Genomic DNA, 72,089 nt, shown 5'->3' with positions numbered 1-72,089 from the left:
TTTTCCTCTCTTGTTCTTCTCTATTTTGAAAGCTTTGTTGCTTTGTTATTTGGTTAGGTGTTGACACTAATTTGTGTTATTGATTGAGACTCTTTTGTACTCTTGTTGATCATAGTGGAGCTATTTCTTTGGTCTGGATGACTCGTGGTTTTTACCCTTGATTTGAGGGGTTTTCCACGTTAAAAATCTTGGTGCCTTCATTTGTGCCTTTTGTGATTTATTATTGCTGCTCTTTGATTATTGCTCCTCATAGATTCTTGCAAGTTAGAGGAAATTATATCCGCTGCATTCTCTGGTATATTGTTTGTGTTGTTGTTTTCCCCATCAGAGTGGTATTAGAGCTCTTGCTTGGGCTATATTTACTTGCTTGAATGATGGAGGCAAATGCAAAGATGGTTGCTTTGAATGGTACAAATTATCATTTGTGGAAGGACAAGATGAAAGATTTATTATTTGTCAAGAAATTGCATCTTCCGGTCCTTACTACACAGAAGCCAGATTCTATGTCTGAAGAAGAATGGGACTTTGAGCACCAACAAGTATGTGGTTTTATTCGGCAATATGTTGAAGATAATGTTTATAATCATATTGCTAATGAGACACATGCATCATCACGTTTTTTAGTTGTGGCCTCTATTGTTCCTAGCGCTTGGACTCTAGCTAGTCCAACAACTTCATCGGCAACTTAATTACACTTTGTTTCCTTTTGCTTGCTACCTTTGTCTTGCAGGACATAACTTTACTTTTATTCTATTCCTTCTTCCTCGTCTGATCCTTGGTTAAAGTGACAATGTTTCATTTAACCAACGCAAAGCTTTCAAATGCTCATACACACAGCTTGTTGGGTATTGGGCTCTCTTCCTATGTGGAGAAAAGACCCAAAACTTGAGAAGCCCATGTCTCACTTAACCTAGTGGAGAGGGGCTATAAAATAAATAGAGAGGCAGAGCAGTAGAGTTAGAACACACTGAAAGCCCTAACACATAGAGGGAGAGGTAGAGGGAAAATTTTGTTCACGTTTTTCACAGAGCTGTCACCGTAAATTCGGCATTGCGGATTCGTTCACCGTTGGATCGTGCTGAAATGTTTACAGCAGGTTCGGGACTCATTGCTCTTCATTCTGACCGAGCGGATCGTTGATACGAGGTCTGAGTTGGGAGATATTAATTTTGTACTGCAACAGTGATTTTATAGGTTTTCCTCTCTTGTTCTTCTCTATTTTGAAAGCTTTGTTGCTTTGTTATTTGGTTGGGTGTTGACACTAATTTGTGTTATTGATTGAGACTCTTTTGTATTCTTGTTGATCATAGTGGAGTTATTTCTTTGGTTTGGACGACTCGTGGTTTTTATCCTTGATTTGAGGGGTTTTCCTCATTAAAAATCTTAGTGCCTTTATTTGTGCCTTTGGTGATTTATTTTTGTTGCTCTTTAATTATTGCTCCTCATAGATTCTTGCAAGTTAGAGGAAATTATATCCGCTGCATTCTCTGGTATATTGTTTGTGTTGTTGTTTTCCCCATCAGAGTGGTATCAAAGCTCTTGGTTGGGCTATATTTACTTGCTTGAATGATGGAGGCAAATGCAAAGATGGTTGCTTTGAATGGTACAAATTATCATTTGTGAAAGGGCGAGATGAAAGATTTATTATTTGTCAAGAAATTGCATCTTCCGGTCTTTACTACACAGAAGCCAGATTCTATGTCTGAAGAAGAATGGGACTTTGAGCACCAACAGGTATGTGGTTTTATTTGACAATATGTTGAAGATAATGTTTATAATCATATTGCTAATGAGACACATGTCAGAGCTTTGTGGGAGAAGATTGAGTCTTTGTATGCTTCTAAGTTGGGCAATAATAAATTATATTTGTTAAATTGCTTGATGAATTTGAGGTTAATCACTTAAATGAGTTTCAAGGGCTCCTGGATCAATTTTCAGGAATGGACATAAAGTTTGATGACGAAGTTATAGTATTATGGTTGCTTAATACTCTACCAGATTCTTGGGAGGTATTTCGGGTTTCAATTACGAACTTTGCCTTGAATGGTGTTGTTTCTTTTCAGATAGCAAAGAGCGGTGCTGTTAATGAAGAGATGAGAAGGAAGGCACATGGTTCTTCATCTCAGTCTGAGGTGCTTGTTAAAGAAGCTAGGAGGAGAAGTCAAAAAAAGGAACATAAAAGTGGTAGAGAGAAGAGTATGAGCAAGTCCAAGTCAAGATACAAGAATTTAGAGTGCCATTTTTTTCATAAAATTGGGCACATTCATAAATAATGTTTTAAGTGGAAAAAGGAGAACAAAGACAAGAAGGGCAAACAGAGAGAAAATGATCATGATGATGATGATCGTGTCACTACTGCTACAGATGGTGATCTTGTTCTTCTTCATGACTTTGAGTCCGTTAATCTTGTATTTGATGAGAGCATGTGGATTATTGATAGTGGTGCTACACTACATGTTACACCTAGGAAGGAATTCTTCACATCTTACACTTCTGGTGATTTTGGAGTGTTGAAGATGGGTAATGATAGTGAGTCTAAAGTGATTGGTGTTGGTGATGTTTGCCTGCAAACCAACATGGGAGTGCAGTTGTTGCTTAAAGGAGTCAAACATGCTCCAGATGTCCGTTTTAATTTAATCTCTGTGCAGTTGCTTGATGATTGTGGTTATGACAATCACTTTGGTTCTAGTAAATGGAAGCTCACTAAAGGTAACTTGGTTATGGCCAAAGGGGAGAAACAATCTAAATTGTACTGGACTAAAGCTTTGGTTGCTAAAGACCGTGTGAATGCTATGTATATGGAGGCATCTTTGTGGCACTGGAGGCTTGGTCATATAAGTGAGAAAGGGCTTAACTGCTTAGCTAAAAAGGATGTGCTTATGGGATTGAGGAATGCAGAATTGGAGAAATGTTCTCATTGCATGGCTGGTAAACAAACCAAAGTATCTTTTAAGAAGCATCCTCCCTCAAGGAAGTCAGAATTGCTTGAATTGGTGCATTCTGACGTTTATGGCCCATTAAAGGTAAAGTCATTTAGTGGTGCACTTTACTTTGTTACTTTTATTGATGATTGTTCCAGGAAGCTATTGGTCTATGCACTTCAGTGGAAAGATCAAGTACTTGAAAAGTTCAAGGAATTCCATGCTATGGTTGAGAGGCAATCAGACAAAAAGCTGAAATACATCCGTAGTGATAATGGTGGTGAGTATCGTAGACCCTTTGATGTTTATTGCAAGCAGCATGATATTAGACACGAGAAGACTCCTCCTAAAACTCCTCAGTTGAATGGTCTAGTAGAGAGGATGAACAAGACCTTGGTTGAAAGGGTTACATGTATGCTTTCGGAAGCAAAGTTGCCTAAGCACTTTTGGGGGGAGGCATTGCTTGCAGTTGTGCATGTTATTAATCTCAGTCCCGTAGTTGCTTTGAATACTGAGGTGCCAGACAAAATTTGGTTTGGTAAGAATGTTAGCTATGATCATTTGCATGTCTTTGGTTGCATGGCATTTATTCATGTTCCTAAGGATGAAAGATCCAAGTTAGATAAAAAGACAAGGCAATGTATCTTTATTGGCTATGGTGAGTATGAATTTGGCTACAGGTTTTATGTCATGTTGAGAAGAAGCTTGTTAGAAGTCGTGATGTACAATTCATGGAAGACCAGACCATTGAAGACATTGATAAGGTGGAGAAGACCACACCCGAGAAAGATAGTAATCTCACTAATGGTAATCCAATGAGGTTATCCGCTCACAATTTGAAGAATGTTGAAACGAAAGCTCAAGATGATGAGCAACATGGTGATGTTGATGATCAACAGGTTGGAAGTGGAGTAGAGGTTCCAATTGATGATGCTCAAGAGGAACATGATGATGATCTTGGTGATGTACCTCAACTACCTCAAGTCCAACTCAGGAGATCTAATAGACAGAAACAACCTTCTACAAGGTATTCTTGTGATGAGTACATAACCTTGACTGGCGGTGGAGAACCTGAGTGTTTTGAACAGGCAGAGTTCATTGCTATTACTGAAGCATGCAAAGAGTTGCTATGGTTGAAGAAATTCTTGCAGGAGCTTGGTTTTATGCAGAACAACTATCCATTATTTGTGCATAGTCAGAGTGCTATCCATCTTGGTAAAAATCCAACTTTTCATTCTAGATCCAAACATATTGATGTGAGGTATCATTGGATACGTGATGCTTTGGATGCTAAGTTGTTAGAGTTAGAAAAGGTTCATACAAATGATAATGGTGCTGATATGATGACTAAATCATTGCCAAGAGGGAAGTTTGAAGTTTGTTGTGAGATCGCCGGTTTGGCGGTTATCTCCACATAGTTGTGAGGGGGAGATTTGTTGGGTATTAGGCTCCCTTCCTATGTGGAGAAAAGGCCCAAAACTTGAGAAGCCTGTGTCTCACTTAACCTAGTGGAGAGGGGCTATAAAATAAATAGAGAGGCAGAATAATAGAGTTAGAACAGACTGAAAGCCCTAACACATAGAGGGAGAGGTAGAGGGAAAGTTTTGTTCACATTTTTCACAGAGTTGTCACCGTAAATTAGGCACTGCGGATTCGTTCACTGTTGGATCGCGCTGAAATATTTACAACAGGTTCGGGACTCATTGCTCTTCATTCTGACCGGTCAGATCGTTGATACGAGGTCTGAGTTGGGAGATATTAATTTCGCACTACAGCAGTGATTTTATAGGTTTTCCTCTCTTGTTCTTCTCTATTTTGAAAGCTTTATTGCTTTGTTATTTGGTTGGGTGTTGACACTAATTTGTGCTATTGATTGAGACTCTTTTGTAATCTTGTTGATCATAGTGGATCTATTTCTTTGGTCTGGACGACTCGTGGTTTTTATCTTTGATTTGAGGGGTTTTCCACATTAAAAATCTTGGTGCCTTTATTTGTGCCTTTGGTGATTTATTATTGCTGCTCTTTTATTATTGCTCCTCATATATTCTTGCAAGTTAGGAGAAATTATATCCACTGCATTCTCTGGTATATTATTTGTGTTTGTTGTTTTCCCCATTACAGCTCAACCCTATTCTACATTAATGAGTCATTTTAATCTACTTTACAATTTTAAAAAATAAATAAAAAATAAAAACGTATTAATAAAAATTAAGTCATATTAATAAAATTAGTTTTAATTTTAAGTGAAATAATTTAATATAAAAATTATATTTTATAATATATATATTAAAAATAAAATCATTTTTGTTTTCTTAAAAATATAATAATTATTTTCGAAGCAAGTCCATCCAACCTAATTGTTCCTGCAGAGAACAAATAAGAGGTTAGACACAAGCGTCACCTTACCATGTAGTCCGCTCTCTCTTCAGTTGGCCTCTTCCCGGTTGATACATGTGAACTTGAACCCAGGAGGGGTTACCTGCAGAAGAATCTCCGAAGCTCAAGTAAGTCAAAGCTCTTAGAGAGTCAGATCAGTTATTAATGAATGCGTACCTTTAAATGATGGGGTCCACGTGTATTTATAGGGCATTAATGACGTTTGACCATTTCATGGGCTGGGTTTTGACATGGGCTGTAGTATGGGCCACGAATGGGCCTGGGCCCCAACCCAGGCCCTTGAGACCTATTGAACGCGGGGGCATCGATGTTAGCTTAAGTTCATTCGAGTAGTCGGTTTCGACCGACTACTTGCCTATATGGCTTATGTTGGTGATGTCCGGGTACTAGGCGGTTTCGATATGCACACTGTTTACTTGGTAGAATTTGGCTAGGTACGGTACACTAATCACATTTAAACCACTAGCTAAATGAATTCATACGTATCTAATTATTGTTTTGTGCAAGAAGACGTATCTTCTTCCCATCTTGTTGGTCATATTCAATCTTTAAATTCGTGATGTTCATTCAAGTTTGAAAATCAACTATGTAAGAGATATGATTGAAATTGCATGATCCGTTAATTAAGGTGTTTGGATTTTCCACCAAATGGATTTGCTAAGTAAATTGTGGTAGAGTTGTTTCATTCAACAATTATAAGTACACGCAAGAGAGTGATTTGAGATTCTAAGGGAGGCGTTGTCCGTGCTTTTATTTTTAGATGAATTGGTTTTAACACTATTATGAAGAAATAGTTGTGGGACATGGTTGATTGCATGATGATTGTGGCTCATAATGTATCTATCCATATATAGTACCATCGTTGAATCTGATTTCCACGAGGCAATCCAACTCATTATGCATTGTGATTTTCAATGGGAACAATTTTATGATTGGTGGTGTAAGACGTGGACATATTTAGATACGAGTTTTGAAACTTGAGATAAGGAGAGAGTCAAATAAAGTTGTTTAAATCTTTGCAAAAACATTTCTTATTACTACTAGTTGGTTGATAATTCGTTTGGAATAGAAATGGTAATAGGTGGGAGGATGTGGGTTTGGCTTTTTCTTTTTTTTTTTTTTTTTATCTATCGAAGTAAAAATATAATCTTATCTCTATTTTCACACTCAATAAGTATGAGACTTTTATTTTATTCTCATTATTCCCATATTTGTATATATACCTTCTTTTTTTTACTTTTCCAATTTTTCAAAAAAAAAAACACATCAAAGAAAACACCACAAAGTATTAAATGTCAAAATGATACGCATATTCTTTTATATATCAAGAAAATTTATAATTATAAAAATATTAACCGATTATTAAATTGGAATTGGATGAAGGTCAAATAATTATAAAAAAAAGTAAAAATATCAAATGTACCTTAAAGTTGAACTCGAAAACTAAGAATCAAAGAAATGTTCATATAATTTTTTAGATTACCTAATAAATTAAATGTATTTTAGTCATTTAAAACAAGAAATGGTATGAAAATGGATATGGATATTGGGATGAGTACAAGTGGTGCAAACAGGTACACATTAATTCCTTTCCTCATAACCAATTTAAAAAATTGGGTATTAATTAAGGAAAAAATATGGAAAGGAATAGAAGTGATGAACATGCCACTTGATGAATTAAGATGTGTATAAAGGAAAAGTATTACTTGTAAACCGATAAATTAACTCTAGAAATTGGATTAAATAAAATTATAAAAAAATTTCATAAGGTTGTTGGAAAACTTATGAACTAGTAAACAATCTAAAAACTATCATTTAGCGTTTTTTAAATGTTTTTACAAATATCATTTTGTAAGACTTGTGTTCAAAGACTTACACAAGATAAACAATCCTTTGAAAAGCATTTGTCAGCTTGAAGTTACGTCTAAAAAACCTTCATAAGACACAATCCTTTGAAAAGCATACTTAATAATGCATTTATTAGAGATGACAAATGAAACCATCCTTGTAGGTAGTTTTCGAACTTGTTTCAATTTTGATGGGGAACTCCACCTATATTGGAGACAGGTATAGGTAGATAATACCCGATATTTTAAATTGGGTATGAGGATGAGAATGTACATGTTTGTCCTATCCCAATTTTAAATTTCTAAAATAGCTTTAATTTCACTTGAAAATTTTGTATTAAGTATTCTTTGGACCTTAATTTAGTAAATTATTTCTAAGGTACACATTTGATATTTTTTATCTTTTCTATAACTATTTGACCTTTGTCAAATTGTTATTTGATACTCTTACATCATATAATTATAAATTTTTTATTGATATTTCATATTGTAGAAAAGAAAATGTGTATCATTTGACATTAAATACTTGATAATATGATACTTTTTGTTATGATTTATATTTTTATTAAAAAAATATTTAATTAACATTCATTATAGTAAATAGGTTAGTAGGGTCGGAGGTCGAGTGTCTTAGAGTGTGATTTTCACCATTGTTCATAACATTAGTGATAAAATTTCTTTAAATTTTGCAATATAGAGCACACTCTAGGTCAATTCTTAGAGGACATATATTGACTATATTTAAGATTTAGTAGTCTTTCTATACAAATTAATTTAGGAGTTTAGGCATTTCGAAATCATAAAGCACAAATTGAAAAATGAAAAAAAATCAAACTTAAAATTGAGAAAATGAAAACAAATCCATCTCTAGATTCAAGAACCAAAAAATTATCTTATTATAGTTCTCTAAAGATTCGGATTCAAGTTTGAATAATTAACCAATTCAATTAATCAATTAAAAATGATAGTATCATTCAATCTAATATGTATTTAATCATTAAATCAAGACTCAATTGATTTCTAATTTCATTTTTAAAATCTGAAACATAATTTCCAATCACAAAGGAAAAAACTGAAATTAGCGATAAAAAGAAAAAATTTGAAGTGTTTAGCAATCAGTGCAAAAACCAATTTGGCTTGTTTGAACTTGATTCATGAATTGATCCTCAAGAATAAGTTTTTCATTACTAGAGAACAAAAAATGAAAAATAGAGGAGAATAGAAAAATAGGAAAAGTCAAAAATGAAAAATTTAGAGAAAAGAGAGAAAAAAAAGATGAAGAGACAATTCTAAAAACTCTAAAATTTAGGAAAATAATTTTGTTTATGACCTTAGAGCACATCTAGGCTATTTAAATGGATTGTAATACTAAGAAAACATGGGCCTAAATATGAATTCTAATTAGGTCCATAAGCCCAAATACAAAAGTTTAAACTATTCAAAAAAATGTAATTTCCGAGGGATTCTTTTACACAATTTTAGTAAATCTGTTACAACTTCAAAAATATTTTTAAAAAAGAGTAGAGAAATCAAAATCTAAAAAACCATATGTTCATTTTAAAGTGATGGAAATGTAAAATCCAATAAATTTGAAACCAATAAGAAATGATATATGAAAAAAAATAGTCAAAATAGTGAGCAAATTGAATGTGTCGAAGATAAAATATTAAGTTAAATATGTACAATGAACCAAATTTATTATTGAAAGAAAATAAGCTAAATCCTAAAAAAATATGGAAAGTGTCTTCACTGTATGATAAAACTCAACTTGTTTCATTGATAAAAGTGATGTAGCTTATATAGACGCGTTAGCCATTAGAATTAGAGGGGATTCATTAATTGCAATTACATCCCAGTAATTTAAGCTAATAATGATCTCACTACTTAATGGTTGATTGTAACTGAAATTATTGCAACCAAAAGTCACCCAAAATCAATAAAACTCAGTCCACCACTTACAAAGCTAGTTGTCCACATTATTGGTATTGTAACATCTCATTCATGCAATTATTTCCCACAAAAATAAAATAAACTAAACTAAAATTAGTGCAGCCAAACACATGCTTGTTAATTTCTCCAAATCAGCAAGGGTTACTTCTTTTCTATAGTTGAAATTATGACAATTGGGCTTCATTAAAAACCATGTCATCTCCTATTTCTTCTACCCGGTTGGATTCACATCATTGTACAATAAAATTATAAATATGTGTCATCAAATTATCTCACACTTAAACTTTTGTACTTACAAGGAAAAATAAAAACTAATAAAAGAAAATATGCGCACTAAAAGTGCAAAGTTAGTATTCTCGATGGATCCTAAAAGGAGAATGTTCTAAGTAAAAGAGAAAATGAATCATACATCCAAAGTGTTCAAGAATAAAGACAATTAAAAATTTATTTCAAAACATAAATGTTAACAAAAATTACAATCAAATTAAATACATCATCAAGAATGATAAAATCCTCACAAGTATGTGCATAACTCTCTCTCCTTCTCAAGTTTTTAAGAGTGTGTTTACACTTAAAGGTACATAATGAAAGTAAGCATTACCATAAGTGTAACATCCCGACTGGATATTACTGATTTTAAGTAAATAAAGAAAAAATAAAATTTTAAAGACATCGCATTTATGAATAATTCCTCATTTCCTAAAACGCGGGAAATTTAAAACTTTATTATTTAATAAAGCGTCCATAAACCATAATTACAAAACTGAAAGTCTAATCAAAATAGGCCATGAGCCTTTACAATTTATTTCAATCCAAAGATAGAAAACATAAATATAAAAATCCCATGCTATCCCCGCTCCAAGGCTAAGTCTCACCAGCACCACCCTGCGTCAACATCATCTACTCACGTGTACCGCGCACACGATCATCACCAAACACAAGCAGATAGGATGAGCTTAACAGAATAAGTATAAAAAAAAGCATACACATATATAACACACATATATATAGTCAACACATTCATCCCATTTGAATTCCAACCCATCTAATTCATTCCACCTGGCCACAACCAGGTTATTCGTGTTCTACATCTTCTAGTGATTACCTCAAGGTAATTTGCTGCCAAATCTATCGACCACAACCGATAGAGCACGTGCGGGAAACCATTGCTACGGATCATACACCGTAACGCCAGGTGGAGTTCCCAAATACGAACATAGTTCGTAACGTCCCAAGACTACCAAACTCGTCAGCTATTTACTGAGGAGGGCAATCTATCTGGACCCCTCCGTACTGGCCACAACCAGCACACTCACACCGGCAACACTCGCCAACCCGAGCTCAACTCAAGGGTTCCTCATGTTCATCCGCCATCTCGAGCTCAACTTGAGGGATGCCATTCCGAGCTCAACTCAAGGAATGCTATATGCTTAATGTAATGTCCTAGCCGGAAATTACTTATTAAAATAAATAAGAAAATAAAACTAAAATAACCACCTCATTTATTAATCATCAATTTCCCAAAAACGTGGGAAAATTTAAATATTAAAGTCCAACGCGCCGATACAGATAAAATAAGTCGCATCAGTACGTGTTACAATTAAAATTGTCTGTAAAATTATTACATATAAAACCATAAATTATCATACTGACTAGTGATAAAATCCCTGAGATATCCCCACTCCGTCTCTAGGCATCTGTCTGCTCACCTGCATCAACATCTGCTCCCATGTAACAAGTTACATGATCATCGCCACACACCCACATATAGGGTGAGCTCATTTAAATAAAACCAAACAATATAATATTAAATACAACATCTACAAATTTAAACCCGGGTTAGTACATTTTCCCCTTTTCTTTTACTTTTTCACTTCTAACACTTGCCTTTAGACGTCTATCATCTTTATACCCTTTAGGTGAGATCAATGATCGATCTTTGCTGTACGAGTGTCTACTCGCCCCTCCGACTACAGGCCACCACCTGATAGTCCACACGTGGGAATAACTTTGCCATAGCATCTCACCGTGACACCAAGTGGAGTTCCCCAAAACAAACCTAAGTTTGTAGTTGTTTCCAGACTACCAAAACTCTATCAGAATCCACTGAAGAGGGCAATCATCTGAAACCTCGCCGTACGGGCCACAACCCACACACTCCACTGGACTTCCTAAACCACCAGGCTACAACCTGGAGTGGTCACGTCTTACCCCAATACAAGATGCACTCGTAACTGGGCCCCCAACCAAAGCATCGCATCATGAACATCCCCTAAAGTCGTGTATAAAACTTTCCTCGCGCACCATCACTGGACCAAAACTGCCTGGTACGCATCTCACGCCGCTAGGCAGAATTCGCTCCAGACCGCCTGGCAGGCATCACACACCGCCAAGCGCCACGCGCCTGCAGTATCCTCACTGTACTGCCACCGCCTGGCGGACACCACCGCGCTGCCAGGCGCCCTGCTCCATCGTCACCGCCTGGCGCAGCCATCACCCGCCGCCAGGCGCCCTGCTCACGCTGTGACCACTATCACTGATTTATTTCCCGTCTGCCTGGCGGCTTGCTCACGCCGCCAGGCACTATACCAGTAGCACAATGCTACTGGTTTTTGAGCCCTTAAACAGATCCCAAAGGATCTCCAAAACATACCAATCACCCAAGTACAGCGCAATTATGATTTTCCAGTCATATATCTATACAAAATTACATCACACTCATTCAGACATGCCAACAAATCAAGTATTGTCATGCATCCATGCTCACCTTCGTTTACTCCTTTTAAATATGCCTCATACGTTCCACATACACCCAGTCATATAATCATACATTCTGAAATTTATATAAATCATGACACCACACTTTGATCAATAATACATATGTACCATAACAACAGTTCACAACCACAAAACATGTCTAGGAAAGATTACACCAACCATACCATTTCATATACACCCATCTCGCTCTTACTATCAAATTAACATACTTCCTAAATCTGACTTACCACATACACCCACACGTTCAAAAATCAATATTATCTATATCATACCTCACATTTTCGTTTATTTCAATCTTCCTTAGTCTGATTTAAATCAAATTTTCCTTACCTGTTAAATTTTCTTTGAATCATACACGTATAATTTGCCTATTAAACCCCCAATGACATGAAGCCCAAATAGAACTGCACAACACCCACTGCACTGCCAGACCGCCTGGCGGCAATTCACACACCGCCAGGCGGTGCATACATATCTAGAAATCTCCAAAATTTTTCCTGCACCGTAACACACCCAAACCTTCCTATCCCAGTTTCCCACCCTTCATACTGACATAATTTTATATCAAGCATCATCCATAATTCATACATCATACATATTAATCTCAATTCTACAAAACCAACCCACCAAGCATTGACATGATTTATGTTGTTTATCACTGTTTTTATCATAATCCTACCCCCCCCCCTCCCCAATTTCATATCAAAAGTCATACCTTCCAATATAATCAACATATGCACAGTCTTATCAAAACATCAAAATTCACATTCGAGCATACAGACATCACAGCCACATCACAAATACCCCAAAAATACCAAAAATGGCCAAAAATAGTGTAAGCGTGTTCCTGTCGCCTGGCGGATCATCCTCTGCCGCCAGGCAATTCATATTAAAACCCAGAAAGTGGTTTTGTCACTTGTGTCGCCTGGCGGGTCATGCGTGACCGCCAGGCGGTTTCTGGAAAAATTCCAGAAACCTAATTTCAGCTCTAATTTTCAGATAAAATGCAATCCCAACCCTCATACATCACGATTCAATCAATAAAAAATCAAGCAATCAATAGGAACTCCCCTAACCTGGATTTTCAGAGCTTTAACTTTGACCCTTACAAACTCTCCATTGATCACCAATGTCCTCCTTGGCCTTCCCTCCAACTCAACTCTTCAAAACCTCACTCAAAACTTATCCAGAACTCACTAATGTGTGCTCTCTTCTGTACCCACTCTGATAACCTCACCAAACCCTTTCTCTTACTCCTAATTAGCTTTTTATTGGGTTCTTAAAATGATTGAATTACACTAAAACAAATTTTTGCAATTAATCTATCATTAACATCACTTAATGGTCTATTACCTTCTGTTTTCCAGCCACCCTTGTTGCCATATACCCTAGGGTTTACGTGCCTCTTCATCTCCATGCTAGAGTAAATTTTAGCAAAAAGAAAGTACTTTGTTCAAACCAAGGTTTGAACCCATCACCACACAATTCAACTTCAAATGCACAACCCATCCAACCAATTTACATTTCATGCCAATAGTTATGCATCTAAAACTATCTAGTTACTCATCACAATCCATACATGTCCTCAAAATTAATAAAATAAATAAATAGCATACAATTGGCATACATAGAACTCGAACCCAAGTCCTCTCACATAACCAAAGTACTCTCAACCATTTGAGCTAGTACTTTTCCACATCATGAATGTCAGCATTTAATACCTTAAAGGCTTCTCTCACTCACATTAATTAAATAATTAATTATTTAATTATTTAAAATTAGCGGGTCTTACACTTAACCCCTATCCCGAGGTCAACTCAAGGGATACGTTCCGAGCTCAACTCAAGGAACCCAACAAGCTCACCTTTGAAGCATCACCAAAAGTCTTGTAGATCACGCCTGCACATCCAACAATTAGAACTTACAGCGGCCAGATCGCCTAGCGGGGGACACGTACCGCTAGGCACTAGCAGCCTCCAAACCGCTTGGCGGGGGACACGTACCGCCAGGCACCAAGCGCCTATGAACCATCAATTTCTGCGACCACTGCCTGGCGGGACTGTCCACACCGCCAGGCAAACGTGCTCCCGGAGGCTACTGTTTCCGTCGCTATCGCCTGGCGGGACCTTCCCCTCCGCCAGGCGCCACCTGCATCAGAACCTCACTATTTTGGCATCTACTGCCTGGCGGAAAGCTCCCTATCGCCAGGTGCCACGAGTGAAGGTTGTCCTCTGTAGCCTAGCTATCGCTTGGCGGCTCACAGACTACTGCCAGGCGCCATACCAGAACTGTACAGTATTGGTTCTAGTTTGAATTCAGGCACCAGTTGTTAACTTCTTTGCTCACTAGTCTCTCCACCAGGTCCATTATTCCTTTTTCGAATTCTATAACAGTGCCCACTATGCTTAGAGTCCATGATATTTAAATTATCACTTTACCTTACTCTATATCATATTATTGTTAATACGCTTACTGCACTACGCCTTAATTTTACCAATCCATTAGCTCTCATGCTAACTGGTCTCAGATCATGTGACAGCAATTTCAACACACACTCAATCAACCCCCTTTCCTACATTCTACAATGGCCACCTGTGACACATCAATTCCCTACCAACTATCACAATTCAATTCATCACAACTAAGCTCATAACCTTTTCTAGCTACCCGCTAATCAACACAATGGAAACAGTTCCCTTTTCAATTAATCTCAAATGTCCCTAACATCCAAAAATACCAAAACAATCACGCATATCCCTCATTAGTTCCCATCTCTTATCCTTCATAATTTATCAACCAACTCTAGAGATCTAGGAGTAGCATTTCCACTTAATTATTCAATATCATTTCATGTCCAGGTTATCAAAGTTTCCAACCGAACCCAGCGCCCCCAAAATTCACAAAACTCTTCTGGGTGTCTCGCTATCGCTTGGCAGTACGCTATAACCCGTCAGGCGGTGTATCATTCCTGGAAAATTCTAGGTTCCTTCACACCAGTTAACAACTTCCTTCATCCTATTTTCGCGTTCCCTACCTAATATCCCCTAGTTCATGCTTTAATTCATTCGTGTGCAGTCCAATGTGCAACCCACACTCAACCCTTACCATTTCCCTTTACAATTTCAGTACCAATTGGTCTAATAGCAAAATCCACATTCTTTCCAACCTTAACATTGTTCCATTCAAATTATTCACCCACTTCATGAAATTCAAAGTTAATTCAACCTCAAATCATCCTTCTACAATTACCATTAGTTTCTCATCCAATTTACGTAATCCCAAAAACCCCAAAATCATCAAAATCGAGTCAACTCGACCCGCGTCGCCTGGCGGGTGTTCATCACCGCCAAGCAGTTCATCTAGAAGCCAGAATTTAAGTTGCACACACACATCGCCTGGCGGTACAGGGCATCACCGCCAGGCGGTTCATCCAATGAACCCAGAAACATTAACACGAGGATGCGTCACCTGGCGGCTACGAATAGCCCGCCAGGCGGTTTCTGGAATTTTCCAGAAACACGAAAAATGATCAAAGCAGAAGGGGATCATACATTCATTTAACACAAAATTTATGCATTTAATCAAAACACATAAAATAATCGTTGTACAGCTCCCCTAACCTGGTTTCCTTTGCTAAACTTGAAAATTCTCACCTCCTCCTTTGATCAAAGTATGGCTTTTCATCCCTCACTCAATTAAGCTCCTGGATGACACTCAATCTCACGTTTTCTCTCCCAAATGTGCAGTACAAGTCTAGGCCAAGAAAACCTTATTTCTCCCTTCAAATTGCCTTTTAATTACGTCTTAATGAAGGTTAATTAGCCAAAAACGAAAATTGGGTTTAATGCTTGTGATAAGTGTCATTCAAGACCATTTTGGGGTTGTTTTTCAACCTCTTGGGCTACCTTCACGCAGCTGCTAGGGTTTCTACCCCTTCCCATCATTGCCAAAACAAAATTTAGCAAAAATAAAGTTTAATTTAGGTTCCCCAAGGCTTGAACCCCTGACCATGCCAATACTAAGACAATGCCAAACCATCATGCTAATTCATGTTTCTTACTAACTAATACAATTCAAACACTATCTCATAATAAACATAATCAATCGTATTATTAAAACAATAATAATTAAATAACACATAAATGGAATACATAAGACTTGAACCCAAGTCCTCTCACATAATTAAAGTACTCACAACCACTTGAGCTAGTACTTATCCACGTCATACTAATCAGAATTTAATGCCATAAAGGCTTCCACTTGAACAATAAGCTTGACAAACTTCTTTTGCTCCACTTGAACCACATCAACTAAAGATCAAAAGGACTTTTCATAAGCTTCTAATGCGGGCAGGGTAAAAAGTAGGATAAAAGAAGGGTTATAAATCCATAAATAAAATAGAAAAGAGGAGCAACGATTAATGAGTTAAAATAAGTAGAAGGCTACCAATTGTGAAGTTAAAATATGATATTCGCTCTTTATTTATCATTTTTTTTCATATTTTCCCTTTTTCATCAATTTTTATTTGTTTTTTCATCAAAACACACATGTTTTCATTTTTTTTCTCTCATTTTGTTTGTGCTGTTTATTTTTCAAAACACTTTTAAGCTCACAATTCATCAAAACCTCTTTGTTAATCTAATCGTAAAAAAGTTGAAGGTAACTTTTCCACACTTATTTTTAACCTATTATTATAACAACTCTAAAGCTCTTCTAATCCCAAAAGGTTGGGCATATCATGGTTTTTTACTTTTAAGGATTTTAATGAGCAAAAAATAAAAACTAACAAAAGAAAATATGCGCACTAAAAGTGTCAAGTTAGTATTTTCATTGGATCCTAAAAGGAGAATGTTCTAAGTAAAAGAGAAAATGAATCATACAGTCAAAGTGTTCAAGAATAAAGACAATTAAAAATTTATTTCAAAACATAAATGTTAACAAAAATTACAATCAAATTAAATACATCATCAAGAATGATAAAATCCTAACAAGTATGTGCATAACTCTCTCTCCTTCTCAAATTTTTAAGAGTGTGTTTACACTTAAAGGTACATAATGAAAGTAAGCATTACCATAAGCTTGACAAACTTCTTTTGCTCCACTTGAACCACGTCAACTAAAGATCAAAAGGATTTTTCATAAGCTCTTAATGCGAGCAGGGTAAAAAGTAGGATAAAAGAAGGGTTACAAATCCATAAATAAAATAGAAAAGAAGAGCAACGAGGAATGAGTTAAAATAAGTAGAAGGCTACCAATTGTGAAGTTAAAATATGATATTCGCTCTTTATTTCTCATTTTTTTTCATATTTTCCCTTTTTCACCCATTTTTATTTTTTTTCATCAAAACACACATGTTTTCATTTTTTTCTCATTTTGTTTGTGCTGTTTATTTTTCAAAACACTTTTAAGCTCACAAATCATCAAAACCTCTTTGTTAATCTAATCATAAAAAAGTTGAAGGTAACTTTTCCACACTTATTTTTAACCTATTATTATAATAACTCTAAAGCTCTTCTAATCCCAAAGGTTGGGCATATCATGGATTTTCACTTTCAAAGATTTTAATGAGCAAAAAATATCAAGAAAAGGTTAATAAGGCTCAAACGGGTATACAAGTGGAATTAATGCAAAGTAGGTCAATTTGGCTATGAAGTTAAAAATCAAAGAAAGGCCTAAATCTTATCAATAGTGCATGTGAACAAGTAGTAAAGAATAGAGTCAAATCAAATTATAAACTAAATATGAAATCTAAGTGAATTATGGTAGAAATAAAGAAAATAGGTTCAAATCTCACCAAGTTATACTCTACCAAAAATGACCCACAACCTAATTATTATGCAAAATTTATTACATTAAAGAAACAAATTTATCATGCTTGAAACTTCTATATAAAAATTATGAAACTAAGATTACTCATGAAAGTTTTAAAAACATAGGAATTCAATGAAAAGTATGATAAAAGCAATAACATAAACCTAGACTAGCAATAATAGTACATTCCCCAAAACTTGATTCAAACATCGTCTTAAAAGTGAGAATGTACCAAGTAAAACGAAACATCACAAATCAAATTAAAAAACCAATAAAAAAAACAAATAAAAGGAAGAAAAGTAAAATATAGAAAACTCAATCATCATCAACTAGGAGATGATCCATCAAAGATATTTCCATCAACTATTCGTAGACCTATCAAATTGGCCCTTGTAATAGAACTTAGCCCTGACCCACATGGGTTGGGGCTAAAAAAGCCCACAGGGCCAAAAAAAGCCTTTTTAAAAAATCCCACATGGCTAAAATATTCACAAAGTCCTACGAGTCAAGGCTAGCCCATGGGCCTTCCTTTTTTAGAAGAAAAAAACATAACAAACTACAAACCTGAAAATAAAGCATTTATACTCTAAACTGGAAATTTAAGATCTTTTTTATGATGACACACATGACAAAATTACAAAATATTGAAGACAGAAAAATGAAACAATAGGAAATTAATGTTTAGAAATGGTTGAAATGCCAAGAAGGGGGGTTGAATTGGCTAGTTAAAACATAGGATGACTTTTAAAAGCCTAAAACAATTTTTAATTGAATCAATTCGATCACCAAGTATGGATGCAAACACTCCTGGATTGGATAGTTTCAACCGATCAAAAAAAAAGTTAGTCGATTGATTTTACTAAATAGATGTAGTACTGATATAATCAATCGATTGAATCACAAAAATAGTCGACTAAAATACTGGAAAAAATGCAGAATGCAAATTTGTAATTTAAACCAAGAGCAATGTGAAAGATCAATCAAGATAGGTTCCAATGAGTTAGAAAAATATGATCAATGCTGCAGATAACACTAGATCTCCCAAGAATGTCAAAAAGATGGTTTAGATCACAATTCTTTAAACGTTAAATTGGAATGTAAGAGAGAAGGGTTAGAGAAAATAACAATGCACAAAATTTTTATACTGGTTCACTCAAACCTAAGCTACATCCAGTTTGTCAAGGCAACTCGAGCCTGACTTTGCACTATTTCAAAAGATTTATAAAGTTTACACCCTCACACTTTCAAAATATGCAAAAACACACAAAAAGACTTTTTAATCACATAAGAATTAAACCAGCACAGCAAGACACCTCTTGCAGACCTGGAAAACCACCAGGCACAACCAAAAAGCTAGAGAAACATCAAATCTTAGTGCTAGCACAACACTGCCTACCACAACCACCTTCTCCAAGCCTCAAACACCTAGCAAAATGCTCTAAGAATGATTCAAGATCAATCTTCACTAGCTGCAATCTGTATGATCACGAAAGAGAGAGAATTCCATAGTTTCCAAAATGATTTCGCACTCAAAAATGATCTTGGTACCTCTCTTTCACAAAATACAACTCTTATAGTCAAACTGTTATGAAATTCAATACGTTGATTTTCAAATCAATCGGTTGATTTTTAAATCAATCGGTTGATTTCACTTAACTTAAGTGAAATCAGTCTATTAAAAAATAAATCAACTAATTGAATAAGTCAGTTAAGACTAACGCAGTTAACCTTTTAATATGTTAAAAATCCATTCAACAGATTAATAGACATCATTCAACCTATTAAAAAATATTTCAACATATTAAAAGACACAACTAAGACCATATACATCTAACTAATGCTAAATGGTCTACAATATGAATTACAATCTTCAAGCTTGTTTTCCCCATGATTGATCTAGATAGAGAGCACGCATACAAGGCTTGATCAACACGTGAAAGATCAAATTTCCATATCTTCATCAATGTAAGCATGGTTCCAAGGCAATGGTTTCAACATCAAAGCTTCATCAAATCTTCAAGTACCAAATAATACAGGATACTTATGTCAACAATTAACACAATGTTTTACATTGCAAAATATAATTAACACAAAAATAAATCTCGCAGCCTTCCAACTCTTCTACATAGCTCCATAGGAAAAAATAGCCTAAAATAGTTTATCCACTACTTCCAATTTAGCCTCACTGTTTTTGTATACTTGTCTAAGAATTAAATTGTGATAATATGAAAACAGTGCAATTTTATGTCGACACTGGACACATTTCACACAGTACAAATAAGTTTATCTCAAAGAATTAAACACCAAGGATTTAAAAAGTAAAAGTTTATCTCAAAGAATTAAACACCAAGAATTTGTCTTTTTAAGACAATTAAACACCAAATATATTGAGATAATGGACTAAGCATATAAGAGAACCTGAAGAAGTGTCATTGTTGGTGACTTTCAACATCTTCAAGAAGTTTAGACTCATCAATGATTCCCTCATGGTCAAAAAATATCTTCAACAACTTCATCTATCACATAACCAATTGATACAATCAAATCCCTAGTCTAGAGTTAATTATTTAATGTAAAGTGATTTTAAAACTAACAACATATAGACTTACCACTAGGAATTTAAGAAAATCCATGTAATCAATTTTGAGTACAAATCAACATTTTCACATGATCAAGAAGAATGAAGCTTCTATATTTAGACAATAGACGCCTACATTTACTAAAAGTTGACTTTAATGCCACTATAGTAATGGGAATACTAAGCACATCTCTATCCATTATACACAATATAGGAAAATGTTTCTCATTAGTCTTCCAATATTTGAGCAAATCAAAATCTTCACCGTCTTCATCATCATCTATTACTGGTTCATCTAAATAACCATCTATCTCGTTCTTGCCAACGATAGATTTTGATTCATTCTGATACATTTTAAAATCCTACAATGCATTATATATTGATTATCAAAACGAAACTAAAAAAAATGAAAACAATGAACACTAGGTATAAAAAGCTTACAAAAATGATCTTTCTACCTTCGGTATTGGATTGAGACGTTGAGATGGATTTAGTAGGTGATTGGGAAAGAGAAACACCAGGAATATACAAGTTGTTTACACTTTCTTTGATTTCTCTCCTAGGTTAAAGGATCCAATTTTTTTATAACAATACGTTATAAAATCAACCTTTAGTTGTGGGTCAAGAATAGCTCCAAAAGTTAACCCTATACTATACTCCTTCCAATACTTTTGAAACTTACCTTTCATATTGAAAATTAAGGTGATATCTTCATTCAACAAATTCTCTTCAATGACTAACTGAATTTTCAAAATTTGTATAAAATACAAGTTTGAAGTGGGACAAGATGAACTGGACATCATGTTTGTGATCTCATAAAATGGTTTTAAGAATTAACACATTTTCTCTCCCATATCCCATTCCTAAAAAGATGAACAATTTTTATAATTTCTATCAACCACTTTGAGAATTTCAAAAGCTTTCTTGTACTTGATTGCACTTTCAGGCATCAAATAAATTGAATTCCATCTTGTAGTTACATCTAATCTCAAACCAATGCTCATATTTATGCCAACATCACTAATACATTCTTTAAATTTGAGAGTTCTTCCATTCGATGATTTAACATAGTTAACACTCTCTCTAATACTATGAAGTGCTTTGTCAACAACCTTTAAACCATCTTGAACTATCAAAAATTAAGGGTGTGAGCATAACATCATATATGGAAAAACTCACCATTACATAATAAATTTCTACAAACACAAAGATGGCCTTTCAAAATGTCTTGCAAGATATAATTAGTAGAAGCATTGTCCAAGGTAATTGAGAAAATTTTATTTTCAATACCCCATTACTTTAGGCAATTAAACACAACACTTTCTAGTTCAACACCCATGTGTGGTGGTTTCAATCGATAAAAGTTAAGAATCTTACTTGTCAATTTCCACTTTTCATAGATAAAGTGTGCAGTTAGGCAAATATAGCTCTCAAAAGTATCTGCAGTCCAAACATTAAAAGTTAAACAAATTTTATTAGGAATTCTAGACATGCTTTGCTTAACCTTATCCATTTCTTCCATGTATTCCTTTTCAACATCTAAAATAGTAGTCTTCCTACATTTTATGTCAACATTAGGTTTAATGTATTTTATCCATTCTCTAATTCCTTCATATTCAATAAAATTATAAGGAAGACTATGTTTAATTATGGCTCTCGCAAGCAACTTACAATGAATCATTTGATTGATTCTTCGTGTCCCAAACTTTCCTTCTTGATAAAGATTCATATCCATATCTAAGTTTGGAATACTTCTACACATAGTGACATGCCAACTTAGATGTGAAGTCCCATAATTGTTTTTAGTAATAGGGTTTTTTTCCAACTTTATAGTTATTGCCACAATAATTACAACCAACATTTTCAATGCCATCCTTATTTTTTCCTACTTTTGTGAAAAAATTCCAAACATTTGAGACTTCCTTTCTATTTGTGGTTGCACTTTTAGATGGTTCGGGAGTTCCAGATGCAAGATCATCAACCAAAACTAAAGGGTTACTCTTAAGGTGGTCTATATTTAAAACTCTTCAACCCACTGTTTAAAACTCAAATAAAAATTGAAACGTGAGATCACACAGGAAATGTAACATGTAGCTTAGCATCTGAAAGAATAAAAAAAATTATCATTATCTTTTGTAATGTTTCTTCAACAATACACCTAAAAGATCAATAACATTTAGTAATGTTTCAATTGATCATGCAGACCGAATGGAAATCATTTTAAGAGTAAGTAGGGAAACAAGACAAAGTAGATAATTGTACATTATCAAATATCAATAATAACAACTTAATACAGCCTGGTTAGATTTGAAATGCATACATGAAGACAAATTAAAAGAATACAATATGCTAGAAGTGTCATTAACTACCACTGCAAAATAAATTGATTTTTGAGCAGAGAAAGTCTAGCTATAGTCTTAAATAAACAAAAGAACAATAGAAGAGCTAGCATGGTTAAAAATAGTTGGGAAAAATATTGCTTCAAGATTACAACAATAAATTAGTCTTAAATGCGATTGGGCAGATAATAAAGATTTGGGATGCTTCGTTCAACATTTTTATCACTTCACAATGGAAATATGTATGCCGTATTTTATTTCTGTCGCACTCACCCCTCACAATGGAAATTCAGCTAATAAATTGTGACCATGAACTTAATATAAAATTTTAAAAATATGAAATGTCTAATGATCACATAATTATTTAGAAGAAATTACTTGGCTATATCAGTGTCTTCAATCACAAGCTACAAAGCACGTTTTATGTGACCCAATTGCTTTTTTACTTCTAAAAGAATCATAAGCACAATAAGAGTTAATTATTAAATGACAAATACATAACCCATCTAAATTTGCAACTAAACACCTAGCATATTGTACCTAGAGAATTTGCAAATGGGAATAACATTATAGGTTAGGGATTCCCATTAATCTACAAATGTAACAAACTGAAGAAAAAAAATAGGACAAGGTATCAATGAAGCATGAAAGTTTGCCTAAAGTAGTCAAAGTACTTCTTTGGCAACCCATAATTAGGAATATAAAATAGGATTAGAAGGCGTAAAACTGTTGTCAAAGGCTCCTGCTTATGGATCAGTTCTTCAATATAATCAAAGCATCTACATGGGTGATGACAAAAGTTTCATATTATAAAAAACATTTAGTTATGTGCATGCATTTGTAAACTGTAATGCCTCAATAGTAATCAATTGCAGGCACTAAACAAGTTGAATTGCTCCTTGACAAAGGAGGTGAATAACAAAGGAGGTGAATAACCTAGCCACTTTCATCTCACCCTGTTTAATACCAACTCCTTTCCAAAATGAAGATAAGAAAAGGCCTTATCCTCATCTTTTTCTTTTCTAGAAAAGAAAATTTAAAAGAGGAAAAGAAAAATCATTGTCTCATTTCTCCAATCTTTTCACAACAACCCCCATTAATTGATTTTCCCAATCAAAGTATATATGACTTTCCCAATCATTTTCAAAAGTTATAAAAATTAATGAGGAACATAACAAAAAAAATATTTCTTAAACTGCATAATAGGATAAATTAATGCAATTCCAACTAGAGTAACAAACGGCCACTAGTATAGGATAAGCAAACAACTAAAAAGTATTTATTGTAGTGGGCATTTACACCAAATACTAAGGTTAGAAATTACTAATTAGATGTATACAATTTTGAAGGAGGTTGAGGATGTGATGTTTAGAGCCATTGACCAACTGTCGGAAAAAAGTAATGAATTGCAGCTTGTTCAATCCCACACCATCCCTCTCTGCCATGATTGTGAATCATATCTAGATAAGTTATCTGAAAATTACTGCTAACTTAACATGTGTACATAGGGGTGTCAAGCCAACACTGTCAGATGATTCCAATCATTTTCAAAAGTTCTAAAAATTAATCAGGAACAAAATTAACAAAATATTTCTTAAACTATAACCAAACATTGCCATGTTTGCAAGTACCAAAAATATATCCAAGCCAATTAAAAGTTATGATTTCTCTCAGCCAACACCCCTAGAAGAAAATTCATCGAAAAAAATTGCCTACTATAATAATAAAAGTTTAAATCTGATAAGATAACATAAGAAGAGATTTTGCATGTTGATAAAAAGAAACAAGCTGGGGTAGAATTCGACGAACCCAAATAGGCAAGAATTAGATGAATTGGGGCAATAGGTTAAGGAGAAAATGTCGTTAAGGTCAACCTTGCACTCTCTGGAAGCACATGTCACAACTTGAAGATGATGGACAAAAGAAGAAAAGGGAGTATGCAACACTCGAAGATGGTAGAGGAGGTGAGCCCCTTCGCCCCATCGTGGAGAGAGAACGATGAAACTTAGACGAGTGAGTTCTGATTCAAGAAGAATTGAGTTTAGATTGAAAGAAGTGGAAGAGAGAACAAATTAATTTAGTGATAATTATTCCACTATAATTGTATGTGTTCATTATTTCTTAATTACTCCAGATGATTATTGAGTGAGAAATACTATTAGGTTACTGAAATGGTCGAGGAGTTAGGGAACCAAATTATCACAGTAGAGGGGAATGAAAATATACCCAAGTCACGCACTTTTTTTATTTCTACAAGTGATGGTGAAGGAATAGTAGAAAGCGAAACAGATAAAGTCGTTCAAGACAGCAGTAGTAACACAAAAGCAAACCAACATCAAATCGTAGGAGGAGAACACAACCATATGAAACTCATCAAAAGAATGACAATCAACCTAGAATCATTGATTCAGAGAACTAATCTGACGAAGGGGGAGACAAGCTATAGAATGACAACTAATCAAAATATTTCAATGGCCAATAGCTTGGAATCTAATCCTCGATAGAGGAGTGAGTAATTATTTATCTAATATAGACATTTATAATTGCAATAAATTGTTTTGGATGAGGAATAACTCTGTAGAAGCTCTTAATCTATGGAAATTAGGGAAAGATATAGGTTTCACACATGTAGGGGAGTAAGATAACATAATAAAGCGAATTAAAGAGATGGAAGTGAGGGACAATAGTATTAAAAAAAACAGAGGAAGGGGATAAAGTTAAGACCCAATGAGGATCATAAGTTTTAATACTAGAGGCTTAGGAGGGGTTGAGAAAAGTAGATACTTAAGAGACATTATTAGAAAGGAGGAGGTAGATGTGGCATGTATCCAAGAGACTAAAATGACTATTATAACCAGAGAGAACTGTTAGCCAATTTGAGGAGATATTAATATAGATTGGTTGCACAATGGTGAAGAAAATGGAACTTATCAAGAGTAGGGGGATGATGAAAATCAAGTATGGTGCATGATTGGAAACTTTAATGCAGTTAGGAACCCGAATGAAAGAAAAGGAATATCTCAAGTAGGTACTAGTAGAAAAGAAATAGAGGAGTTTAATAATTTCATTGAATATATGGATCTTTTGGAAATACCTATGGCAGGGAGATCTTTTACATGTTATAAAACAAACGGGACTACAAAAAGAAAATTGGATAGAGCTTTAGTTTCACAAGATTTGTTGGACTTGTGGCCTAAAAGTAAGTAGTATGTTATGGACATATTTGTCTCTGATCATTGTGCCTTAGTAGTAAAACTTTCTAGTACTGATTGGGGTCCCAAAACTTTTCGATATATAGATGCTTGCCATACAGATAGGGGTTTCTCAGATTTTGTTAAAAAATCATGGGATAAGCATAACGTAGAAGGAAATGAAATTTGGAGTTTAAAGGAAAAACTCAAATCATTAAAACGGGAGTTAAGAATGTGGAACAAGGAGATTTTTGGACATGTTGGTAGTACTAAGGAAACGATCATGTTAACCATAAGTGAGCTTGACAAAAAGGATGAAGAGTTGGTCTTAGACGAAAAAGAACGAATAAAAAGAAAACATCTTTTTCCCAATTGAAGTTGATGAATTTTAGACAAGAGATGATAGAAAAACAAAAATCAAGGTCAAAGTGGGCTGCAAGAAGTGGATCTAAATACAAAGATTTTCAAAGGTTAATCAATTGGAGGAGAATGCAAAATATGATCAAAGGCACTAAGATAGGAGGTGTATGGAATGAGGTTCTAGTTAAAGTTAAGAAAGAAGTAAAAAATTTCTACAAAAATAGGTTTATAGAAAAAAGGGATATCAAAGTTAGGATGGTCAATATTGACTTCTCATCGATTAGCAGGGAGGATAATGTTCTACTAATAAAGAGATTTTCAGAGGATGAGATCAAGGCAGCAATTTGGGATTGTGAAAGTAGTAAAAGCCCATGGCCAGATGATTTTAATTTTAACTTTGTTAGACAATTTTGGGATACCATTAAAGTAGACATAATAAAGGCAACTAATCATTTTCATAGTTGTGGGAGGTGACCAAAAGGATGTAATGCATCTTTCATCACTTTAATACCTAAAGTACAAAATCCACAAGGGTTGGAAGAATACATGCCTATATCTTTAGTGGGGTTGGTGTATAAGATAATATCAAAAATTCTAACTAAGAGACTGTTGCAAGTTTTACACAAAGTAATTCATAATAAACAAGTTGCTTTTAAAGGGGAGGGGTTTATTAGATAGTGTGGTGGTAGCAAATGAAGTTGTTGAAGAGGTGAGGAGGAAAAAAGGAAGATGCATTATAGTAAAAGCAGACTTTGAGAAAGCATATGATTTAGTCAACTGGGACTTCCATTATATACATGCTAGAAAGATTAGGTTTTTGTTCCGTATGGAATAAATGAATTAGGGCATGCTTAGAATCGTCTTCTATCTCAATTTTAGTTAATGGTAGCCCAACATACCAGTTTGTACCTAGCAAAGGATTAAGGTAAGGGGATCCCCTAACTCCTTTTTTGTTTCTCATAGTAGAAGAAGGATTAGCAAGGGCAATTAGACAAGCTGAAAGTAAAGGTATATTAGAAGGTATTAGCGTGGTAAACAAAATTATTGTGGTGAGTATGATCCAGTTTGCTGATGACACTATTTTTGTTTGCAACGATGAAACTAGAAAAATAGTGGCTATCAAGAGTGTTCTCAGGTGTTTTGAACTAGCATCTAGACTTAAAGTGAATTTTTACAAAAGTAAGCTAGGGAGTATAGGAGTTTCTCTTGTCATGGTTAAAAGATTTTTTTGTAGTTCTTAAATGTAGAACTATGAACATAGCATTTACATACTTGGGCTTACCAGTAGGTGCAAATCATAGGAAGAAAGAGTTTTGGATGGGCATGATCATAAGAATTAGGAAGAGACTGGCAAGAAGGAAAGGAAGATATATATTGTTTGCAAGGAGGGTTACATTAATAAAATCGGTGATATCTTCTATTTTGTTGTATTATATGTCTTTATTCAAGATGCCAATGAGTGTGAACAATATTATTACAAGAATACAAAGAGAGTTTTTATCGGGTTAGGGCCACGAAGGAAGGAGGATTGCATGGGTTAAGTGGGAAAATATATGTAAAACCAAGGAAGAAGGTGGGTTAGGTACAAAAGATTTAAGAATGTTTAACATGGCTTTATTGGGAAAATGGAAGTGGAGGTTAGGAAGAGATGAACCAGGATTATGGAAAGAAGTATTATTATCAAAATATGGTTCATGGAGAGCACTAGATAGAGGAATAGATGGAAACTATGATTCATGGTGGTGGAGAGATATTGGAAAAATATGTGGGGGAAGACAAATAACAAGTTGGTTTGATAGGAACATAATATGGAAAACGAGAATAGGAAATAAAATAAAGTTTTGGGAAGATAGGTGGGCTGATGAAACCCCTCTTAGAGATAGTTTTCCTAGGATGTACACAAATTCTATTCTAAAGGAAGCTACTATGGAGGAAATGGGTGTTTGGAATGGTGATTAATGGATTTGGAAACTTCTACGAAGAAGAGAGTGGTTTGAATGGGAAAAACCTATGGTCACTACCTTGTTGCATAATATACAAAGGAATAGTCCGTGTAAAGAGAGGGAGGATGAGTGGTTTTGGAAAGGAGAAGATAAGCAAATGTATAGTGTGAAGTTAGCATATAAGACTTTGCAAAATGGAGATATAAGGCAGGAGAATGCAATGTTTGGTCTTTTCTGGAAAGTTAAAGCCTTGCTTATAGCCCAATTCTTTGCATGGCGAGTTATCTCTAATAGAGTGGCAACATATGACAATTTACAAAGAAAGGGTGTACTTTTGAGTAACAATACCTGTGTGATGTGTGGAATTAATGTAGAATATGTTAGCCATTTGTTCTTTAGTGGTAAGGTGGTTGCACATGTTTGGAAGATGTGTGACTTATGGGTGGGACTGTCATCTGTACATCATAATATAGTAGTTTCACACTTCATTCGATTTGAACTCCAAGGTATGAATAAAAATTGCAACAAATTATGGCGGTGTATATGGGTGGCCATTATATGGTGCATTTGGAATCAAAGAAACAATATCATTTTTAGAAATGCTAGGGTTGATGTTGATGAAGTGTTCACTCTAGCCTAACTTAAATCATGGTCTTGGATAGTGTACAAAAATCCTAAAGCATTATTTTCATACTCTGATTGGTGTTTGTGCCCAACCATGTGTTTAATCTTTGTGCCTTTAGTAGATATTAGGATCTTCTGTTTAGGTTGGTGGTGGACTCATTTCTTATCCCTGTATTAGTAGATTTTTATATTATCTGATGGGGTGGAGACGTGAAGGTAATGTTCTAATGGAGCTTGGTGGAGACATGAAGCTCCAAGTGCAGTGAAAATGATGGAGGAAGCATGGAAGAGTGGAAGGCAAGTTTGTAGGCTCTTGCTTGCAATGGATAGGTGAAAGGATGAATGATTTAGAGGTGGTTCTAGCCTAGGAAGGGGATTAGAGGTAAAGAGAGTAAGCTCTCTAAAAGATGACTCTCAAGTGACAATAGTGAGGAGTGTTCTCAACTCAAAGTGTTTATTGCACAAAAATTCAAGAGTGATACAAATGAGTGAATTTTTGGCTTTTATATGAAGCCATTTGCACATGAGAAAGGAGAGCCATTGGATGGAGTGGGCCTTGATCTTGGACGTTGATGAAGGCTTGGAGAAGGAGGTAATGTCACGCCCCTTGGATCTTGGCTTGAAGAACAAGAAGGGTTCTTGGCCTTTGGATGTGATGACCAACCTTAGTCAAACCATGAAGCAAAGGAGCCTCCTTGTATTGCCTTGATAGTCTCAGCCATGCATGAAGAGGAATGGGCCGAGCCCAATTTGCACCCCATCCTATGTTCCTTTCATGTCTTATGTATTATTGGAAAGCAAAGCCTAAACATTGTCCCAAAATAAATTCTATTCTACTGCAATTACATGTAATCCTTCATATCTTGGTGATTTCCTTAACCCATGTGAATAATGTGTGGAACTTTGGTCTTGATGGTCATTTAGAGGAATACCCATTTGAATCTTTCTCATCATAGACCTTGTTGTTGGGCCTCTCAATGGGCTTCCACTGGATGTTGGGCTTGAAGGATCATGTATGCTTGGTGGGATCACATCATGTTCTTTGTTTACAATAGGTTAAGAATGAAATTCTATGTGTACGATGTTCTGTTGCTTAAGTCTTGTTTGGTTTTTGCATAGTAAGAACCTACCAGGATAGCAAGAATAATTATATTGACATGACTTGTTTTTTTCTAGTATTGGAATCTATACTGGTGTGTGTTGTTATGCTTATGATTCTATGCAGGATCCATACTAGCATTAATAGTGGTAGATCAAATTCATGTTCTAGTCTCCTTTTTTATTATACTTTTTTCTTGTAATTTGGTAGGTAACAATTATGGGAGAGAAAGATATATGGTTTAGATTTGTTCTTGTTATTTTTGTTTCTTCCTTCTTTGTTTTTTGTATTTGGGTTGGGACAACCCTACTACCCCTATTAATATATTTGTTATTGCTTATTAAAAGAAAACAACTTAAATAAGCTAACTTTTAATTATGAAAGATCTGCATTTAATCATCAATGTGAATCTTTATCTTTATGTCATTTTTGCTTAAAGAAACAATTAAATAAATATTTGCTAACATCACAATTTATTGAAGTTAAACATAACCACATAAGTTCTTTTGTTTCTTTTATTGAAGTTAAACATAACCACATAAGTTCTTTTGTTTCTTGAAATAGATAAACATATGACCGTTTTTTCATAAAAACGATTTAAACATAAACAACATATCCATTGATAGAATCATTTAAAATATTCAACTTTATCTAGAAAATAATATTTAATTATTACCTTTATATTAAGAAAGTATAAGAACCATTAGACAAGGTTCAATATAACATCGATTTTTAGACTGTTTGTACCAAGATGAAAAAAACTATTGTATGGTACATAATTTACTTCAAATGTAATAAAAATATACATTAAAATGTTCAAGTACTACTAAGCACATTCAAACATAACTCTTAAAGTGTTTGTTATCACTAAAACTTTTGGATGCTCTACTAGAGCTGGATCGTCTACCGAGTTTCTAAAGATTAGATTATTTATGGTTTCAACATTCTCTATAGCTATAGCATGGTGAATTAGAATAAATGTTTGCTAATACCATCTAGGTGAAGCTTCTCCTCATATGCAAGGCCATTGTGTTAGCCCTAACATCATAATATAATATAATATAATATAATATAATATAATATAATATAATATAATATAATATAATATAATATAATATATATATATATATATATATATATATATGCAAAAGTAAAAGTACAAATAGATATAATACTTCTAAGATAATATGATTAGCTTGTAATAAATATTGTAATAAATATTGCAATGATCTTGATTTAAATAAAATTGGACAAGCTAGTCAAAGTAAAATGAATTAATCTATGTGAGAACGAGGTCCCAAAGCGCATTAATTTTTTTTCTTTCCTTTCTTATTTTTCTCTTTCAATTTTTATTTTTTCTTTTTCTTTTTCATGCTTTTTAATTTTATGTTTTCTTTTTATTTCACACTACACTATCCTCTAACTTCTGTCTTCAATTATGATTTTATTTCTCATATATTTTTCAAGTAAGAGATCCTACCAACTATAAGGTTAATTAAGTATAGAGGATTCTTATCCAATCATAATTCAATTTAAAGTTCTATTTCTTCTCTAAAATCTCCTTACTCTTAATTATTTAGCTCTACATGTTAGTATTTTAAGGTTTTCGTGGTCTTATCTATTAAAAAATATTATTCTTTCAACTCGTTTATCCTTTAATTTGTATTCTGATTATTTTGACGATATTTCACTAGGTCTTTAATTTTTTGTGTTTTTTAACTCTTTATTCTCGGGACTCAAGCGATTGGTTGGTAAGGAAACTATTTTGTAATGACATCGTCGTCGTCTTGTATGTAACTTTTTTCATATAATTTTAATGGATATGTAAACAATCAATAGTACAAGTTTAAGAGGTAGTTTTAGATACATTTATACATCTTATTTATAAATTCTTAGAATATTTACTTAATATCTTTTTTATTGAAATTAATTTTTAAGAAATTTTTCAATTTCAGAAATATCTTTCATATAAAGATAAAAATATATTTAATGATTATTTAGATTTAAGAAATCAAAATTAAAATATTATAAATATTTGCATTTTGATTTATAAAATAAAATAAAATAGCAAGATAATTCATATAATATATCTTTTATATTTTCAAAACTCTTAATAATCTCAACGTATCTTTTAGAAAAGTTTTAGTTATGTAAACCTTTTTTATTTTCATTTATTATTTTAAATAGTAGAATTCTATTATTGGGTTGTAGTTTATTATTCGAGTGTTACAAAGACAAATAAGCTTACTCCCAAGAAAAATAATACAGAACATATTTTTGAATAAGAAAATTATAAATGTGAAAATATTAAAATTGAAACAGTTGACAAAGATTAACGAAAAAAATAACACATAAAATTAAACAATAATCCATATTTGTTAACCTTTCGTTTAAATAACTTAACTAATAAATTTGTGTCTTGTCCTACACTTATGTTGGTTTCCATAAATGATTTTGTTTACACATATCTCAACCAATAATGAATGTGTTTGTTAAATTTCTATTACACAAATATTATTTTAACATTACATGAATTTGTGTCTATGTGTGCCTAAAAAAATTTGTTAACATAATATTTTTAAGTTAAATTACGATTAAGAAGCTACATCATGAATATATTTTTACGATATTGTTAATTATAAATCGTGCATTCCACTTAAAAATAAAAATAAAAAATATAATATATTGAACAAATATAATTCCAGTAATTAAGAAAATCTGGAGTAAAGAAGACAATAGAAACCCGTGGCTTCCTCCGTCGGACCACACTATAATATATAATGTGAATAATGACAATACTACAATTATAAGAACAAGACACTAATAAGGACAAACTATATGAGTATAAGACGCTAATAAACATTGCCATGACATATATGTTAGTGATTTGTGAAACCTAGAAAACATTTGTGTATGTTTCAAATTCATCATCGTACAACATGGCGTCGAACACCAAGAACAAAGTGTTTGGTTCAGAAGAAGCTTCAGCGATGGTTGAGGAACTGAGAGCAGCGTTTGATTGTGGCAAGACACGTGGCTGCGAATGGAGAAGTTCCCAGTTGAAGGCTCTCATCAAGTTGAGTGAAGAACATGAGAAAGAGATTGTTCAAGCTCTTCACTCAGATCTCTCTAAGTCTGAAACTGAAGCCTTTGTGCAAGAGGTACTAATCTTCTTTCTCCAAACTATAATTTATTTTATTGCTTCTAGAAATTTATGTGCCTTTAGGTTTTCGGTTTCTATTATTTTGTGCTCTAGAATTTTAGATTGAAAATATAATAGTTTTATATTTTTTATTATAATCACTAGTGCATACCTTAATGATTTATGTACAAAATTATCGTTTATATCTTTTCATAGACGATATTTTTTCTAAAACCTATCGTCTATTAAATATTCATAATTAATAGTTCTTGCTAAAAATCATCGTTTATAAAAATATATAGATGACTGTTTTTGTTAACCATTACAATAGTCTTAAAATGAAATTTTCTTACAATAGCTTGATAGACAACATTTTTTAACTATCAATGGTGTCCTAATATAATCATCGTGTATAGTCTTTGTTTCACCGATGAATGTTCCCCAATTTCAAGTTTGTTATGATAATATGTTTATAATCAATTGTCACATATTAGGTATTGTTCGCTTAAAACTTAAAGCTTTTGATTCTTAAAATATGTCTTAAGGAGTTAAAAAAATGAGGTGTATTTAAATTATATTTAACTTTAAATTTTAAATGATGTAATTTTATTTGGCAAAATAATTTTTAAGAATATCTTAAGCATATTAAATATCTTTATGATATTTTAAACAAATATGATTATGATTCATGTAAATCAAGGTCAAGAAAACATATATTGATGCATATAGAATTTATAAATTGAATTGGTATGGTAAATTTGTACAACATTTTTAAAAATTAAAAGGGGTGTAAATTAAAATAGGTGATGTGATGAAAGGACAAACAATACTATAAAAGCATTACAAGAACAATATTATAACCCTTTTTTCTAATTCAAATATTTATTATCTGCATCCTGCGATATATTCCTAGGAAGGAAGATGACATTGAAAAAAGACCAAATTCATTATAGAAATGAAAGAGAAAAAAAATGAACTGATTGACATTAATTAACAAATATTTTAACATTGATGGAGAGAAGAGATTGTGATTTTCTTTCAACAACATCATAGTATCGAATATTATATTTTATTAGTGTTATTGTTTCTGACGATTATAATTTTAATATTAAAAAGAAATATTAAATTTTTATTAACACATCTAATATTAAATATTTTAGGAGACACAATTAATACTTTTTAAGAGAGAGAAATGTATTTATTGTTATTATTTCTTTTTTAGGTACTTTTATATTCTTGTTGGTATCCTAAGTACCGACAAAATGTCAAGTGATGAATGGTTTTAGGGACCATTCCTTTGTTATCCTCTAGGGCCTTACACTTGAATTTTATTTTATTTTTTTTTGGTGGAAATTCGATTATATCAAGAAAACTTACTACTACTTAACTTTCTGGAAATTAAATATTTTTTTCTTAAACAACAAGAAAAATAAAGAAATTTGCCAATATAATGGCTCCATATATTTTCTCCTAAATGACTACAATTACTAATGCGAGTAAAATATTTACTAGTTTTCCTACACCTGTGAGTCTCAATTGATACTCATGGATATTTCTAAAATATACATATATTTTACTCTTTTTAAAATAAAATTATCTAAAAATACTCTAAAAGTATAAACTTGAGTACACTATAATCTAAAAATACAAATCTAAAAAAAATTACATTATAAAATATAAGTTTAAATAAAAATAATATCTCTAAATAAATTTTAACGGGAAAGGCTAAATAAAAATGCACAATTTAATAAAATCATAATGTTTTTCGTAACAATTTCGCTTTGGGTAAGGATGCCAACAGAGCGAGTAGGGTGCGAGTATGTGTAGTAGTTCTTTCGTACCCTACCTATTGGATAAATATCCGTCACGTACCCGTACTTATGCTTGTGTGGGTATCCGTTATGCGAGTACTCGTATATTTTCTTATTTATAGTACACGAGTACCTGCAAGTATTTACAAAAAGAAAAATTAAAATTTAATAAAACAATTTAACTATAAATTCAAAAAAAAATTACAATGCATAACCTTTAAAAATCTCAAACAAAGTGGAAATAACTCATTTAAATAGTGTTGAATGACAATTTACAAATAAAGGAAGATTTTCTAAAACCAATTGATAAAAAATAACTCATTCAACAATGTTTTAATAATTTTTTTTAATTTAAATTAGAGTATAGCGGTACGGATATCCATAGATACAAATACTATTATACTTGTACATGTCCCGTTAACATGCGAGTATCCATACCCGATATCCGCAGATATCCATTTTCAATATTCATTTCTACCAATTGCAGGTTTTATATATATATATATATATATATATATATATATATATATATATATATATGTGTGTGTGTGCGCGCGCGTGCGGTTACGGATTTTTTTCAGCTTTAAGTAACTAATCCTTGAATAAATAATATATAAGCAAAACTTGTAAACAACTTATATAGAAATTAATGATAAAATAATAAGAATGAAATAAGTTACTAACATTATCATTCATTATTTCTTTTAATATTATATATTAAGTCTACTTCAAATTTTGATGAGTCTGAAAATAAAAATTAATCCATGAAATGTAAGAATTAATTTATACTAATACGAATATTTAATTTATAGTGTTATATTACTATTTTTCTTTTATTTAGCTCATGTTCGATTTTGGACATACATAAAAGTTTTTAAAGTATTTGGACGTAGAATTGGATATTGATCTCAAGAGACATAAATTGTAAAAATATTTAGATTTGAATTTTTCATTTGATATTGTCAAAAAAATCCGTACCCGTGAATATTCGCGGATAAAATCTATAACGAGTAGGAAATGGATACCCGTGAATAACGGGTATCGGTATTTTTTATATATGCATGTTAACGGAGCGGGTACGGGTATTATAGTATTTGTACCTATGGATACTCGCACCCGCTATACTCTAATTTAAATTTAAAAAAAAAACATGATTAAAACATTAACACGTCAATTTTAAATGAGTTATTTTTTATCAATTAGTTTTAAAAAATCTCTATTTCTTTTGTAAATGGTCATTCAACACTGTTTAAATGGGTTATTCAAACTTTGTTTGAAATTTATGAATATTATGCATTGTATTTTTATTTGAATTTATGGTTAAAATATGTTGTTAAATATTACATTTTTTCTTTATAAATACCCACGGGTACCCGTGAATATTAAAAGAAAATGTGGATACCCGTTTAACGGATACCTACATGAATATGGGTACGAGTACGAGATGAATATTTATCCAACGGGTAGGGTACGGGAGAACTACTACTCGTACCCTACCCACCCCGTTTACATCGCTAATCTTACCCTTCATTTCATTTCATACTCTCTTACTAAGTGTCAATAAATAATATTCACCCACCCCTTTAAATTTTACAATTATTTATCTCCATATATTTTAAGGAGAGAAAATAATACCTACAACCTTCACTTTATTATTCACACCCCAAATACTTTTCAGAATTTTATATCATAGATGTAGTCATTTGATTATTGACAAAAGTGCAATATTCGAGTCACTCCATTAAAGCCAACGTAGTTTCACATACTTTTAAAAACATAAAAAGTTCAGTAAAAATTCAACAAACCCATTAATTTAATATTGATTATATGATTAATAACAAAGTATAAAAAATAATTTTATAAATATTGGTCTCATCGAACACAATGTCCATTTTGTCGAACAAATGCAAGCTTATAGATTCGTTGAACTGAACAACATAAGCTTATATATGCAAACAAACACAAGCAGTTTGGAATATATGCTTCATTTGAGTTTTTGCTCGGACAGATGACAAGTATACTTCATTTGATAAGATTTTTATACTTGGATATATGCAAGTGTGCTCACTTTGTTTAATAAGTTTTTGCTTGGACAAACAAAGTTGATATGTATTCTAGTCAGAGCATTCATAGTACACATTGAAAATGTATACATTCTTATTCTATATGTGCGAGGATTGCTCGTTTCTTTGTTCCTTTCAAGAGAATCTCACAATAAAGTATCCACATCAAGATCTCTTGACATTTTTAAAGTTTCTCCACACAAATTTTTTTTTTTGAAAATATGTTTTACACATAAAAGGAAAAAATTTACTCATCCTTGCCTTGATAAGTCATGCTATGTATCAAAAGAGTTGCATAAAGAAACTACACACATTTGATGCACACATGGAGAACATATAATATGTCTACACACTTGAACTTCGTTAGACTAAAAACAAAGAAGATGAATTTATACAATTCTATCCAGGAAAGAGTACGATCGTTTATGAATTTGAATCTTCCAACGACACAACAAAAATAAATCAGAGAAGAGCACGTAATAAGACAAGGATGGAAGACGTCACAATCTAGTAGATCGATAAGTCAAGTGACGATTCACCACCAAGATGTTAATCTTTGATAAGAACCTGAAGCCTAAGCCAAGAACAAAGAGAACCATCTCTTTAATGAAATAAAATTCAATATATGACTAAAAGTGTCCACATTATTTTTTGGTACTTCTATATATAGGTACACAAGTTTAAGAAAACCTAAAACTCTAAAAGAAAGCAAAAAGCCCAAAAACATAGAAACATAAATTAACTTTTCTAAAAAATATTTTTCAAATGTGCTCATGATCTTCATGTTCTTTAAGTTTCCTTCTTCATGGCAATTATAAGCTTCAAGGAGACATGTTTTGATCTTCAACTTTGTCATAGATCTTTGAATAACAAATGTTCTTCCTCAAGTTCTTCTTATAGATGTTTATGAGATAATCCTTTATCATACCCTCCTTCTTGAAGATAATTTGTCCTCAAATTTGTACCACTTGAAGTTTAAGAGATAGTTCTTTATCATGAATGATGCACAATCGTACAACAGATCCAAAAGGATTTGCAATGAATCTTATTTTCTCATCTCTCTCTCTCTCTATATATATATATATATATGTATGTATGTATGTATGTATATGTATATATGTATATATACATATATACATATACATATACATACATACATACATATATATATATATATACATATACATACATATATATATATATATACATAGAAGAAAGGTTTTCAATGATGCTTACAAAAAATATCTTAACATTCTCGTGTTTCCAAGCTATCATTAGCTCCAATTTGTGAGAAAGAACATTATTTATGTCCATAACTTTCTAGAAAAGTTTTCTTAAACTTTTATTCATATTAGGATGATAACTCTTTCTTTATGAGCAAAATATGTGATCATTTAATCACAACATTTTTTTTATCAAGTTGTTCTTGCTAGGAGTAATTAGGTCCAAAGAATATTCATGCTTAGCCAAAAATGGTTGTTTTCAAGCAATGACATTTAACTTTTGAAAAAATTCAATAAACATCTTAGGTCCCATGCAAATAGTATCATGTAAAAAAAAGATGTCAATAAAAAAGGAATACATGATGCCTTTTAAAGTACTTTAACTTTGGTTAATTGAACTTTAAAAGGCTTAGACACAAAAAGTCTTTATGAATATGTTTTCCTTTATTGTAAACATTCACCGTAAAAATAGGTAAATTATATGGAAAGTATTTTCAATGATGTAGAATAACGTTATAAATACACAAAATATGAGTCATCAAAAGGTTTTGCTTTAAAAGGTGGATACATAAATTAGGTCTTGTAGAGACAGAATGGAAAGCTTGCAAATAGGTATAGATGGATCCCTTGTACAGAAAAGTGTCTACCTAACTTAAAGGTGATATACCCTAAATGGGGGCTTCTCTTATGGTTCCAATTCACTATAGATGGGCTTAGACCAAGCATTTCTTTAGAGAACTTTATGATCCTATAAAATACATTCATTTTCATGATCCTCCCATATGGCATTGACCTTTACTTTGAAGGGTTTAGAGGAGCATGCATGAATGAAAGTTGTGGGGGTATCATCATCTTCCATCATGATCTCCTTACCTTATAAGAAGGAGAGAAAGGTAGGAAACTAGCTTGTCCAAATTAAAAAACAAAAAAGGTAGTGCTAGGAGTAAGACTCTTAGACTGATGACCTACATACATAAACATATATACATATTACGAAAATCTTTTAATTTTTCTCAACATCTAACTATACATACTAATATGCTATTACTACATAATCATTCTCAAGGTGTTATGGTTAATCTCAACCTTGTAAAGTTGATGGTTGAAGATTTGTTGTTCACCTAAGGAAGGAGAAGTTATAGATGGTTTGATAGCCTAACAAACTCTCTCAAACTAAGAGGAGTAATATGAATTAGACACTTACCTTAGGAGTGTCTAAAAAACATTTTCCTTATTGTAAAAATAAACATTTATCTCTCTTTTTCTGTCCATGATCTTAGGAGTAATTAGAGTTGTCAATTTCGCTCACTCCACAAGGTTTGACCCTAACTCACATGGGTTGTGATAAAAAAAACTCATATGGTCAAATCTCAACCTTCAACTTAGGCTGGTCCATCTCGATATTCAGCCTAGGTAGGCCTGATTTGACCTTCAGCATGAGTGGGGCCGACCAGTCTCGACCTTTGCCTTGGGTCACACCAGTCTTGACCTTCAGCACTAGCTAACCGTCTTCACCTTTAGCCGGGCCGACCTTCTCAACCATCGACCTGATTTGGCCCAAACCTCTGATTAACAATGACATCGAATTTGGGTTAAGGCTGACTTGGTCAAATTTGGCCAAATTTTTGTTGTGGCCAACTCACCCGAATTCGACGAGATTTTGGCATGGCTAACTCGGTTGAATTTAACCAAATTTCTGTCAGGGCTGACTTAGCCAAAATTTGGTTCGGTTCGACTCGGTCTAATACGGTCGAGGTAAACTTAGTCGAATTTGACCAAATTTTGATTAGGGTAAACTCGACCGAATTTCAATTGAGGCTCTTCCATCGAATTCGATCAAATTTCGGTTGGGTCCCTTTCGTCGAATTCAACTAAATTTTGATGAGGACAGATTCAGCCAAATTCGATCAAGTTTTAGTTAGGATTGACTTGGTCAAATTTAACGAAATTTCGATCAGAATCAACTCGACCAAATTTGATTAAATTTTTGTCATGATCAACTCGTCTTAATTATGTCAAATTTCATCCTAGAGAACTAAACCAAGTTCGATCGAATTTTCGTCAGAATCGACTAGAAACCAAAATTTAGTTGGGACAATTTCGATCAAATTTAACCGTTGAACAAAGCTAAATCAAATTTAATCCTGATATAAGAGTTTATATAATTTAATATATTAAAGCTGCCTGTATAATAACTACGGTCTAAAATAAAGACATCCAACATTAGTGTGAGATGATGATTCATAGCCATATTTGACCATCAAATAGTGTTTATATATTTCTAGTTTTAAATATTTACTTTTATATTTTTTTCTGAATAAAAAATATTTATAAAAAAATAAAAATAAAAGAACTATATCTACAGTAAACAGATCTAATTCAGGAACTAAAATGTATGTAAATCTAGTGCTAGTAATAAAGATGAAGCAGGAAAAAAAAATTCTTAATATATTATTAAATGATGTAACATCCCACCAAATATTGGTGCGAAATTTGGGCTTTTCAAATCTAAAAAGGACACAAGTAGTTTAACCAGAAAAGAAAGAGAAAGGTTGTAATCATAGTTTTTTCTTATAATTAGGAATGACTTCTGTACATGGCTTCTCATCCAAGCTTGCTTATTGACTTTCAGAGCTCAGTGTTTTCTTTACTTTTTGATATATATATTTATATATACAAAGATTATAAAATACGTTACGATAACTAATAAATTAGAGTTGCCAGACACGTAAGTATAGATGATATCGAAATAAGAAAATTTAATATGAAGTTTATGTAACACATTTACGATAACTAATACATTTTTTAAAATGAAAATAAATATTAAATAGTGTAAAATCACGGATGGAAATTAATATACAAAGAAAATCTTACTATCAATAACAGAAAATCTGATTTATATAGTTTGTTACATTTTAAACGTAAAACGTAATATGAGTTGAAATTGTAATTCCAAAAAAGCCATCGATAGTAAAAAAGAAGTCTTAGTGAAAAATTGTAATTCCAAAATTATATTTTGAATATATCTTATATTATTGAGGGGTCTTTCTAGGAGACGTAATATAGAGATTGAATGACGATCAGATCCGAATTAAAGAGATTAACATTACTTTTAATCTCATTATTTTAAGAAAATGTGTTACCGTCTTTTTCCGTTATATATATATATATATATATATATATATATATATATATATATATATATATATATATATATATTTTTTTTTTTTTTGTTTAGAGATGTAAAAATGGGTTTCAACCCGTGAGCCAATCCGGCTCACCACGGGTTTGAGTTAGGTTGGGTTGAGAAAAATTCAACTTTTGTAAAGTGGGTTGAACTCAACCCGGTTCACTTAACCTACGGGTTAAACGGGTTCGAGCCGGGTTGAAGGTGGGTTGACCCACTTAACCCACCAACATTTTTTTATAATTTTTTATAATTTTTTTAAAATATTTTTTTAATTTTTTTTAATTTTTTAATAATTATTTACTACTCCTATTATATTTGTTCACAATTTCATATTTTTAAATGCTAGAATTTAATTATATTTGAATAGTTTGAATGTTTAATTAATTTGATTGTCAAATTATATATGTTGATACTTTAATCTTTAACTATAATATGTACAGTAAATTACTGAAGTAACTGCCTTATAAACATTTTTTTCTAAATTAGTATGAAAAAAAATGTATAATTTTTTATTTATATTTTGTTGAATAGCATGACAGAAAATTTGTAATATTAACCATGCTTTCTTAGACTATATGGATACTTCATTAATGACCTTTATTATTATATTGTCACTTATGAAGATTATGTTTGCCTAGAAGTCTATTAAAAATAGAGAAAAATATGTTTTTGGAGTTTGATCCAAATTTGAAAACAGTCCCTGGTCGAAACTTAGTCACTGATTGATCTCTGTATTTTTAAAATCATTATTTTTAGTCTCTATTTTTGGACGATATTAAAAATAGCAAAAGGAGTGCCACATATTATTAAAAATACCGTTGAATATATAGATCATACTGTATTGGTTTATTATAAACCGATGAGTACATGCTTGAACTGTTAACCACGGTTAACAAAAACAAATGTTACTTAAAATAAATAAAAAAAATATAAAAGAGACCTATTATTTAGAAAAAATATATTCAAACAGCTATAGTATTAATTAAGTTTTAATTAATGAGTGAATTAAAATTAAATAATTGAAATATTTAAAAATTCAATTGATGAAATTAAAATGTTACATCTAAAATTATCGATCGAACCAATTAAACTATAAAAAAAATGAAGTCTTACTATTTCAATATAAATTGATAAAAAAATTCCATTTAAACCTAAAGTAATAGAAAACTAAGGAATTCCTAATCGATAACCAAACTTTTGTAAGATTCAACTCCCCCAAATGATCGAAACCAAACAAAACGTATGCAATGAACATTGCAGAAACAACTTCTAAAGGGACCACCAACTTCTTTGTCCTTTGCGCGCTTCCATCATGGTGTGGCCATACTCTTATCAAATAATTTTTATGAATTTTATTAAATAAATAGTAGAAACACGTGAGTTTGTCTAATTTTTTACTATCATAACAAAGAATTTATTATTATAATAAATATTAAAATAAAAAATGTTATTAAACTATAAAATCATTTTAAAAGTAAATAATTTCCAATAGTAAAATTATTTACTTTTAAAATTATTTTATTGTGTAGATGATCTTTTTATCAAAAGTAGTTTTCTGAATTTAAAATAATAATTAATAAATAAAATTAAAAAATTATATAAATCAAACGACAGATTTTTTTAATAGTATAGATAATTATAGAAATAAAAATATTATTAATTTATAAAATAATTTTATTACAAGTAATTGTTTTATTGTATTGATTTTTTTTATTATGATAATCATTTAAATTTTAAAAAATTGATAATAAAATTAAAAAAAATTGTGTGAGAGAATTCACCTTATTAATAATATAGATAAATAATCATTTTAAAGTAATTAAAATATAAATAAAATAAGTTTTTTTTTTACATGTATAAGTTTATGTTATGATTAAAATTAAAGCATATTTATTCTGTTTTAATTAAATTTTGCAATTATAAATTTTATGAATAATTTATGATGTGATGTAAAATTATTTTAAACTCTAAAAACAATATTTAAAGAAATAAATAAAAGAAGATTGATTAAAGTTAATGAATATTTAAGAAGATAAGTGAAGATAAGGTATGATTGATTGCTTGATAATACTTTTAGAAAATAATACTATGTGAAATCACGTCTTAGGATGAAATGTTGAATGTGAGAGCAAGTAATAATTTTACTCTTTTAGTTTTTCTTATTTAAAAATTGTTGTAAAATAAAGTTGTTTAGATTTATTTAAAATTTATATTTAATTTCAATTTAGAAGTATATAGTTACCAATTATTCACTGTTACAATTTTTAATTGTAATTAATTGTCCTAAAAATATGTTAAAACCTATTCATATCATTAATTAAAATTAATAAATGTTAAATGAATTAAATACAATTTAATAACGTCTATAGAAAACATTAAATATATTTAAAATCAACATGTCTAGTGAACATAATTAAAAGGTTAAATTACTCTTTTGGTCCCTTTATTTGTCATGAAATCTCATTTTGGTTCTTAAGTTTTTCGTTGTCTCAATTTGGTATTCATTTTCTTAAAAATGACTCAATTTGGTCCTTACCGTTAACTTTGACTAAACGGTGTTAAAGTCAACGCCATATGTCAATTTATGTTTTTTTTTTTTAATTTTTTTAATTTTTTTTTAAATTTTTGACACGTCACTTCGCAGTTGTGCCACGTGTCAAAGTGACTCAATTTGATCTCTATATTTGTTTTTAGTTTCAATTTAGTCCCAATTTTTATAAAAATGAAGCAATATTTTCCTTCCTTGACACTAAATTTACTTTTTTATAAATTTTATGGTGATATTCTTACTAAAATTAATGTTTTTATTAAATATTTTTATAAATATTTTAAATTAACTTTAAATTCTACATAAAACATTAGACTTTGATTTTGTTTTGAACTTGAAATTTAGTTCCTAAACTTATGTGTGACAAGTTATTTGATTTTTAATTTTTACTAAGTTTGTATAATATGATACACTTGATGCCTTTATATATAATGAAAAAATTGTTAACTTTTGAAATTAAGTTTGGGGTTTAACTTTGTTTAATAATAAAACTAAAAAAAAAACTTATTTAAAAATATTTCTACAAATATTTAATAAAAACGTCAATTTTATTAAGAATATCATCATAAGTTGTATACAAAGATTAGATTGAGTCTCAATCTAAGGAGGATAATATTGCATCATTTTTACAAAAATTGGGACTAAATTGAAACTAAAAACAAATATAAGGACCAAATTGAGTCACTTTGAGACGTGACACAACTGTGAAGTGACACGTGTCAAAAATAAAAAAATTCAAAAAAAAAAAAACAGAAATTGACACGTGGCGTTAACTTAACACCGTCTGGTCAAAGTTAACGGTGAAGACTAAATTGAGTCATTTTTAAGAAAATGAGGATCAAATTGAGACAACAAAAAAACTTGAGGACCAAAATAAAATTTTATAATAAATAGAGGAAAAAAAAATTTAACCTAATTAAAATTAAAAGAAAAAGTGCGGTCTACGCTCGAATACTTCTAAATAAACCTAACCAATGTGATTAATATTGTAAAATATTTAAAAACTGAAATAAAGTATGCTATTGATTTACAGTTATTATTCGCCTGAATTCTTCAAATCTGTCTTAATTAACATATCAAATAGTCATTATGTTTTAAGAATATGGGTAAAGCATAAACTGTAGTCTTATCATTATTTTATATTAATCAATAAAAAAGGCATATCAACAAAATAAGAAAGCATACAATAATAGTATCCTTGTTAACCATGATAAGTTGACAACATAGCATATAGCATATCATAGTAAATTAGTAAAGAAAGATATTTCCGCTTTAAGAAACATATATCACATATTTTATGATTAATTAATGCTAAGATAAATATAAATATAAAAATTCAAATTTTCATTTTATTAATATATTAATGTTTTATTAATCATAGTGATATTACCTTTTTGTGAAAAGCTTGGAAACCAAATAAGTTAAAAAATCTTGAAGGTAGTAAACCAGTTCTTTGTTTGTATTGTGTAAGCTATAAAATTGGATATCCTAACTCAACACTCCTCCACATCGTGTTTTTTTTTCTTCTTCCTTTTTTGTGGCGTCGTTTTGTCCGCAACACGCACAGCAGCAATGTCGTTTCAGGACTCAGACGAAACGACGTCCAAGGAGAGTGCGTTCGACGCGCCGGCGGCGTGGCGGCTCGTGATGGAGTTGCGTGGAGCCTTTGCTTCGGGCAAAACTCGCAGTTACGACTGGCGAGTGACGCAGCTCAAAGCGCTCGAGAAACTCGTCACCAATCACGAGCCGGAGATCGTCGACGCGCTCCGAAAAGACCTCGCGAAGCCGCCGCTGGAAACCGTCGCTTACGAGGTGCTGTTGGTTATTCCACTCTCGTTGTTACTCTCTGCGTTTTACTTTCTCTGTATTTCTGGTGCGTGTCACCTCGGTAGTGGAAGAGGAATGTTTCGAAAATTGTTCTTCACAGGTGGATTTCGTGATAGAGATTTTGTGCGGTTCATTTATTACGGTGACTGAGTGATGCCGTGTGTCACGACCTCCGATTCTTTTTTTTTTTCTTTTTTCTGAGCAATGCTTTTTGTGTGCAGTGTTGACGTGTTGCATAGAGTTTTTTTGGGGATATTTCTATTTATTTATTTTAGTTTTTTTGGAAGGGGTATAATTGAATTTATCGGTTGGTTACTTGTCTTTGTGATTGCGGTTCGCCTTTCTTTGTGGTGGTGGAAACGTTGCCGTTTGGGACTGGGTGGTTTGGTGTGAGCATTAATGGTGCACTCTTTTGCATTCCACTTTTAGGACGAGTCAATATGTGGGCCTCGGAGTTTTTTTGTGAGTCTAATACAGGTCGTTTTGGCTGTTTTAATTCATGGATTTTGTTAATGCCAGTACTTGTGGCTTAATCTAGACAACTAGAAACTGTGAATTGATCAAAAATAACTTTTTCTTATGCTTTTTTTTTTCAATTTGTTATAATAAAAAAATCAACCCATATACATATAGCGGTATGTGATTGGATGAGGAGATATTTATTCACAAGGGTAAATGAACCTTTATCATTTTTAGTTGGTTAAATGACTGAATTTGTTGCCACTACCGTTTAATGTAGAGCAGTCAAAGTGTTTACTTAAACTACTGTCACTGGATACGTTGTTGCAGGCCACTCTGTCCTTGGTCTATTCTGGTTTCTGATTTTATTTTTTTTTAATTAAATTGCGCGTTTGTGGTTTGTTGCTTCAAAACTGTTTACATACACAGTATTTTTGGGGTATGTGGATGAAGGGAAAAAGTTGGGAGAGAAGCTGATGATGTGATAATAATGTTAAGGGAAATGAAAAGGGTGATAGAGGATGAAAAGGGAGATAGGAAGAAAAATGATTGACAGCAAATTGTAAGAGAAGTTGAATGTATGAACACAATAACTTGTTCGGAAGCACTTTTATTCTTTCATGCGGTTGACAAAAGGGATTTCAGTTTAGTTGAGATACCTCTGGTTATAAAGTTACTAAATGGCGCATGCCCACATCATTTGATACTACTTTTTAAGTAAAAAACAATTCACACATGGTGTGCTTGTTGTGTGCTTGTTTAAGCAGGACAGTATGTGCCAATCAGGGTTAGCTAAACCGGTAGGATTGAGAAGTCATAAATGTAAACTGTTCAATGAAGTGCCTATATAAGCTTTCGTCTGAGACCTGTGGCTTGCCTGACATCCTTTATCTTAAAGTGGTGCATCCTCTCCTTTCACATTTGTTACCAAAAAATAGAAAATCTTTGCGTTTGGAGGAGATCCCGGGTGTGTTGGTGTATGACATCGTTATCTTTTTTAGTAACGGCAGACAATACTAATTACAGCTCTTGAAATTGCAATGATAATTTCATTGAGTATGGGCATATTAAATTGGCTCTTCCTATTTTTAAAATTTTGGACTTTGATATCTTAGGCTGCTCAATCCTTGCTATCATGTTTTTCAAACTTTCTCCACTTGATTTTGAATAAGGTTTTTAGGTTGATAATGTGTACGTTGATTTGAGATCTCCGATGATGTGCAATCAGGGTCCCGTGTATATCCAGTTATTAATACCCCTTAGATAGGAAAGAGACTAAATCTATTTTATCCAAGGAATACTGAATTTTTTTACAAATTAAGAAATAATATTTGCTAATTATTACTAACCAAACATTTTGGAGCCTTCAATAAGGACATGAATCTGAAAATGTAGAATGAAACCTAGTTTCCAGACTACTGCTTATTAAGTTGTTTCGATATTTTCTACAACGGTGTTAAGTATGATATTTTCCAACTTCTGGTGACTGGGGGTAGGTTTGTGTTGCAGATTGCTATGTTGAAAAACTCATGTAAAGTTGCGCTCAAAGAATTGAAATATTGGATATCTCCCGAAAAGGTATATTTATGTCAATTTCTTTGCTGATACTGTTCGACACAATTCTTTTTTATTTATCACATGAATTTCCCTTTATTGCAGGTCAAAACATCACTCGCAGCTTTTCCTTCTTCAGCTGAAATAGTATCTGAACCACTGGGGGTTGTGCTAGTCATCTCGGCATGGAACTACCCTTTTCGTATGTTAATATTTTGATGACCTTGTTTCATTTGCTTTTGAGCCGACTTCTCACATTTTTTCTTTCTTTTAAGCTCTTCAAAGTCTATAGTGGTGATAATATTACATTTCCATCTATCTTTCCAGTTTTGTCACTTGATCCAGTCATTGGAGCTATAGCAGCTGGTAATGCTGTGGTTTTAAAACCATCAGAAATTGCTCCAGCCACATCATCACTGATGGCAAAACTGCTGGGAGACTACATGGATAACTCATGTATTAGAGTTGTTGAGGGAGCAGTTGATGAAACATCCGCATTGCTAGAGCAAAAGTGGGACAAAATTTTCTATACAGGTTCTTGTTTGCAAGTCTTCTGTTTTCTTGACGGTTTATTAGAATCCTGAAATGACATTGTTTGTCTCATTGATAATTTAGCGACATACCGTAACTAACTTTTTTCAACTGTTTATTATTTGACGAAATCTGTGAGTCCCTCCAAATGACGTGGCCACGTAGATTTTACTCTATTATTATTATGAAAATGTTTTCGAATGAGGCATTTGCAAGCATTTTTCTTTTATTATACATAATACAAATTTTGATACTCCTTTTGGATAATTCAACAGGTGCATTCAGAAAAGAAAAAAAGAACATTATAATTTTTTTTTTTGGTTTTAGTTGCAAAAGATCAGTTTGAGCATAACATTTGTTCTTTAAGCTCCTAAAAATTCACATGCATGCTACGAAAACATCAATGTGGATTTTTTTTTTCTTTAGCCGATGGATAGTTTGATGCATGCTATTATCAGCGATCATACATATCCAATATTGCTTGTTTCTATTACTTTAACAAGTCTGATAACAATGAAAGTTTATATTCCTTTAGTTTGGTGGATAACAACGGAAGTATTTCATTTCTTAATTGTGTTTTAGGCTTCATAGGAGAGGCATCTACTCTATAAACTTTTATATAGCTGTTCTTGAAATTCTTCTTTCATTTCTATCATTTAGAAAGGGAAAACATATCATTCTCAACAGTGATTGGCAATGTTGTTATGGTTTAACGATTGCTGTAAAGATTGGAATACATATAGATAGTACTGTTATTGGTCTTGGTGATAGTTCAGATAACAATTTTGAGCAGTATCCCTGCTTATTGAAATATGCTCTGAAGCATATAGCCATATACCTTGTTGAATCGCATGATTTACATCAATTCTCAAGTTTAGGTCATATATCCTTTGGAAAACAGGATGGGAATTTGTTGACCAACATATTGAAGGCGTCTCAGTGATGGATAAGATAAATTTAAGTACAAACTTTGAAAAGCTGTATCTAATTGATACGCAACAGGAAATTTGTGTAAAATAATAGCTTATAGGTAGTATGGCACTTGATATAGCTCTAAACAATATATGGATAATTGATGATAAAGATAGTTTAGTTTTGACGCTCTTTGCTCTTGAGCATTATTCTACTTTCAATGGTTGAGTTGTGACCAAGTCCCCTTGTACTTCTTTTAAAATTTCGGATGCATTGACTGTGTTTGTAACCTGTAACATATTGTTAGACTATTAGTGTCAGTCTATTCAAGAAATCCAGTTTTGATTGTTTTTCTAGGATCTGATCCTGGATTTTCTGTTTACAAGGTTATTACAATGTGTCACGTGTAATTGTTGGATTTTTAGGTAATGGACGAGTGGCACGTGTTGTGATGGCTGCTGCTGCAAAACACCTTACACCGGTCGTGCTGGAGCTCGGAGGAAAATCTCCAGTTGTAGTCGATTCAAACATCAATTTAAAGGTATACCTTGTCATGTTTTATTTTTATCTGTTACTTGCCATCATTCTGACCTCTTTGCATTTTTTGATCTAAATTAATTTTATTTTGAATTGTCCAGGTAGCAACAAGACGAATAATTGCCGGAAAGTGGGGTTGTAATAATGGACAAGCCTGTATTTCTCCAGATTATATTATAACAACAAAAGAATATGCTCCCAAGTTGGTAATAAGTTTTTCCTGATTGTAATTTGAGAATTTTTAGTTTTCTGTTTGTTTAGTGCTGGTTGTCTCCTATTTCTAGGTGGATGCGCTAAAGACTGAATTGGAGAAATTTTATGGGAAGAACCCATTGGAATCAGAAGATTTGTCTCGTATTGTGAACTCCAATCACTTCAATCGCTTGAAAAAGCTCTTGGATGATGATAAGGTTTCTGATAAGATTGTTCATGGAGGTGAAAAGGATGAAAGCAAATTGTAAGTTCTGCATATGCTTTTCGGGGTTCTTTATGGAAAAACTCTTGGTTTAGTGAAACAGAATTGATATTGACTCTAGCATTTCTTCTTTTCTCAACATTTCAGGAAGATTAGCCCCACTCTTCTCTTGGATGTCCCACGGGATTCTTTGATTATGAGTGAGGAGATATTTGGTCCTTTACTTCCCATACTCACGGTAGGTGTTAAGACACCATTACGCCACACTGATTGTTTTGTGACATTTTCGTAAAAATCTTTTTAGTTTCTTTGGTTTCTTGCTTTTACCGTAGTGAGTAGTCTAATGAAAACAAATATGCAGAGTTTTTCAAATGGCTCTTTTTCTTGAAACAGGTAGACAAACTGGAAGAAAGCTTTGTTGTGATCAATTCAGGACCAAAGCCTCTCGCTGCATATATATTTACAAATAACAAGAAGCTCAAGGAGCTATTTGTTAGGAATATTTCAGCTGGCGGCTTGGTTGTTAATGACACTACATTACATGTAATTGTTTTATTGTTTTTACATTCTACCCTTGATACTTCCGATTCTTATGTGCAATCAGAACAGCAGTATAAGTTATCTCTTAAATCTTCTTCAAGACTAAATAAAGACTGGAGGCAATGCGGTAAATTGTATTACTGTAGAAGATTAAAAGAAAATAACTTCAAAATATTATCATAAATTCTTTTCGGATTTCATTATATGCACTAGGAGGTTCTTTAAATAGAATTTGTTGTTTCCAACCCATGCATTTGCTTTTTTTGGTTCATCATGAAATGAGTTTCTTCATATTAAATGTGGTTTTTCCGTTTACAGATACTCACATTTTATTTATTGTTCTAAAATATTATTGATTCTGTTTTCCTTTTGGGTTTTTTACCTGATGCAGCTTGCGGTTCATACTTTGCCATTTGGAGGAGTTGGTGAGAGTGGAGTGGGGGCATACCACGGGAAATTCTCCTTTGATGCATTTAGCCACAAAAAGGCAGTTCTGTATCGCAGTTTTATTGGTGATGCATCAGTTAGGTATCCACCATACACAAGTACAAAGCAAAGATTGCTAAAAGCTCTCATTGGTGGTGGCATACTTGGTATTATTCGTGCCCTGTTTGGTTTGTCCTAGGCTTTAATTTTTAGTATATTGGTATCTCTATGCTATTAATACTGCTTTCATTATGTCTTCCTTGTATTTTAAACTCCAGTAGACTTTACTCATCAACCATGAGTTGTGGATTAAAAGTAAATTTTATGTATATATTGCAATTCTTCATATCATTTGTTTTAAGACGCCTTGTGGTTATCATGTTCTATCACCTTCCATAGTAATAAACACTGATATTGGTATCTCTGTAGCAAGTTCTATAACGTCTTTTAATAACAGTGTCCCGTAATTAAAACTAAGTATGCTATTTAATTACAGCATCTTATTATACCGAATTGTTAATCTGGGTTACGTGCAAAGGATTCATCGTGTAGTAAGATACGGAATTGCGTAAAGCTTGATACTTTTTGTATACAATCCTCTGAATTTTTATCATAAGCTGCCAGTGAAAAGTTGATTTCAAAATGTATTTTTCTTTCAATGCGTATATAGGAAATTTCTTACAGATTAGTTATATGATTTCAAATATAAAAATCCAAGTTGCTCTTACGGGAATTGTGATATTTATTGTGCCAAATTGTTAATGGTCCACGTAAGCTAAGTGGAAGGCTCATTAAGATTTTATTATTTATTAGAAGTGTTTTGGGCTTTTCTATTTTAATTATAATGAGTTGCTTGTTGGATTTTTTCTTATAAATCTTAGTTGGTCTTATTTTGTTACTACTATGATCATATCTAGGATAAATGTATCACTTTCCTGTAATCATAAAGACAATGAATAATTTTATCCTTTCTTTGTGCTGCGCTTTTCTAGATTAGTAGTAGTCGCTTATCATTTTTTGTGCTTTCATTTTTACCTACCATGCTTCCCAAACCCTTTTCAAAAGATGTTGATGAATTATTTGAGACCATTTATGATCTCCTCACCTCCATGCAAGCTCACATGCAATCCTAGCATACTAGTTGTCAACTTCTCTAGCAAACCATGGATACTAAATATGGCACTTTGAATGCATGTATTGAAGCTTTAATCTTTTAACCCTTTCTACTTCCACTATTGCTTCCCCTACTTCTAGGGCATTTCTTGCCCCCTTTTCGATCTCCATTCCTCATTCACAATTTCCCTTCCTTTAACCACCAACCCTCCTTATAGTATGTCGTATTCTTTCATGGTAACACCTCCCTACCACCACCTGTTATATCTCATCACGCCACCTCTACCACTATACCATTTCATCCTTCTTTTAATACCATCCTCACAACCACCCCTTAAAACACCACCTCGCTAACCTTCTCACAATTCCTTTCCCCCACCCTATGTCTTTTCTCCTTCACCCCTATATTACTCCCCACCTTCTCCACAATTTTGCCCATTTAAACCACACCTAGTCTCATTTGATGGATCTAAGCCCCTGAATTGACTTTTCCAAGTCGAACAATATTTTACATTATATTTTACATTATATCTATCTTCCTTTTACATGAAAGGAGATGCCCTATGTTGGTATAAGTGGATGTCTCAAAATGCTCAATTTACTAGTTGGGTTACAAAAGCTCTAAAGACATGTATATGGCCATTAACATACAAAAATCACTAGGCATAATTATTTAAGCTCCACCAATACAACTATATGGCTGATTACCAAGCCAACTTTGAAAAACTATGTAATAGGATTTTAGGCCTCTCACCTAAAATGATTCTCAATTACTTTATATCTGGTCTTAACCCTAACATTTGACATGAATTAGCCATCCAAAAACCTACCACAATCTCCCAAGCCATCGGTTTAGCAAACTCATTGAAGCCAACTTGACAAATACCAAACCTCATTTTTCTAAAAACCTATCCTTACCAATACACAACCCCCTTCACCTTCCTTCCTAACCTAACCCACCAAAGGCCAATACCTCACCTCACCTTACTAACCAACCCCCTTTGCCCATCAAACGCCTCACATAAGCCCAACTTCAAGAGTGTTGAGCCTTAGGATTATGTTACAACTATGATGTGAAATTTGTCTAGGGCCACAAATGTGCAACCTCGCATTTTCTTCTCTTATTAGTAGATCAAGATGCCAACAATATCATTGAAGAGGAAATTTCTAGTGGAGAGACCTATGTTGAACCACTCTATCATTTCCAACTACCTCCTTAAGCATTAACAGGACAACACTCACCACAAACCTTGAAATTTCAAGGTTCTATACATAATTTACCAGTGGCAATTCTAGTGGATTCGTGAAGCTCTAATAATATCATATAATGTTGCTTAGCCCACCACTTGCAACTACCCATCATCACTATATCTCCGTTCTCTTTCATGGTGGGCAATGGGTAAAGAATCCCTTGTGATGACCTCTTCTCCCAAATTGATATTTATCTTTGATCTATCTTGTTTCAAATTCCTTTTTACCTTCTTCCCATTGAAGGTGTTGATGTTGTTTTGGGAATAGAATGGTTATGCACATTGGGCTTACAACAAATTTTGCTATTCCGGGTATTTCCTTTATCCATTCGAATTCAGTCATTACACTCTTGGGAAACTCTTCCTTAAAACGTCAATCCACATCCTATAACCAACTTTGTCACTTATTCCACCCAAACTCCATAGCATCTTTCCCCCTTTTAACTTTTAGCTCAATCACTCCCAAACATTTGTTACCTTCAACAATAGAACAACCATTATACCAAACCGAAGAATAAACTTCTACCAACCTTTCCCCACCTATAAAAACACCCATTAACCAATACTCAAATGTTTTCTTCAAACTTCAGGTTTTGCTGCCTCCTTAAGCCCACGACCATCACATTACTTCCTTATACCTCACCCACCACTATTCAATCTTATCCCTATCAACATTTTCAAAAAGTTATTATATCCAAATTGATCCAGGACATACTTCAAAAGGGCATTATCTCCCTAAATAAAAGCCTATTCTCCTCCCTTATTTATCTAATTAAAATAAAAGATGGCAATGGAGACTTGATAAGTGTCTAATATTAGTTAAATTTCAGGTCATTTAGACACTTGCATTTATTCAATGTAAAAATCATTAAAATAACCCTAATTGCATATAAATGAAGAATGATGAGAGTTTAAATCATAAAAAGTGAAATTTAATATGTTTATATTGTTTTTGCATGTAAAATGAAGGAAATTTAGAAGTTGGTGCTAAGCCCCAAAAGTTGCAGCTCTACCAAAAAGATGAACTGAGATAATTCAAATTACAAGCCTGCGACTGAACAACGATATTGGCGGGAATTTAAAACTTTATTACACTGAAAAAACCAAATCCAATCCAAATATTTATTAAACACAATACATTATCAACTCAGTCTCATTTTAAAGCCAAGTTCTGTAATTCAAATGATTACAGAAAAATCCTTAAAACTCATAAAAATGATAAAATGCTGCCATAAAGTTTCCCAACTAGCCCACGCTCCGGCTCTACACTCCACCAGTACCACTTGCAACATCATCTGCTCCCTATACCGCGTACATGATCATAGCCAAACACATACAGATAGGGTGAGCTAAAGGAATATAAACATATACAACAATTTATATAACAAAACACACACATTAAAGGAACTCCATCCTTTGGTCTCATCACACATGGCCACCACCATGTAATCCATGTTCTACGTCTTTGGTTGATAATCTCAAGCTATCATTGTTGTCCAACCTACAAGCCACCACTTGTAGAACACATACGGGAACACTCGCTATTCCGATCCACAACTCAAAGAATGCTCGTATTACCCTCCATCCTGAGCCATAACTCCAGGAATACTCCAGCATCTAACCCTTGAGATATCGCCCAAAGTCTCGTAGACCACGCACATCCAAAGCAAGCAAAACACAATGTCTACTTCATCAAAAATCGTTTGGCGCTCCACACGAGTCGCCAGGCGCAAAAGGCTTCTAGACCGCCTAGTGGGGGACATGTGCCGCCAGGCGCCAAGCGCCTCTGATGTAACTATTTCTACAAGGATCGCCTGGCGGGACAACCCTTATCGCCAAATGCTACATGCTTCAATTCTCTACTGGTTTTGTAGCCATCGCTTGACGGTCAAAACAAGTAAAAACAGTCCATTCACATTTCATATATATATATATATATATATATATATATATATATATTCCCCCTTTTAAACCATGCTAGCATTCAATTCTAACTTATGAATAATGCATGCTCAAACAAATATAAGCAGCAACACTCTAACAATTTAAGCACATGATCCCATGCACCAATGCAAATTAATATTGACACAGATTCATTCACCAATAATCAATTCTCAACATGTGACTAACCCAAAGAGACATTCAAATTGATAGAGACTTACCACATAACTCAATCATGCTTCATTATAAGTTACTTGAAATTATCAATAACTTATTCATGTATTCTAAAGACTCAGAAATCAGCAATATTGAGTAACGTATATCTCTAGCTACTGACTTCCAAATCAAATCTCCACCGTTCAAAGTGAAGAACTACATGTTATGGACCACCTGTCAACGAACCGAGAAATGCATGTTTACGAAAACTGCGCAAACAAAAAAAAAATGGTGGCGCATGGCGCCTAGAAGTGAGGAAGGTGGTGCCTGGCAGGACTAAACTACCGCCCGACGGTTCCTATTGCGCAAAAAGTACAAAAAACAATGTTTTTTGTGAACAAATCACCACGCACCTCTGGTATGGCGCCTGGCGGCCAATTGGGTGCCGCTAGGCAGTTCCTGCTGTTCCAAGAACCCAAAAACTTCCTCCGCACTTGCAAACCTTATCCAATCCCTTACAATTCTTCTTCCACTCGATTTATGATCCAATAAGCTGCATTCACGTGTTTACATTCACTATTCCTTCATAAGACTCCTTCATATACGAAATTCCACTAACCTTACCACTTAAGTTAGTGTGACTAAGAAATCCCCAATTCATCAACCCAAAAATTTATATTCTTGCAATTTTCACCCAATCGAACCTTCAATTTTATATATTTCAGTGAGTTCGGGCTTCCAATCATTTCCAAACAGTTGGCACCATCTTTTCCCCCAAACATAATCAACCCAGAAACCCCAAAACACTAAAATCGAGCCAAATTGACTCGTGTCGCTTGACGGGTAATCATCACCACTAGGCAGTTCATCAAAAACCCAAAAACTGGGTTGGCGCACATGTGTCACGTAGCGGTCAGGCTCGTACCGCCAGGCGGTTCCTCATTTGGAACCCAGAAAACAAGCAAAATTGTATGTGCCGCCAGGCGGCTCTTTCAAAGCCGCCAGGCGATTTCTGGAATTTTCCAGAAATCCAGAATTCAAGATATTTGGCAACCAGAAACAATGCACAGTCATTTCATACATCCATTATTAACCAATTACAAATAAGTTACGAGTTCAGCACCCATAACCTGGTTTCTTTGCTTAAGTCTTGGAATTTATTCAAGTCTTTGTGCACCAAAAATCCAGCCCTTGACTCCTTCCAACTTGCTTATAATCTTCTGAAATTGTTCTCCAATTCACTCTCAATCTCCACTTTTTGGTGCAGTAGAGTTATGTCTCCTTAGAGTCCTCCTTTCTCACTAAATTTCCCTTTACCCCCCAGTTTCAAGCCTAGTTTTAATTGCCATAATGATTAAAACGAAATTTGCCATTAAGCTAGGCATAATTATCATTCAATGGTTGTTTTACACTTCTTTTCTCAGCCTCCTTAGTTTCTCTCACACAACTAGGGTTCTTTTGTTCCTTCAATTTCATGCCAAAAATAAATTTGGCAAAAAGAAAGTTTAATTTGATTCTACCAATAATTGAACCCCTAACCATGCCAATGCCAAATCCATGCATAACCATCAAACCGATTCATGTTTCTTGATAATTTATATAATTCTATGATTATATTATCATTCATCATGATCCAGTACATATTTAAAATAATAATAAATTAAATAGCACATAAATGGCATACATAAGATTTGTACCCAAGTCCTCTCACACAATCAAGTACTCTCACACAATCAAGTACTCTCAACCATTTGAGCAAGTACTTTTCCACATCATACATGTCAGAATTAACTACCATAAAGGCTCCACTACCCGTATTTATTAAATAATTATTTATTTATTTATTTAAATTTCACGGGTCTTACATTCCCCCCACCTTATAAAATTTTCGTCCTCGAAAATTGAGCTCACCCAGGAAAAATGCAGATAGGACTGCCTCAACTTCCTTTATCTAGAAATTCTCCCTTCTTGGTCCCTACCCTTTTATTTCAGCCTTCACCTCATATGTTTCCCCACTTTTCCTTACGACCTTAGCCCTATATTAAGTTGTAGTATCAATTTAACTCTTCCACTCTACGGCACACACCTGTGCTGACACATCTCCTTGTTCTAACTTTTAAATTTAATTCCTCTTACCAAACTTGTAGTGTTAGCCCCAAGAACTTATCCTTGAAAATCCCTCCTTCAAACGCGTTGATTCTGAGTTTTGACTTCACTTCTTAGTCTCAAACAACCAACTTATCTTTCCTTGCCCACATAGATATCCTTATGCGTACTCGCATCTTCGATCAAGAGATTTTCTCAAAGGTCCTACCCAACCCTTGCAAAACAACATATCAAGTTTGACATTGATTCTGTAGTCAGCCACTACAAAAACACACATATCACAAAACAAACGAAAACCTAACAAGAAAGGTATAGGAGACAAACTCAACCTATCACTTTTCTCTCTTTTACCAAAACTTTTTGAATTAAGAAAGGAAACTATCTCAGATATAGTCATGAGTGTGTACCCTCATCACTTTACCAAGACATTTTTTGTTCTTAATACTTCCAGATCACAAGTTCCTTTCCCTGCGCACCAACGCTTCTTGGAAAGAACCTCTCCCCTTGTGCACTAACACATCGGGAAAGACAAGTAATACCCCTTACCTGCTCGCCAAAACCCAATAAAACCATTACTTTTCTTATGTCTTATAAGAAACTATCCTTGCCTGCTCACCAAAACCCAACAAGAGTACCACCCTTACCTGCTCACCAAAACCCAATAAGAGCATTACTTCTACTAAGACCAGTAAGAAAAAACTCTTGCCTACTCATCAAAACCCAGCAAGAGTATCACCCTTACCTGCTCACCAAAACCCGGTAAGAGCGTTGCCTACCCTGAGACACACAAACAACAACCCTTGCCTGCTCACCAAAACCTGGTAAGAGCCAGCCCCTTACCTGCTCACCAAAACCCGGTAAGAGTGTTGTTTTCCCTGAGCCTCACAAACATAACTCTTGTCTGTTCAATAAAACCCGACAAGAATCCCACCCTTACCTGTTCACCAAAATCCGGTAAGAGCATTACTTCCCTGAGACTTACAAACAACAACTCTTGTATGCTCAACAAAACCTGACAAGAGCCCACCCCTTACCTATTCACCAAAACTCGGTAAGAGTGTTGCTTCTCCTAAGCCTCACAAACAGGACTCTTGTCTATTAAACAAAACCCAACAAGAGCCCAACCCTTACCTGTTCACCAAAACCTGGTAAAAGCACTACTTTTCCTTAGGTCTTACGTGCAACCACCCTTGCATGTTCACCAAAACCCAACAAAAGTACCACCCTTACCTGCTCACCAAAACCCGATAAGAGCGCTGCTTCCACTAAGACTCGTAAGCATAAACTCTTTCTTGCTCACCAAAACCTAGCAAGAGTATCACCCTTACCTGCTCACCAAAACCCGGTAAGGACGTTGCTTATCCTGAGACTCACAACAACCACCCTTGCCTACTCATCAAAACCCAACAAGAGCCCACCACTTACTTGTTCACTAAAACCCAGTAAGAGTGTTGCTTCCCCTGAGTTTTACAAACACAACTCTCGTCTGTTCAACAAAACCCGACAAGAGTCCCACCCTTACCTATTCACCAAAACCCTGTAAAAGCATAACTTTTCCTAAGCCTTCCAAGCAACATTCTTTTCTTGCTCAACAAAACCCAGCAAGGACATTGTTACTAAGCTTAGATCAAAGTCTTATAGTAACCCAAAATTCCATTTTACCCGACTCTCCAAAGTCCTAAGGTTAAAATAACAACTCCTTTTACTCGACTCTCCCTAGTCTTCTGAGTAAAAGTGCAACTTGGTTTTAAAGGGATGAACGAACTTTGAGCATACATCACACAACTAACATAACATGGTTCACTATCCCAAAAGAAAAAAAAATCAATTCAGACTTTACCTTGTGATGAGTCCATCTTCAATAGTAAGGAAGCCAAGGAAAAGCCATGCGGAATTGAGGAAGCTTCCATGGAGAAGAATGAAGGTGCAGAAGTTAGAAGATGAGAGGAGAAGTGGTGTGGCAATAGTGTTTGGAGAAGCTCTCAAGTGAGGTTGGGCCAACACTCAAGAAAGGGGGCTAGAGGAAACCAAGAAGGAGAACTCTAGCCTAAGTTGATTCACAAAAAGAGAGGAGTCTGGAGTCATCTTAACAGAGTTTCTCTACTATATTAATGAATGAAAATACAAGGGTCCTAAGCTCTCTATTTATAGTAGAAAAGGAGAGCCAAGTGGTCCAAAAAAATGGAGGGAAAAAGGATCTAGAATGTGGTATTTGGAGCCAAAAAGAGAGCATGAGGCAAAAAAAGAGAGCATGAGGCAAGTCACAAGGGATTTGCTTCTAGGCGCATAAGAGAAGCTTGGTGACCAAGCTTGGAGCAAGAAGGATCTAGATCCTCTCACAAATGCGCTCTCTCTCTTGTTGGGCCAATTTCAAGCCCAACTCTTCTTTGGTCCAATTCTCTTCAAAGCCCCAAAACCCTCCAAGGCCCAATACATGGCCCAAACAAAAACCCCATTCTACAAAGCCCAAAATACAAGGCCCAAAAATAATCCCTATTCTAATATTTACAAACAAAGAGTTTTAGGCTAGGTCTTCACATCTTCCTTGGCCCATGTAAAGTTCATCTTGGGCCTTGTATGTGCATTGGAGGCCCATTCCTCTTGTATCCTCCTGGCCATTGCTCTTGTTGTGGGTCCCTTAGTTAGAGGCATCTCATCATCCCCTCCCTCTTGAGAAGGATTTGTCCTCAAATCTGAAATTTCTGCCTCATCATCTGTACCACCTGCAAAAGGTATTAAGTCAACAACATTAAAGGTGGCATGTACATCATTTTCCCTAGGCAACTCTAGCCTATATGCATTATCATTGACTCTTTTCAACACTTTAAAGGGACCATTACCTCGAGGGCTAAGTTTAGACTTTCTTTTCTTAGGAAATCTATCTTTTCTAAGGTGTAGCCACACCCAATCCCCTTCTTCAAAAATTATTTCCCTCTTACCCTTATTGTTGTACTTAGCATACCTCTCAGTTTGTTGTTGAATTTGTCTTTTAATCCTCTCATGCATTTTCTTAACAAAATCAGATTTTGCCACCCCTTCTTTATGAATGAAATCAAAAGATGTAGGAAGTGGTAACAAATCCATAGGAGTGAGAGGATTAAAGCCATAAATAACTTCAAATGGAGAGATTTTAGTAGTCCTATGAACTACTCTATTGTAGGCAAACTCAATATGGGGAAGGTATTCATCCCAAGATTTGTGGTTTCCTTTCAAAATTGCCCTTAGCATAGTAGACAAAGATCTATTAACAACTTCAGTTTGCCCATCAATTTGTGGGTGAAATGAAGTAGAGAAATTAAGTTTAGTTCCTAGCCTTGACCAAATACTTTTCCAAAAATGGCTAAGGAACTTAATATCTTTATCAAAAACTATGGTGCGGGGTATACCATGAAGCTTGACCACATTTCTAAAGAAAAGCCGAGCAATGTTGCTAGCATCATCCACTTTGTGGCAGGGTATAAAGTGTGTCATTTTGCTAAAATGATCTACCACCACAAAAATGGAATCAAAACCCCTTTGTGTTCTTGGAAGTCCTAAGACAAAATCCATACTTATATCTTCCCAAGGGGCTGAAGCAACAGGCAAGGGGGTGTATAATCCATGAGACATTGTTTTAGACTTAGATTGTAAGCATGAGATACATCTATTACAATGCCTTTGGACATCCTTCCTCATATGGGGCCAAAAGAATTTCTCTTTTAAAAGACCTAGGGTTTTTTCTACCCCAAAATGACCCATTAATCCCCCTTCATGTGTTTCTTGAATAAGGAGTTTTCTTTGTGAACCTTGGGGAATACAAATTTTTCCTTCTTTAAACAAATACCCCTCATTCACATAGAAACCTCCTTGAGGTCTTTCCATACACTCAGCATAAGTAGAGGAAAACTCAGAATCTTGATTATACATTTTTGAAATGTGATCAAATCCAAGAATTTGGGCTCCCAATTTTGAAAACAAAGTGTGCCTTCTAGACAAGGCATCAGCCACCACATTACTTTTGCCCTTCTTGTATTTTATCACATAAGGAAATTGTTTCAAGAATTCCATCCACTTAGCATGTCTTTTATTCAGCTTGTGTTGGCCCTTCAAATATTTTAGCGACTCATGATCACTATGAATGACAAACTCTTTGGACACAAGGTAGTGTTCCCAAGTTTGTAGGGCCCTAACTAAGGCATATAATTCCTTATCATAGGTGGGATAGTTGAGGGAGGCACCATGAAGTTTTTTACTGAAATAGGCAATTGGATGCCTTCCTTGCAACAACACAACACCTGTTCCTACACCGGATGCATCACACTCTAGCTCAAAGGTTTTTGAAAAGTTTGGTAAAGCTAGAATGGGTGCATTGGTGAGCTTTTCCTTGAGTTGCTGAAAAACAGACTCTTGTTTTTCACCCCAATTAAAAGATACATATTTCTTGACAAGTTCATTAATGGGTGAAGCCAAAGTAGAGAAGTTAGGAACAAACCTTCTATAAAAGCTTGCCAAACCATGGAAGCTCTTAACCTCTCCAACATTTTTAGGAGTGGGCCATTCTTGGATGGCCTTTATTTTTGTAGGGTCAACATGGACCCCATTTTTATTTAGTACAAAACCTAAGAAAATAACACTATCTACACAAAAAGTGCATTTCTCTTTATTTGCAGACAAACTATTTACCCTAAGGATGGTAAGGACAGACCTCAGATGGTCTATGTGCTCATGTAAGCTCTTGCTATAGATCAAAATGTCATTAAAGTAGACAACCACAAACTTTCCTATGCACTCTCTAAGAACGTGATTCATTAGCCTCATTAATGTGCTAGGTGCATTAGTAAGCCCAAAGGGCATCACCAACCACTCATATAATCCAAATTTGGTCTTAAAAGCGGTTTTCCACTCATCACCTTCTTTGATTCTTATTTGGTGATAAACACTCTTTAGATCAATTTTAGAAAACATGATGGACCCATGCAATTCATCAAGCATGTCATCAAGCCTAGGAATGGGATGCCTATATTTAATGGTGATGTTATTTATGGCTCTACAATCACAACACATTCTCCATTTCCCATCCTTTTTAGGTACTAACAAAACAGGCACAACACAAGGGCTAAGGCTCTTTTGAACCCAACCCTTCTCCAACAACTCTTGGACTTGAGACTCTATCTCCTTTGTTTCTTGAGGATTTGTCTTATAGGCTGGTCTATTTGGTAGACTAGCCCCAGACACTAAATCTATTTGATGTTCAATTCCTCTAAAGGGAGGAAGCCCAATAGGCCCTTCCTTAGGGAATATATCCTCAAACTCTTTCAAAAGATTTTCAATTTTAGGAGGTAGATTCTTAAGCTCAAGAACTGTGGCAGTACATGTGAGTGTTCCTTTACATAGCAGGAGGCATGAAGGTTGTTCAACATTGAGAACTTGATTTAAAGATTTCATAGTTAAAATGTTCTCATTTTGAATGACCTTGGGAGAAGGAACACCAATCTCTCCTGCCTCAGATTCATCTTTATTCAAGTCTTTGTGCACCAAAAATCCAGCCCTTGACTCCTTCCAACTTGCTTCTAATCTTCTGAAATTGTTCTCCAATTCACTCTCAATCTCCACTTTTCGGTGCAGCAGAGTTATGGCTCCTTAGAGTCCTCATTTCTCACTAAATTTGCCTTTACCCCCAGTTTCAAGCCTAGTTTTATTTGCCATAATGACTAAAACGAAATTTGCCATTAAGCTAGGCATAATTATCATTCAATGGTTGTTTTACACTTCTTTTCTCAGCCTCCTTAGTTTCTCTCACACAGCTAGGGTTCTTTTGTCCCTTCAATTTCATGCCAAAAATAAATTTGGCAAAGGGAAAGTTTAATTTGGTTCTACCAAGGATCGGACCCCTAACCATGCCATTGCCAAATCCGATTCATGTTTCTTGATAATTTATATAATTCTATGATTATATTATCACTCATCATGATCCAGTACATATTTAAAATAATAATAAATTAAATAGCACATAAATGGCATACATAGGATTTGAACCAAAGTCCTCTCACACAATCAAGTACTCTCAACCATTTGAGCTAGTACTTTTCCACATCATACATGTCAGAATAAATTGCCATAAAAGCTCCACTACCCGTATTTATTAAATAATTAATTATTTATTTATTTAAATTTCACGGGTCTTACAACTTTTGTACATCTTTGTAAAGCTATGGAAGGAGGTAGGCTACTCTATGCTCTTATTGTATAATCATCATGAGCAGCTAAGTTCTTCTCTAGTTGGGATTGAATGTAACCTTTAAACTCTCTCTACACTACACTTGATTATATATTTATTGTGTTCTTGTTCTATGTGTTAGTTTCTTGATTTGTATTGATTGCTTTGGTGGCTTGGCCAATCATCCTACCTCATCAGCACTTGATGTAGAGACATCTGGTCTAATGTTTAGATCCAAATAGATATCCTAATGCTTGGCATATACCAGACATGGATATGCGACTTTAGTTGGTTTAAAGAGTCGTGTTCTTAATGCAAGGGTTCCTCCACCTAAATGGGGACATCATGTGTCTGACACCCTTAGATTCTAATGCTCAAACATGAGGTTAGATCTACACGTAAGCGTGCTTCCAAGACCACTAAAATAAAGAACATAATTTATTGATAATCAAGAGTAGTACAGTTGAGTTAAGAAGTCAAGTTCAATTCCAACACCTTAATCAACATCACTTCTCTCAAATTTAGTTTTAATATATTTGCAACAATACCAAACCAATACTTTGATTACTATTTCATTGTCAAAGTTAAAGTAGATTATAGATTATTGATTTCTCTACCAAATCTATGTGGATATGACCTTGTTGTGCTACAATTGACTTAGTGCACTTGCTGGACTAATTCACAAACCCTCATCTTGGTTTGAACAAGATTATGTGTTGATTACTGAGCCTAAATTGCTATCACTATTAAAGATTGTTTCCCTATCCCCACTATTGATGAACTCCTTGATGAATTAAGCGTTGTTATTATTTTTTCTAAGATTGATTTGCACTTAGGGTATCAATAGATTTATGTCCATCCAATAGATACTCACAAAATTTCTTTTAGAACCCATGATGCCCCTATGAGTTCTTAGTTATGCCTTTTGGGCTAAGTAATACACCATCTACATTTCAATCAATGAACAACTTACTTAGACCTCATTTAAGACAATTCGTTCTAGTTTCTCTTATGACATTCTCATTTATAGTCTCAACTTTGATTCTCATATCAATCATTTAAAATTGTTTTATAACTCCTATCCTTTAACCAACTTTATGTTAAATTTTCCAAGTGAATTTTTGTTGTCAGCTCTATTACGTAGTTGGGTCACATTATTTCACATGTAGGTGTCTTGCCAGACCATGACAAGGTACAAGCTATTTTTGAATGGCTTGTATCACAATCTCTCATAACTTTTCAGATTCCTCGGTCTCACTAGTTTCTATAAATGCTTTGTCAAAAAATACGCCTCTATTACTACTCCTCTCACTTATTTACTTCGTTCCACTAAGTTTACTTGGAATACAAAGGCCACTAGGGAATTTACAGCATTGAAGCTACACATGGCTAAGCTTCCTACACTAGTTTTACCAAATTTTACAAATTCGTTTGACATTGAAAAAGATGCTTCTAGTATGGCTATTGGCGCTATCCTAAGCCAAGAAGGTCACCCCCTTGAAAATATGTCCATGAATTCATAATTATTTAGTATATGTACGAGAGATGTTTGTCATCATGAAAGCTATTAGAAAATGGAGACAATATTTGTTAGGTCAACCCTTCAAAATTTTTATAGATCAGATAAGTTTAAATGCTTTGATGACGCAAACAATACAAACTTCACAACAACAAAAATGGACTGCAAAGTTTCAAGGATTCCAATTTGAAATTTTTTACAAACTTGGCCGAGTGAACATGGTTGTTGATGCTTGTCAAAATGGATCCATAAACCTTTGTTTGCATCCTTTCCTCTTCGATTCTTTTTCAAAAACTCATGAAAATTTTACAAGGACCATCAAAAAGGGCAAGAGTTAATTTTCAAGACTCAAAATCCAAACTTTCATTTCAATAGAAAGTTATTATATTATCAAGACCCTATTTCCATACCTGATTTTGAAAATTTCCGCAAGCTTTTGTTAACACAGTTCCACTCTAGCCCTTTAGGAGGTCATTTCGACGCCAAACCAATTGTAGCTAGGATTTTACCTTCCATCTTTTAGCTAAGACTCCACCGTGACACCAAGTGGTATGTCCTACAATGTCTCATATGCCAGCAAAATAAATATGTGTCCAAAGACCAAATACATCAAATTAATGCAACAAGGTCTACAATATGAATTACAAACTTCAAATCCACTTTCTTAATGATGTAACCATGTGGAGTGCATACGTTCCAGCCTTGATCAACATGAATACCATCAAATCTCCTTATCTTTATCAATTTAGTCTTCATTCCAATGGTAATGGCTTCAAGGTAGTTCAAAAGGGCTTCATCAAATCTTCATCAAATCTTCAAGAGACATACCACCTTAGCTTCACATGTCAACATTCTCCCTCTAATTTGATGAAGCCAACCTCTATCTTCTTCTATCTTCCAATTGCAAATTGCTTCTATTGGTATGTCTCTTGAAGATTTGATGAAGCCCTTTTAAACTACCTTGAAGCCATTACCATTGGAATGAAGCCTACATTGATAAACATAAGGAGATTTAATGGTGATCATGTTGATCAAGGCTGGAACGTATGCTCTCCAAATGGTTACATCATTAAGAAAGTGTATTTGAAGTTTGTAATTCATATTGTAGACCTTGTAGCATTAGTTTGATGTATTTGGTCTTATGTGTGTCTTTTAATCTGTTGAATGGTTTTCCAACAAGTTAAAGTGTCTCTTTTAATCCGTTGAATGGTTTTTCAACAGGTTAAGAGGTGGCTGCAATAGTCTTAAACTGCAAGTAATTCAATCAGTTGATTTATTTTTTAATTGACTGATTTCACTGAAGTCAAGTGAAATGAACCGATTGATTTAGAAATCAACTTACTGTAAATGTTTTTCAGGTTCACAATTTTTAAGCTTATATGTCACTTCATCAACTTAATGTTATCCAGCCAATGGAAGCAATTTGCAATGGAAGATAGAAGAAGATAAAGGTTGGCTACGTCAAATCAGGGGGAGAATGTTGACATGTGAAGCCAAGGTGGTATGTCTCTTGAAGATTTGATGAAACTTTTTGAACTACTTAGAAGCCATTACCATTTGAATGAAGCCTACATTGATGAAGATAAGGAGATTTGATGGTATTCATGTTAATCAAGGCTGGAACGTGTGCTCTCCACATGGTTACACCTTTAAGAAAGTGTATTTGAAGTTTGTAATTCATATTGGAGACCTTGTAGCATTAATTTGATGTATTTGGTCTTTGGTGTGTCTTTTAATCTGTTGAATGGTTTTTCAACAGGTTAAAATGTATCTTTTAATCTGTTGAATGATTTTTCAACAGGTTAAAAGGTTGGTTGCAGTAGTCTTAAACTGCAACTAATTCAATCAGTTGATTTATTTTTTAATCGACTTATTTCACTTAAGTCAAGTGAAATCAACCGATTGATTTTCATGACATCTACAACATTGAGCATGTTTGCATAATCAATTAGAACCTGTCTTGCTCATTCTTGTGCACTATTCCTAGTTTAAAACTCGAATCTGCATTTCTGCATTTTTCCCAGTATTTCAGTTGACAATTTTTTTGTTTCAATTGGTTGATTATACCATAACAGAGTCTGTTTAGTAAAATCAATCAATTAACTATGTTTTTGACCGACTGAAAGTATACTGTCCAGTAGCTTTTGCATACTAACTTGGTGATCAAATTGATTCAATTAAAGGTGGGTTTGAGCTTTCAAAGATAGCCTAAATTTTTAACTAGCCAATTCAACTCCCCCTTCTTGGCATTTCAACCATTTCAAAACTAACAATTGGTATCAGAGCGTGTGAGCTGCATGCACATTGGAATTGTACACAACAACATGCTTTTTGGTCAAACAAATCAGTAAAAGCAACACATGGCTGATGAAATAATTGTTAGGAGCAGATAGTACTTGACAAAAAGATGCTTTCTTTGACTGGGTCAACTTTGCAATTTAAATCGTTAGTAAATGCATAATTTAAGTAAAATCAACACATTGAAAAGCGGAATCAGTCGATTAAAACAACATCAGAGCATCAGAGATTAAAACCAGAATCTGGTTAAGTGAAATCAGCTAACTGATTTTAAAAATCAATCGATTGAAAATCGTAAAATTGAACTTTATTTTTCCAGATTCAATTTTAATGAAATCAACATACTGAATTGTGAAATCAACAGATTAAAAACCATAACAGATCAAATTTTCATCATTCAGTAGCAATTTAAGTAAAATAAACACATTGAAAAGCAGAATCAACAGACTAAAAGATATGACAAATCATGATTTTTGCAAACAGAGGCAGATTTAAGTGAAATCAACACGTTGAAATTAAAAATCAACAGGTTAAATATGACAATTTTCAATTTTTGCATACAACACCTAATTTTTATGAAACCAATGCATGAATACATAAGATTAACATGCTAAAAATACATCAGACCACATTCTTCATGTCTAATATGCCTAGTTCAGTTCTTTGCTTGTTAAACCTATCTCTAGGCAATGGTTTTGTAAACAAATTAGCCAATTGATTTTCAGTTTTAGCAAATTGAATTTCACAATCTCCCTTTTGAACATGATCATGAATGAAAGATGCCTAATCTCTATATGCTTGGTTTTAGAATGATGTATTGGATTCTTGGTTAAGTTGATGGCACTAGTATTATCACAATAAAGAGGTACCTTTTCTAGCTTTATACCATAATCCATAAGTTGATGCTTCAACCATATGCTTTAAGCACATGGATGTCCAGTTGCTATGTATTTAGCCTCAACTGTTGAAAGTGCTACACATGCTTGATTCTTGCTATTCCATGAGATTAGGCTTGATCCAAGTATATGGCATGTACCACTTATGCTTTTTCTATCCAATTTGTACCCTGCATAGTCAGAATCTGAAAAACCACTAAGAACAATGTTAGATTCATTAAGATACCATAATCTAACATTAGTTGTCCATTTCAGATACTTGAGAATCCTTTTTGCAGCTTTGAAGTGTGATTCCTTTGGATTGGATTGAAACCTTGCACACAAAAAACACCAAATTGGATATCCGGTCTATTATCAGTTAGATATAGCAAGGAACCAATTAACCGTCTATATTTGGTTGAATCAACTTCGTTTCTAGCTTCATCTCCATCCATAAGGCAGTTTGTAGCAATTGGAGTGGCATCCTCTTTATAATCCTCCATTTTAAACTTTTTTAGTAGGTCAAAATAGTATTTTGACTGGCTTAAAAATGTCCCATGCTTGAGTTGCTTCACTTGCAACCCTAGGAAGTAGGTTAGCTCACCCATCATAGACATCTCAAATTCTGCATGCATAACTGCAACAAACTCTTCACACATGGAGTTATTATTTGATCCAAAGATTATATCATCTACATCACTTGCATGCTTTCTAATGAAAAGTGTTTTATCAAGAACACCTCTAGCATATCCTTTAGATAAAAGAAAGTTGCTTAATCTTTCATACCATTATTGTGGTGCTTGTTTCAAACCATATAAAGCCTTTTCAATTTGAAAACATGATTAGGATAGAGGTCATCTTCAAAGCCACGGGGTTGTGATACATACACTTCTTCATTTAAAAACCATTCAAGAATGCACTTTTCACATCCATTTGAGAAAGTTTGAAATTACACATGCATGCATATGCTAACAATAACCTCACAGCTTCTAGCCTAGCTACAGGTGCATATGTTTCATCGAAATAAATGCCTTCCCCTTCATTATAACCTTTAGCAACTAGCCTAGCCTTATTCCTAACAATGCTACCATTTTCATCCATTTTATTCCTAAACACCTATTTTGTACCAATCACATTCATTGCATCAGTTTTAGAAACAAGAGACCACATATCATTCCTAGTGAATTGATTAAGTTCATCTTGCATAGCAACAACCTAATTACTATCACATAATGCATCATTCACATTCTTAGGTTCAATTTGAGAAACAAATGCAACATGTTCAAAGAATACAAGCTTGCGTCTAGTGGATACTTACTATTTTATGTCACCAATTATGTTGTCCTTTGATAATCCCCCAGGTTCAATCTACTCCTTGGGTAAGTTGTTGTTTGTAGCTTTTTCAACCAACTGAATTTCCTTTTTAGTTGGTTGATTTCTTGTAGCAGATTCCAGTTCTGCAACAGTTTGCTTTCCCTGCAATATATTTTCTTCATCTGCAATCTTAGGCCTTTGATCTTGCTGCACAAGGTTAGTTTCATCAAATACAATATACACTGATTCTTCAACAATCATTAGCCTCTTGTTATAAACTCTAAGTCACATATGCTTCATCCTTTAACTCCAACTTTGCAATCTTGAACTTGTCATTTGCCATATGCCTCGAGCAGCCACTATCTAGGTACCACAGGCCTTTCTTTTCATGTTTTATGACCTGAAAACAAATTAATATTGCATGGTACCCTTTGATAGGTTGGGTCAAACATGGTTATGCCTTTCTAGTTCCTTTTGGGATCCATTTCATAAATCCCTTAGGTACCTCATACTTTCTAGCATAGCAATTCTTAAGAACATAATGTTTCTTCATATAATAGTTGCAAGAAATGAATGGCATAACATTTGGCTCACTCTTGGAAAAGAAACTAGAGAACTTCTTGGCTTTCTTTTCATGGATAGGTGTATAACCAAGTCCAGCCTTCCCCAAAACACAATTTTGAGAGCCAATAACAGCTTCCAGGTTTGTTTTTCCTCTTGTGAACTTTGCACAAGTTTTCAAAAGATGTTTCACTTAATCTTTTAAAGTAGTGGAGTTTTCATAAGGTTTTATAACTAGCTATTTTTCAGAACAATCGACTGAATTACTATAAATCATTTCCAAATGTTCAAAATCAGTTTTTAGGTCAATTGTTTCTAATTGTAGTTGGCTAAATATGTTTTCTAGCCAGCTATTTAATCCTTTTAGCCGATTGTTCATGACAGCAATTTTGTTTGTCAAACTATGCAACTCTTCAAAGTCATGCAACAATTGGTAATAATCATTTTTATCTTTAGAGGACAAGGAACTTATTTGGCTTGATGAGGATGATTCATATCTGGCCATGAGGCATAGATTTGCTTCCTCACTTTCTTCTTTAGATGAAGTGCTTATTGAATCATCATTGTCCTCCCAAGCTATGTAGGCACGTCTTTCCTTGGCCTTTTTCTCCTTTTTCCTGTCATCAACCTTCTCCTTCTCTTTGTTAACATTAGGACATTCAATCTTGATATGTCCTTGCTATCCACAATTATAACATGAGAATTTAGAAGAATTACTTGAAACATTTTGTTTAGAAATGTACCTCCTTTGATTACCTTTGTTATCTTTCCTCTTAAGATACTTCCCAAACCTCTTGACTAGTAGATTCAAGTTCTTATTATCACTTGATTCAACAACCTCTTCCTCGGTTTCATCACTCTTCTTGGAGCTAGTCTTCAAGGCTATGGTTTTTACCTTTTTCTCACTTGATTCAAGCTCTCTTAGCCTTCGTATTTCAATCTCATGCTCTCTTAGTTTGCCAAACAGTGCAACTATTATGCTAATGGATAAATCCTTGGATTCAGATATGGCAGCCACCTTTGGTTGCCAATTTCTATCAAGACACTTAAGCACTTTGATGTTTAACTCCTCTTTGTCAAATTCTTTGCCTAGACCCATGAGATGGTTGACTATGTGAGTGAACCTCTTTTGCACTTCAGCTATGGACTCTCCTTTTTCCATCTTGAAAAGCTCATACTCTTGAATCAAAGCATGATTCCTTGCTCTCTTCACTTCATTCGTTCCCTCATGTGTAACCTCTAGGACATCCCACATTTCCTTTGCATTCTTACATTGGGAGACCCTACAAAATTCATCCATACTCAAAGATGAAATGATGATATGCTTGGCATTGCAATCATATTGAGCTCTTCTCCTTTCTTCATCAGTCCATTCACTCCAAGGCTTGTCCACCTGCTTATTTTCAACAACACATTTAGGAGTATATGGTCCATTAACTATTGCATCCCAAATCCTTTTGTCTATACATTCAATGAAAATTTGCATCCTTATTTTCCAAAACTGATAGTTTAGGCCACAAAACATAGGTGGTCTATGAATATAGGTACCTTCAGCAAAAGGGAGTTTACTTTCAGCCATTTCAAAAGATTTTTTATCAAACTTGAATACCTTTCAAGAACATTTCTCTAGATACCAATTGTTATTTTTGAAATGGTTGAAATGCCAACAGGGGGGTTTGAATTGGCTTTATAAAACTTTTTCGAAAGCTTAAACCTCTTTTCAATTGAATCAAATAGACTAGAA

General features: G+C 33.6%; 3 protein-coding genes across 4 annotated transcripts; 1 reads left to right on the top strand and 2 right to left on the bottom strand.

Annotated features, from left to right (window-relative positions):
• Window positions 1-32,747: 32,747 nt before the first annotated feature.
• LOC114194483 (aldehyde dehydrogenase family 3 member H1) lies at window positions 32,748-51,438 on the top strand. Of its 2 annotated transcripts, none has more exons than XM_028084737.1 (10): window positions 32,748-32,999; window positions 47,611-47,679; window positions 47,761-47,857; window positions 47,983-48,189; window positions 49,524-49,639; window positions 49,737-49,841; window positions 49,920-50,092; window positions 50,198-50,288; window positions 50,444-50,593; window positions 50,982-51,438. In XM_028084737.1, exons 1-10 carry the CDS (start codon window positions 32,778-32,780, stop codon window positions 51,213-51,215), a joined length of 1,464 nt encoding a protein of 487 aa, XP_027940538.1. In that variant the 5' UTR covers window positions 32,748-32,777; the 3' UTR covers window positions 51,216-51,438. The 2 variants fall into 2 exon arrangements, with proteins under 2 accessions (XP_027940538.1, XP_027940537.1); XM_028084736.1 differs by lacking the exon at window positions 32,748-32,999 and adding an exon at window positions 45,287-45,627.
• A 3,204-nt stretch (window positions 51,439-54,642) lies between these two features.
• Window positions 54,643-63,006, bottom strand: LOC114194886. The gene is made up of 8 exons (XM_028085292.1): window positions 62,339-63,006; window positions 62,101-62,194; window positions 61,297-61,665; window positions 58,520-58,594; window positions 58,325-58,422; window positions 55,890-56,029; window positions 54,910-54,965; window positions 54,643-54,681 (listed from the first exon to the last, which is right to left on the bottom strand). The coding sequence occupies exons 1-8, from the start codon at window positions 63,004-63,006 to the stop codon at window positions 54,643-54,645; spliced, it is 1,539 nt and encodes a 512-aa protein (XP_027941093.1).
• Window positions 63,007-68,515: 5,509 nt separating this feature from the next.
• Window positions 68,516-68,973, bottom strand: LOC114194885 (uncharacterized mitochondrial protein AtMg00810-like). The gene is made up of 2 exons (XM_028085290.1): window positions 68,805-68,973; window positions 68,516-68,676 (listed from the first exon to the last, which is right to left on the bottom strand). Exons 1-2 carry the CDS (start codon window positions 68,971-68,973, stop codon window positions 68,516-68,518), a joined length of 330 nt encoding a protein of 109 aa, XP_027941091.1.
• Window positions 68,974-72,089: the final 3,116 nt, after the last annotated feature.

Source organism: Vigna unguiculata, chromosome 8 (assembly GCF_004118075.2).
Source record: "Vigna unguiculata cultivar IT97K-499-35 chromosome 8, ASM411807v1, whole genome shotgun sequence".
Lineage (NCBI taxonomy): Eukaryota > Viridiplantae > Streptophyta > Magnoliopsida > Fabales > Fabaceae > Vigna > Vigna unguiculata.
Note: the sequence above shows the minus strand (reverse complement) of the source record. Positions and strands in the feature narration are given on the sequence as shown.

What these genes read in the sequence shown, in the direction of transcription:
- LOC114194483 (XM_028084736.1), top strand. Translation starts at nt 45,388, where the DNA reads ATGTCGTTTCAGGACTCAGACGAAACGACGTCCAAGGAGAGTGCGTTC. An exon ending in GGCATGGAACTACCCTTTTC is followed by an intron (nt 47,858 to 47,982) that starts GTATGTTAATAT and finishes CTATCTTTCCAG; the next exon opens with TTTTGTCACTTGATCCAGTC. An exon ending in ATTCAAACATCAATTTAAAG is followed by an intron (nt 49,640 to 49,736) that starts GTATACCTTGTC and finishes TGAATTGTCCAG; the next exon opens with GTAGCAACAAGACGAATAAT.
- LOC114194886 (XM_028085292.1), bottom strand. Translation starts at nt 63,006, where the DNA reads ATGAAATCTTTAAATCAAGTTCTCAATGTTGAACAACCTTCATGCCTC. An exon ending in AATGGCCCACTCCTAAAAAT is followed by an intron (nt 61,666 to 62,100) that starts GTTGGAGAGGTT and finishes AAATATTTGAAG; the next exon opens with GGCCAACACAAGCTGAATAA. An exon ending in GTCATTTTGGGGTAGAAAAA is followed by an intron (nt 58,595 to 61,296) that starts ACCCTAGGTCTT and finishes GGCTCTTGTCAG; the next exon opens with GTTTTGTTGAGCATACAAGA.
- LOC114194885 (XM_028085290.1), bottom strand. Translation starts at nt 68,973, where the DNA reads ATGGAGGATTATAAAGAGGATGCCACTCCAATTGCTACAAACTGCCTT. An exon ending in TGGTGTTTTTTGTGTGCAAG is followed by an intron (nt 68,677 to 68,804) that starts GTTTCAATCCAA and finishes GTGGTTTTTCAG; the next exon opens with ATTCTGACTATGCAGGGTAC.